This window comes from Carettochelys insculpta, chromosome 1 (genome assembly GCF_033958435.1).
Source record: "Carettochelys insculpta isolate YL-2023 chromosome 1, ASM3395843v1, whole genome shotgun sequence".
Taxonomy (NCBI): Eukaryota; Metazoa; Chordata; order Testudines; family Carettochelyidae; genus Carettochelys; species Carettochelys insculpta.
This window is the reverse complement of record NC_134137.1, coordinates 127,034,090-127,095,037: the sequence shown is the minus strand read 5'-3', so window position 1 is coordinate 127,095,037 and position 60,948 is coordinate 127,034,090. Positions and strand designations below refer to the sequence as shown.

The following is a 60,948-nucleotide window of genomic DNA, read 5'->3' as shown; positions in this document are numbered from 1 at the left end:
TTCCTTCTTGCCAGACTATCCAGCAGAGGGGAAGTGTGTGGGTGGGGCGGGAGTCTGGACTGGACAGGGGCAGCACATCATGAAGAACAACAGTTACCAGGGGAGTAACCGTTTTTTTCTTTTGAGATCCTTGTGCTCAAAAAGATCTCTAAACATACAAATTATAGTGTGGATTTTTGTAATTTTTGTTCTGAGCTGAACTGCATTGAGAAAAACAATATTAAATCTTTCTTTTTTCCCCTAGTAAAATGTAATGGCGGCAGCTGTGTTTACCTGTAGCATAAGCCTCGTGTTTCTCTCTTCAGTGAAGGCAAGTAAGTTGATACTTGCTTAATTATCTCCTCTGAAATGGGCTCTTTTACATATACTAAAATAAGTTATTCCTCACATACCTGAAATTGGCTATGTAAGAACCGAGATGTTGTAAGTAGTGGCAGTAGCATGGTCTGTTTTTAGGGTAGCTGTAGCTGTGTTTTCATTATAAAACTGTGGCTTTTCTTCATGTGGTTTGAAGTAGCTCTGGTGCAAAGTTTGCCAGTGTACTAAGCATGTCTTACACACTTAGGAATTTTGAAATGGGCACTGGAAAAAGTAACTAAGATCCCAGATTTAACATACATTTGACATGTTCAGTGTGGAGAATTCTGAAGAACTGTATTTGTAAATCTTTCAGTGTCTATGTATAATCCTGCAGTGTATGCACCTTTTTATTCCAGATCTGGGCAGATTTAGGGTGACAAATTATTTTGCAGTCTCAAGGCCCCACATATCTATGGATTCTATGTTGTTCACAGCAAAGCTGCAGAAAGTTCATGCAAGCAGGAAACAGAATAGAAGGAGCTGAAAATGACAGCCCAAGAAAATTCTCCTTGTCTCTCATCCACCACCAGTGTGCAGTTTGGAGAACGTAAAAGGACCTTTGCACCAATACTTTGTGATCAGGGTTCTTCTGTGCGTTAGGATAGAGAAAGTCAGATGGAGCACTATGGCCATTCTCTGACAGCTGGCATACTCATCTTCCGTTCAGCACAATTCAGGGTGAGAGTTGATGATGGACAGACTAGTCATTTATTGTGTGGTCTGAGGCTGTGTCTACACTACAAGATAAGTTAGAGTGGAGCACTGAGGGGCATTGTGGGTTACATACAGGATGCCTCTGGAGGCTAATAAATTTGATTTAAGATGTGGTGCTTCCACACTGACCTTTAATCGAACTTTTGAATTCAAGCTTGGCGCTATATCTGTCAGGTAGTGACGGTATTGTAATATTGATATTAGTTCTCCCTAAATCGAGCTAATGGTATTTACAGTAAAGACTGTCATGTGGTAATACTGAGTTAACTGCATTAAATTCGAATTTATCTCATAGTGTAGATGCAGCCTTATGGAACAGTTGAAGACTGGACAGTATTGGTACAAACTAACATAGAATAAGGTTTACCAAAAGTACTCTGTGGTAGCCTATCATTCCTATTATTCTCATCAAAGCTAAGGGTAAGCTCCTGTTAACTTCAGTGAGTGAGAGGCAAGTTGCTATAGTGCTTTTGAAATTCCAACTCAGGGCAGGAAGGGAAGGGAGACAAAAGCCGTGTCTACACGTGCACACTACTTCGAAGTAGCAGCACTAACTTCGAAATAGCGCCCGTCATGGCTACACGTGTTGGGCGCTATTTCGATGTTAACATCGACGTTAAGCAGCGAGATGTCGAAGCCGCTAACCCCATGAGGGGATAGGAAAAGCGCCCTACTTTGACGTTCAACGTCGAAGTAGGGACCGTGTAGTCGTTGTGCGTCCCGCAACATCGAAATTGCGGGGTCCTCCATGGCGGCCATCAGCTGAGGGGTTGAGAGACGCTCTCTCTCTAGCCCCTGCGGGGCTCTATGGTCACCGTGTGCAGCAGCCCTTAGCCCAGGGCTTCTGGCTGCTGCTGCTGCAGCTGGGGATCCATGCTGCATGCACAGGGTCTGCAACCAGTTGTCGGCTCTGTGGATCTTGTGTTGTTTAGTGCAGCTGTGTCTGGGAGGGGCCCTTTAAGGGAGCGGCTTGCTGTTGAGTCCTCCCTGTGATCCTGTCTGCAGCTGTGCCTGGCACCCTTATTTCGATGTGTGCTACTGTGGCGTGTAGATGTTCCCTCACAGCGCCTATTTCGTTGTGGTGCTGCGCAACGTCGATGTTGAACGTCGATGTTGCCAGCCCTGGAGGACGTGTAGACGTTATTCATCGAAATAGCCTATTTCGATGTCACTACAATAAGCTATTTCGATTGTAGCGTTCACGTGTAGACGTAGCCAAAATGTGCAACCTAAATTCAGTGTGAGGAATTCTAGATAGGCAAAATAAAAATATTTGAACAGGACTTTGGCCATGATGTTGAAACTGACAATTTTTAATGATAAACCTAATTCCTACACAAAAATAGTCAGATTTCACATTGCTATTACTTCTTCATTAGAATTTCACTACAGAATTCTTTGTGCATTATCGAATATCCGTTAGTTTGTTGCTGCTGGAGTTGCCTGTCGCACAAGAGTATTCAAGAAAGAATATTGAAAACCTATCCAAAATAGACAAATTTGCCTCCATAGTTCTGTATTTATCTTATTTTTTATTTTGTCTCTGTCATGGTTTTTAGAGGAATGTGTGGTGCATGATGTGCTGCCTCATCCAAATTTGGTATCTGTACTAGTAGGAGAGCCTCTTGCTATTGATTGTTTGTCAGATAAAACACGGGCTCCTCAGCACATGAATTTCAGCTTGACTTGGTATAAACATGGAAGCAAAATGCCTGTTGCTGAAGTGAAATATTCCAGAATACATCAACAGAAAAGCTTGCTTTGGTTTCTCCCTGCAACTTTAGAAGACACAGGATCCTATGAATGTGTCATATGGTAAGAATGTGTTTTCCTTTGCTTTGTTATTTTTTGCTTGTTTGTTTGTTTGTTTTTCTACCAGAGCTACACTGCTGTAGATGTGAAATATGTCTTAAATATCTGAATTATTTTTCTGATTTTAATACCAGGGTTAGCATGTAGTTTTCCCTTCACAAACACTTAGAGTACATCTACATGGCAAATGAGGATATTCCACTGTGCAAATGAGGCACTAATTTACAAATCGTGTTCCTCATTTGCATAATCTCACATGATTGCTGTCCCAGCAGAGGCTGCTTTTGCCACAAAGCAAGCTGGATAGACAGGGTTCTGTTAGCAAAAACCCCCTTCGTTGACAGCCCCTTATCCCTCATTTTTGATGCCAAGGAGAGTAAAGGAGGGGAAAATGAGAGTGCGGTAGGGAACTCTTGTTACAGGACCCTCTGGTAGTCAGTGTGCTAGACAGCAATGGATTTGCTTCTGTTCCCAACTTTTCAGCCTGATGTTAAAGGTTCATTAGAACTTGCCAAGGACAAAGGGCAGCAGATAAGAAAAGGCAGAGTATAAACATGAAAAATATTAGAACTGTAATTCAGCTGTTTTATTTTCATTACAGGAATTTAACAAGCTGCAACAAAATGTATTTCAATTTAACAGTTTTCAAAAATACCGCTGGTTCGTGTTTTAATGAGAATTTTCTCTATGCTCAAGAGATACCAGCATCATCAGGTGACAAGATTGTGTGTCCTCATCTGGACTCTTTCAGAGATGAGAAGAGTACTTCTCCCATTCAGTGGTATAAGGTAGAAGATCTCATGGAGTCTGTCCCATATTTCATTTTCAACCACTGTTTTGTGTTCTAACAGCTGTTCAGAATTGATAATGGAGATTGGAAATGGGGAAAGAATACATTATACAACCTTTTTTTCTGTGACATGGGATATATCACACACAAAATTTGATTGCTGCTGAAAATGTGTGAGCTCTTTCAAATTAAAATTATATTCTATTCAAACAGTTTACAAATAGCACCATTTAAATTGTAAGTTTGACTTGTTCTGAAATGCAAAGAAGTCCATAGTAGCTGAGATTCAGAAAGAGGAGAAGAGGCTTGACTTGAAATTGCAGGTTGAACCTCTGAAACTCAGGACTCTCTGGTCCAGCAACATCCTTGGTCCAGCTAGAATGTCCTTGGTCAAGCAAACCCCCTGGTTTAGGACAACTCAGGCCCCGAGGGTACAGAGCCAGGGAGGTCCACCCTGTACTATTAAAGTGTTGATAAGTGCATCTGTTTTAGCTGACCATATGATACTCAAGGGGGCCTACTCTTTGGAAGGTAATTTCATCGCTCTCTTTCCCCATATCAAACAAAAATGTGTAATCTTAAAAAAAAATCCAACATATATGTATTTTTCACAGTGGGGTGATTTTGTTCTTAAAAGGGGCAGCCTAATGTACATTCAGTCTTCAGTGTGAGTTGAGGATGCTGAGAACGCTGCAGCACTGAGTCCTGTGCAGAACTCAGTGCAGAATCAGGCCCTAAATGCAAACAAGCTGAATACAGGCTATTTAAGCTCTGGTGTATAGAGAGGAAATTAAGACAAAAACAAAAACAAAAAACAAAAAAACCCCAACCTCAGAGTTATTTTAATTTTAACATAAAATTCATCTTAAACCTAACTGGTACAGTTGCCTTTCCACATTCCATCGCAAAAAAAAAAAAAAAAGAAATTGAATTTGTTGTTTTTGAGGACTGTATTCTTCTCACTCTGTGATTTAGCAAAGTGCTTTTTGTTGTATTTAGGAATGTAGCCTGACTGAAAATGAAAGATTTCTAACTCAGAATGATGATCTCGTGATAGTCAGTGTGAATGTAAATGACTCAGGACATTACTTATGCAAAATGACTTATAAATATATGGGGAAAGAATATAACATTTCACGAAACATTAATTTAACTGTTACAGGTAAGTGTTGGTTTTATTACTGAGTGCCTTTGTAGATTTTCTATGTTAATTTTTTTGCAAATCCGGAAGATCCAGTACATGAACTGATTAGTGTGGATTCAAAGAAATGCTAAATCAGATCACTAAGATACCATTTGTTAGTAATTCTTTTATTCCCTTACATTTAAAGAGCAAGGGGAGCCAGAAGACTAAAAACATGATTAATATTATTTCTGTTTGTATTATGGTAATAATAAATCGAGATTTCAGTCAGGAGTTGGGGTCCTGTAGTGCTCGGAGTTGTACAGACACCCAACTAAACACAGGTCTTGTCTGGTTATGTTTACAGTACAAGGACCTGTTCTATACTGGGGGTGGGTGGGTCAGTGTAACAGCGCAGGTCCTGTGCACTGAACAGAATCTAGGGGAATGCACTTCCATGGTGTAAAATGAGACATGCATTCACAAGTGTAATTTGAAACAGGGAGTATTTGTACTGGGGTCACAGCACTGATGCAGACCTTCCAGCACCAGCTCTGTTTTTCACTGGTGCCGGGCAGCTACACTCAGGGCTTGCATCAGTACAGCTGCACTAGTACAAATACTCCCAGCAAAGACAGGCCCTGACTTCAAGACAGGATGTGGCAATTGGGATTAAGAAATAATGAGAAAGAGGAAGACTGCGCCAGTGATGAGATCCTGTGGCCTGACTAGTGTGCAGCTTGACTGGCTAAATAATCCCCAGCTGAGGAGAGGCACAGACTCTAAAGGCACCATCCCAAGGGACCACTTGATCATGTGCTCTGGCCCCACCTTCCAGGTGCTGTCCACACAAAGTCAGGTGGGAATGCCTGGTGCAGAATTAGCTTTGACAGATGTATGCCAGAGCAATTTCTAGTTGCTTTCTAAGGGCAGTGTGACAGATCCCTCCCCTCACTGCTTTATGGAAGATGGGTTATGAATATAAATATGAACTCAGAAATGCTTTGAACAAAAGGTGGCTTCTGGCCTGTCATTTTTAATGTTATAACCAGCAGGATCTGTAAATCCTATTTTTGTACATGTATCATTTCTGTAGTTGAAGTTTTATAAGTGTTGGTATTCCACTTGTTGCTCTTTGTGAAACCTCAATAGGAGGTATGACTACCCTATTGCGAGAATATGTCTTGGCAGGGGATAGCAGTACTTAAACAATTTAAGGGACTTCAGTCCACATTGGAGGAACTTGCCTGTGAACAAGCAATCTAGCAGACAGGCAATTGCTGATTGCCTAAAAAGTACTTGGACTGGTGACCTGCCCATGTGACAGTCTCCATCCTGGGGTATTTTGTTACACAAAGGGAAAAATGGAATTCCCTCCACAAGGGAAAGGTATAAAAGGATCCTAGGGGTTCCTCTATCATTTGGTCTTCAGCCTGCTCCATCTTTTTCTTGAGCCTGCCTTGGAAATTTCGTGAGACACCGTAAGAAAAACAGAGAACTTTACTGGAGTCCCATATCAGAATAAGATCATTTCTGACCAAAAGATTTCACCTGATACAACTGTTTAGGGTAAGATCTCCCAAGTACTAGATTTTTGGGGAATAGAATTAATTGTGCATTTCCTCTTTTATTTGATTTGGTAACCCATTTTGGTCTGCATGTTCTTAGCTATAACCACTTAACTCCTACTGTTTTGCTTAATAAAAAGCTCTTTTGCTTATCAGCAAACCCAGTGTAAATTATTACCTGGGGAGAGATTTCACTGTGCACATCTTCCATTCATTGAGAGAGATGGGGGTTACCTAATGAACCCTTTCTGAGCAAATGCGTTTCACAGAGAGAAATAAATCTATCTGGAGTTTTGATACCTTCTGGGCGTTGATTCCCTGGGTGCTGTGCCCTAGAACTGCTTCCAACTAGAGCTGTGTTTAAACAGTGTCTTCATTGCTTTGCATGGAGGTGGTAACTCCGACACTGTTCCTTAGCTGGGGTAGATCAGATGATCTGACTCAGCAGGATAGAGGAGTGGGAGAACCTTAGATAGCCAGAAGATGGGTGACAGTGGTGTGATCAGTGCACCAGGGACCATCCCAAGGGGGTCTTCTGTGACCACGCTCCGTCACAGGTAGTTTCTGGGCTGCCCTGGTCCTAAGAACAGCACAAATGGCTAGGACAGTGGATGAAGATCTAGCCAGATGAATTAGATTCACTTTTTTTAATGATCTCCTTTTCTTAATTTGCTGACATATGTTTTTATTTCTCACCTTAAAAATAAACACATCTTTATTCTTGTTCTTAAAACTATTTTTGTATCCATAACCTTTTCCACATTCTTCAAGTTTTCACTGGACTTACAAGTTTTTATAATAATAATATTTTAAGCTGTTGCTGCTTCTTGAAAAATAACAATCACCTTTTTTATTTGCCTCTACATTTTTAGAACTATTGCCTTACTTTTTATGTTAATTTAAATAAAAAACCACAAAAGTAACTCATTCTGTTACTTGACTACTTCTCATCCACTGTACCTGTCAGTTGCTGCTCTTTCCCAGTCAATAGAAGGTTATGCTACACTAGCCCAGAAGATCAACCCACTCAGGGTCGATCTTCCAGGATTCAATTTTGTGCGTCTCGTAGGGACGTGTGAAATCGACCTCTCAGGGGGTCACAGGCTGTTTCTACACTCACCCCCTCCCATTGGAGGTAGCAAGTTATGAGTAAATCAAAGCAGGCTAATGGGGCACTCGTGCATATTCAGCACTCCATTAGCATAATGGCAGCTGTGCAAATTTCAAATTGCAGATTGAGAGTGGAGATGAGGGCAGAGTTGAAGTAAGAGCCCCAGTTTGACATTCCCTGACTCCCACAGAACTAGATTGGAGTAAGGGAATGTTGGAAGTGGGGCGCTTATTTCGAAGCTGCCCCCATCTTCACCGTCAGGCTGCAATTTGAAGTCTGCACTTTGAAATTAGTGTGGCTGACATTATGCTAATGAGGTGCTGAATATGCTCTTTAGCGTCTCATTAGCTTGCTTCAAATTGCTTCATTACCCATGCCACTGATGACAGGAGGGGGCAAGCGTAGAAGCAGCCACAGTCACCCCTGTACTCGTCACGAGATGTGAGGAGTAAGGGAGGTTGACGGGAGAAACTCTCCTGTCGACTTTGCGTAGTAGGGACAGCCACGTAAGCCAAGTGCAGATAGGTAGATTCTAGCAATGCAATTGCTGAATTGTGTATCTGTGGTCGACTTACTTTGCCTAGTGTAGACATAGTCAAAGTCTCCTGTACAAGAACAGACTACCTGCAGCCATTAGAGCACTGGGTGCTGAAAGTCAGTGATGGCTGCTTGAAACCTGAATGTGCTAGGGAAGTGGCAGAACACAGTAAGGAGCAGGGATGTTGGTGTGAGTGTGCAGTGGATTGGGGGAAGGGGAAAGTGCGTAGAGCATTTTGGGTGTGGAGCAGTAGGGGGTCACTAAAGGGCTATCAGAAGAGGAGTGCAGCTCTGTGGGTGGTCAGGAAGCGGGGTTCAAGGTGGTTTGGACAAGATGAACGTGAGAGATAGTAGGCCTGTCTGCAGAGGGATATAACATATGCCTGCTGAAAGCTATTCCTCCGTATAACTCTGTATTGGTACATGATTTTTTAAAAAGCACTTACGCCTGGAAAGTTCCCCAGACAACACACCATTAGCTTTAACTTAAGGTTGCCAGACTGTGTATCCCACCAACCCAAATTGCAAAAAAGCAAGGAAATAAACAGTTAATACATTCCACCCCATATGCTCCAGGTATGAGTTCCCCTTCGGTACCACAGTTGCACCTCTCTTCCCTTACAGCAGCAGTGGGTGTTGGGGCTGTTGCCAAAATGCTGGGGCTTTCCACGGGAAGCAAGGGCATCAGGGGCCTGCAGGGCTGCACAGTCCCTTTCCCCGAGCTCTCCAGGTTGCCTCCTGCCCTTGCACTGGGGGCTAGGCCTGGGCTCAGCACATCCCAGAATCCTCATGCTTCATGGAAAGTCCCAGCTTCAGGTGGGTTTGCAGGGTTGCAGCCAGGGAAGGAGGTAATGGGATTTGCTAAGTCTGATCCCCTTGTCCCAGGGCAGAATACAGGGAGAGGTGGCATGCAGATCCAGTGCTTCCTTCCTTGGCTGCAACCTTAGAGGGAAGCTCTTGGACATGCTGAGCAACAGCTTTAGACAGGTTTGCAGGGCTTCAGCTCTCAGATGAAAGAATAGGAGGCCTTTGGATGGACTATTGGTCTGATCCAGGATGGCCATTCTTATATTCTTTGGCAGCCTTGGAAGGAGGTGCTGGGAAGGCTGAGCCACAGCTGTAGGTAGTTTTGAGGAGCTGCAGCTGGAGAAGACATGACACAACCCAGTCCTCCTTTTGTTAGCTGCATAGGTTTGGATTGATCCTGTTACTGATCACAAATTAAACACAGCTATTTTACAAGAAACCTATTCTGGTTTTTCTACAAGTGTTAAGGTGTTCATTAGTATTTAACTTGATGTATTTCATCTCTTTTTTAATTGTCTGGTTTAAGTCGAGGACTGTTATCCTGGTCACTATAAATAGGGATGGAGGAGGGATAGTGAAGTTTTATCGACATTTTGGAATACTTTGTCTGTTACTGTGTTTTACCTCTTTCCTTTTGTTCTTGTCTTCATCTTTTTATTGTTTTATGGACGTTCTTCAGAAAGAAAAGAACATACAAACACAAAACAAACATATAGAGAAATACTTTATGAAAAAGTCTGAGGTACAAGAACAGTAAAGGTACAGGCAATACTTGTGTATTCCTTGTACAGTAGAACCCTGAGATACATGCACTCAAGTTATGAGAATCTCGGGTTAACGTGATTCTGAGCGGCAGGTAGCTGGCACCTAGGTCCGAGCTGCCTGCATCTCAGGGGGAGCCGGGAAACTGACTAGTGCTGCTGGTTCTCAGCTCTTGTGAGTGGCTGGCAGTTGGGAGCCAGGTGCCAGCTCTCCGACATTCACAGGAGCGGGGAATCTGACCAGCACTCCTGCGCTGGTTAGTTTGCCTGCTCCGGTCATTGGCAGCCGCCGAGAGCCTGACTCTCGCTGTCCCTGACAGGAGCGGTTTCACAGTTGATAGGTTTCACAGCTCCTGTCAGGGGTGGCAGTCTGACTCTTGGCTGCCACCGCTGACAGGAGTTGGGGAACTGACCAGTGCAGCAGTGCTAGTCAGTTTCCCCTCTCCTGTGTGCATTGGGTAGTCCAGAGCACACAGGAAACAGTAAATTGACCAGTCCTGCTGTGCTTGTCAGTTTCCTGGCTCCCCTGGGTTATGTGAAATTTGACTTATATGGGGTTGCACAAGATGTACTAGATGTCTTTGCTGTTACTTTTGATCATTTTGATAAAATTTCGTATTTCTACATGTTTTTTAGTGATCCCACCAAAGAGGAAGACTGAAATTCTTTATCCAAATAACAATACAATTGAAGTAGAACTTGGTAAGAAATTGGCTCATAGCCCATTATAAAAACTGAATATTGTGTCTTATTGTCAAGGCATAACTTCTTTACTATGGTCCTCAGACTACTTTAGCTTGGGAACCTTTTTCCTGTACTTTTCCAAAATTCATTGAACCTCTATTTATATCCTTATTTAAAAAGGAGGCAGGTCCTCATCTATCTCCTGTCAATCTAGTTGAGATTACTAACCAAGCTGAGGCTGTGGCTGGGTTTGTTACATGGCTGAAGTAGCGGCTGCAAACTGGTCTAGTGGGTATCTTTTGATCCTCTACCTAAATACAGTAAAAACCCAATTATCCTACGTAAACCGGACTGACGAAGGGTTGGGTAACCAGAAATGTTGACTAATTGGGAGCAGCTGCCAGCTGCACAGACCCAGCTTCCACAGGGCAGGCCACTGGTTGCTGTGGGGCCAGCTGCTGCAGGACTGGGGGAGCTATTATCAAACCCCTCAATTATCCAAGATTTTGTTTTATCCCCCACTGCCCCACTCTCCCAGCCCAGCAGCAACCCCCTGGGTTGAATAATTGGGGTTGTACTCTGCCTTGAGGAGGATAAAAGGGGATGTTTAGGCAAGGGCAGTGAGAACACTTATGGACGGGATGTGAGGGAGGGGGAAAATTCTTTATGAAGCAAGATTGAATAGATTTGGATCCTTTATCTGAGAAGAGAAGTGAATAGCAGGAGACGTGATAGAAATCCTTCCCACAAAAAAATAAAACTCCACCCTGCTCCATGCAGAGCTTCGATTCCAAAAAAGGAAAAGTACCAGAGACTGCATTCTCTGCTTGGGGCTGTGTTACTGCTGTTGGTTTCATATGGATGATGCTCAGATGCCATGATTGTGGAGTGGTATAACACCCTAAGATAGATAAAAGTATATATATAATAATATATTATATCAAAGGGAGGAGCTTCAGTCCTCCTGATCTCCTAACACAAAGAGAAGTCCTTCAATTGAAGTAGAAGAGTGGCATATTTGAAACTTAAGTGCTTTTGGAGCAACATGTAATTAGATTGTAGAACTTGCTGTCACAGGAAATCTCAGAATCATCGAATGCTAGAACTGCAAGGGACCTCAAGAGGTCATCAGGTCCAGTCCCCTGCCCTAATGGCAGGACCAAGCACCATCTATGATTATCTCCGTTAGATATTTATCTAACCTGTTCTTAAATATCTCCAATGAAGGAGATTCTACAACCACCCTAGGCAATTTATTCCAGGACTTAACCACCCTGACAGTTAGGAAATTTTTCCTAGCGTGCAACCCTAACCCTCCCTTGCTGCAGTTTAAACCCATTACTTCTTGTCCTCTCTCCAGAGGCTAAGGAGAACAGTTTTTTGCCCTCCTTCTTGTAACACCCTTTTAAGTACTTAGACTACATCTACATTACAAGCTAAAATCAACTTAATTAAAATCATTTTTTTAACACTGGGTTTTATAAATTCAAATTTGAGCATCCTCACCTTCCTGAGGCTCCTCATTAATTTGACGTATTGTTGCCACACACAAGTCGTCAAACGTCGACTGTTGCAGCAGAGTATTGTGTAAGCCTATGCTACAATTCACTGAGCCCCGTAGCATTCTGGGTATTTTCACTGGTGCAGCATGGGGAAAAAAATGCCCCACAAGTGGCTGTGGGTATCTGACGTTATCTTCCTACGTTTCATTTCCCTCATTCCCTGCCGTGTGAAGCAAATGTCCCTTTTTCTAGGTGGAATCTTGGTTGTATAAGTGATTTGCTTTTTATAAGTGCAGGAAAGGGGGAACAAAGTGGTTAGAGCATTTGCCTGCTGAACCCAAGGCCCTGAGTTCAGTCCCCAAGGGGGCTGTTTAGTAGTATGGAGCAAATAGATTTCAATAAAAATCTGTCCAGGATGGTTGTAGTTCTTGCTGCAAGTGCAGGGGGCTGGACTCAATGGCCAAAAGCAGATAGGAAGGGTTAGAAAAAAGATTTTGGGCTTCCCAACTGACAGGTTTTCAAAACAGGATGTAAAAGGACTGAAGCACATGCAGAAGTGGAGGGATCGAGGACTGTGGCTTAAGGCAGATTTAAACAACAGCTGTAAGATTAAGGCTGTGATCTGGATTTAGACCTCCTGGCAAAGAAGATCCTCAGAACAAGAACTTTCTGTCAGAGGCAAGCCACTCTAGTGACAGTTTTTTCTTCCCTTGAGAGAGTATTTTCAATGTTTTTCATAAGAATGTCTTCCTGCTCCAGATCAGTGATCTGGAGTGGATTAACCCATTACTCTGAAAAGAAATTCTGTGTCATTGAAGGCCTGAGCCAAAGCCCATTGAAATCAGTGAAAAGAATCCCATTGATTTCAGTGGCATTTGCATCAAGCCTATACAGAGGTACAGCTCTTTCATGTGTATTTCTTGAGTCTCCATAATCTACGAATGTATATCTAAGTACACACGGGTGTTACACAGAAAATGCGAATGGCTCATTAAATCTGTTCATTAAATGAGTTATGGTTCCTTTGGTCGCTCCAAGCCTCACGTGGCTAACCGTGGTAATTGTAGAGCTAATACATTGACTTCAGTGGCCTTCGGCTCAAGCCCATATGGAGGTACTGCTCTGTCACAATTGTTATGTTCTTAAATGCGTACTAAGTAATGGGGCTTGGAAGGATTTATTTCCCTTTCCCAAATCTTAGGGGCTCTCATGCCGATGGCCATTTTCTAATGCTATTTTTCAGGGTCTAATGTTGTCGTGGACTGCAATGTATCAAGTTCTAAAGATAATTCAGTTGGTATATCCTGGAGAGTCAATAATACTTTAGTTGATTTTTTGTTTATGGGGAGAGTCCAAGAGGGAGCACAGTAAGTATATTTGCATTTTAAAATGTATATCAGTTGATCACTGGCTGCACAGTATGAAAATACCTTTTGTGTTTGTAATGCCTCTCTTTGCTTTTCATGATGGATCCTGATTTCGTGTTTCTAGAGACCAATTTGGACACCTAGTATCCCGCTAAACTTTAGTAGATGCTAACAGAAAAACTAACACGGATATTTGGAACATATTGCTTTACAAAAAAATGTGTGCACTGGGCATGACACTGCTCAGGGGATGATAACCCCCACGCAGCACCGGTCTGCATTGGTCCAATGCCCCCCCCCCACCCCCCGGAACCTACCCTAAAGAAGAATATTGCTGAAAACTAAGCGTATGAGCTACTGAAGCAAGTCTGTCCAACAGCTACATATAGGAACCTCATATGCTTTTGAGAAAATGGACTATTTACTACAGGTTGAACCTCTCTAGTCCGGCACTCTGGTCTGGCAACATCTGTGGTCTGGCATGATTGTAGTTAGCCAGATGTCCACTTATCATGGGTGTGCTCAACTTTGAGCCAGGCCTCACAAGCTAGCAGCAGTCTCTATAAGAAGGGAGCTTTCAGCGAACTCTGTGAGCAGCAGCTAACAAGGAAGGAAGTTTGCCTCTGGGCAAAGCGTCCTAGAGGAGCTTGGGTGAGTGTGCGATATGGGGGGCTATGTGGTGAGCTGGTGGGTGAATGTCTGTCTGTGCAGCTATGTTACTTTGCAGAGAAGGGCAGTTTGATCAGCTGCCTGTGTGCCTGAGCTCGTGTTGTGCAAAGAGGAGCAGTTTGCAAGGTGTGAATTGGGGGAGTTCCCTGCCAGATGAGCCTTCAAAGGCTGATTAGACTGGAGGCAAGGCTTTGAGCCAGGCCTCACCAGCTAGCAGCTCTCTCTATAAGAAGGGAGCTTTCAGCGAACTCTGTGAGCAGCAAACAGGGGCAGCAGATAACAGGGAAGGGAGTTTGCCTCTGGGAGTTCGCCGAGGGAGGAGCCCCGTGTTTGTTGTCCTTTTCAGGTATGGTGTTCCACCTGTGCCTTGCAAGGCAGCACTACCAGGAAAAGGAGTCTCTGAAGAGAAGAGCCTGAAGAGTGATGGGGGAAGGTGGACCTGGGGGCACTGAGAGCAGCTGGGGGGAGAGGGGCCAGTGCAGTGAGGAGGGCAGACATGGGAGCAGATGGGGTAGTGGGTTCGGGAGGGTCCTATGGTGATGGTAGCTGGGGGGGCGCGGGGCGAAAGGTGGGGAGGAGGGTCCCGGGGATATGAGGTCATTGCTCCACAGGGAGCTATGGTGACTCCTGGCGACATGGAGGTATGAAGTAGTGGGCTCCTTAACCACATTCTCCACACCCCACTGCCTTGTGGGTTCTCCTGGGAAGGAGAAAGGCTAAGGGAGTAAACCCTGACAGAAAATCCAGAGTGGAGTCCGAAGGCGGTTCGGTGTCAACTTCTGGCACTGTCCTGGCAACTCCTGCAGCTGAGCTGGTACCAGATGTGGAGGTGATCCTCTCCTTTGGACTATATCATTAAAGCCGAGAGGGGGACACTGGTGTCTGGGCAGCCCAGAGTCTCCATAATAAGTGCCCAGGCTCGCGCCCAGAGAGGTACTCCAGCATCGCTGAACAGCATTGCGTCAACACGGGAGGCAACAGATACTGGTTATAAGCTCTTGCTCAATGGCGTAGAGAACAAGCGCCAGGGGTTGCCTTCGACGGTGGGAGAGATCCTCGCATCTCACTGGACAGTCACCGCCCGCCTCAAGCTGGGCAGCCCCCAGCCAATAGGGTACTGTCCCGCCACAGTTCACCTGCCTCGCTGGGTGCGTGAGGCTTAAGGTTCCCGAACCTGACAAGTGACTGAAATTTGGGCACCAGGCAAACCAGTAAGAAAATCAACAAGAAATGAGAAACATCAACAATTTAAGCTTGCTTGCTGGAATGTGCGGACCATGCTGGCTGGCTTGACTGAAGATCCTCAGGCCATCAGTGACACCCGAAAGACCACTGTCATCAACAAGGAACTGAAGAGGCTCCGAGTTGATATCGCTGCACTGCAAGAGACGCGGCTCGCAGATTCAGGATCTCTAAAGGAAAAGGACTACATCTTTTTCTGGCAGGGTAAAGCCCAAGAAGAACCCAGAGAGCATGGTGTTGGCTTTGCTGTCAGAAACACCCTTCTACAAATGGTGGAATTAGTCATGGGTGGATCAGAAAGACTTCTTTGGATCACGCTTCAAACTTGCGCCAGTCCCATCCACCTGATCAGTGCTTATGCTCCAACCCTGTACGCCACACCAGAAGTAAAAGACAAGTTCTATGACGTGCTTAGTGCTGCTGTAGCGCAAATACCTGCTCATGAACAACTGCACATCTTGGGTGACTTCAATGCAAGAGCTGGAGCTGATTGGGCCTCATGGCCTTCCTGCTTAGGACACTTCGGTGTGGGAAAAATGAATGACAATGGACAGCGTCTCCTTGAACTGTGCACGTACCACAATCTGTGCATCACAAACACATTCTTCCAAACGAAGCCACAGCACAGAGTGTCGTGGAGACACCCACGCTCGAAGCACTGGCATCAACTAGACATGGTCATCACTAGGCGTAATAACCTCAAAAACGTCCTTCTGACACGCAGGTATCATAGTGCTGACTGTGATACAGATCACTCGCTAGTTTGCTCCAAGCTCTAGCTGAGACCCAAGAAGCTGTACTGCTCTAAACCTGCTGGAAGGCCCCGCATTGATGCCAGAAAGACGGCAAACTCGGAGAAAGCTGAAAAGTACAGAGAGACCCTCCAGGAAAATCTGCACAGCGGCCCTGGGGGCACCGATGTGACATCCAAATGGCAACATCTGAGGGATACAGTTTACAACACGACCTTGTCAGTGTTTGGAAGAAGAGCTAGAAACACGAACGACTGGTTCGAAGCTAACTCCGATGAGATGATTCCAGTCATTAAAAAGAAGCGCGCTGCACTCCTGGAGTACAAACACTCACCTAGCCAGAGTACCCAGCAAGCACTTAGAGCGGCCAGAAGAAACAGTACAGCAGACAGCCAGGCGCTGTGCCAACAACCACTGGCTCCAGCTATGCAGCAGCATCCAGACCTGTGCTGACTTTGGTAATCTCAGAGGAATGTACAAGGGTATGAAGAAGGCATTAGGACCCACCCAGAACAAGATGGCACCTCTGAAATCCAAATCTGGTGAAGTCATCACTGACAAAGCCAAACACATGGAGCGCTGGGTTGAGCACTACTCCGAGCTGTACTCACATGAGAACGTTGTGGTTGATGCAGCCCTCGATGCCGTCGAGCTCCTACCAGTAATGGACGAACTGGATCAAGAACCGACTGTGGATGAACTGAAGAGAGCCATCGACAGCATTGCAGCAGGAAAGGCCCCTGGCCAGGATGGTATACCACCAGAGGTAATCAAGTGTGCCGCGGACACACTCCTGGAACCCCTACATGAGCTACTGTGCCTGTGCTGGAAAGAGGGTGAGGTTCCACAGGATATGCGCAATGCTAACATTGTAACGTTGTATAAGAACAAAGGAGACAGAAGCGACTGCAACAACTACCGTGGAATCTCCCTTCTAAGCGTCACTGGTAAACTGTTGGCTCGCGCCATCCTTGACAGACTCCAGAAGATTGCTGAGAGGGTGTACCCCGAATCGCAGTGCGGGTTCCATGCAGAGAGGTCTACCGTTGGCATGGTCTTCTCTCTAAGGCAGCCGCAGGAGAAGTGCAGGGACCAGAGGAAGCCACTTTACATAGCCTTCATCGACTTGACCAAGGCCTTTGACTTGGTCAGCAGGGATGGTCTGTTCAAACTGCTCCACAAGATAGGCTGTCCTCCACGGTTACTGAAGATGATCCAGTCATTCCACGAAGACATGAGAGGAACCATCCAATATGATGGCGCATTATCGGATGCTTTCAGAATCAGGAGCGGTGTCAAACAAGGATGTGTGCTTGCTCCTACATTATTCGGGATCTTCTTCGCACTCCTCCTGAAGCATGCCTTTGGATCTTCAACAGAGGGCATCTTGCTGCACACAAGATCTGATGGGAAACTGTTTAACCTTGCAAGGCTGAAAGCTAAGTCTAAGGTGTGGGAAGTCCTCATCAGGGACATGCTGTTCGCAGACGATGCTGCTGTAGTGTCTCACACAGAAGACCAGCTTCAAAAACTGCTGGAACAGTTCTCCAAAGTGTGCAAGGACTTTGGGCGTACCATCAGCCTAAAGAAGACAAACGTACTCGGTCAGGATGTTGCTGAATCCCCATCAATCAGCACTGACAACTATATGTTAGCGGTTGTCCACGAGTTTGTGTACCTCGGGTCCACCATCACTGACACCCTGTCGTTGGACACTGAGCTAAATAGGAGGATCGGAAAAGCGGCCACAACTCTGTCCAGACTCAGCAAGAGAGTGTGGAATAACAACAAGCTGTACACTCACACCAAAATGCAAGTCTACAGCGCCTGCATCCTCAGCACCCTCCTTTATGACAGCGAGACTTAGACCCTGCATGCCCGCCAGGAAAAGAGGCTGAACGCTTTCCACTTGCGCTGCCTCAGGCGCATCCTTGGAATATCATGGAAGGACAAAGTGACCAACACCGCCATCCTCAAGCAAGCTGGAATCCCAACCATGCACACCCTCCTCAGGCAGCGTCGGCTCCGCTGGCTTGGCCACGTCCACAGGATGAATGATGGAAGGATTCCAAAAGACATCCTGTATGGTGAGCTAGCCTCTGGCAAAAGACCTCCCGGATGCCCCCGGTTGCGCTACAAAGATGTCTGCAAGAGAGACCTCAGGGAGGTAGACATCGAGCTGGACAACTGGGAAGATCTAGCAGACGACCGCAGCAGATGGAGGCAGGGGTTACACAAGGGCCTTCAGAAGGGCAAGATGAGGATCAGACAGCTAGCAGAGAAGCAAGCGCACAGAAAGCACACTAAGGACTTGCCAGACACCCACCACATCTGCAAGAGATGCAGCAAGGACTGTCACTCTCGTGTGGGTCTTCATAGTCACAGTAGACGCTGTAAATGAAGTCCTCAGTTGAAACTATAAAGGGTGCGATCCATAGTCTATGCAGACTGAAGGATGCCTACTACTACGGCTCAACTTTCCGCTGTCTCATAAAGTTTTACAGCCACCAGTATTTAGCTGTAATTTACCCTTCAACATCTTCTCAGAGCCCAGTAAGCAGTGGGAGTGTTGGTAATGTGCTAGACGATATTGACCTCCCATGGTCTGGCAAATTCTCTGGTTTGGCAACAGTCAGGTCCTGAGGATGCTGCACTAGAGAGGTTCAGCCTTTAGCAGTTTTACCAAACCTGAGAGTTCAGAGGTCATGGGTTAGGTCCCCAAAGCAGCAAAACCTAAAAAATCATTTATTATAGAAATAGATTTTATTTTTATTTTTCTATTGGGCTTTTGGTATCTGAGCTTTTTGGGGTGCAATTGAGTTACATTTTAAATCTTTTTCTATTCAACTATGAGAGTTAGAATATTTTTCTTTATAAATGAAGACTGAGATTCTTAAGAAATTATTCAGTTACATGAGCTGAGGCTTTCCAAAAATGCCAAATAACATGAGAAGGTTTTCCTAATATCTCACCTAAGTCTCCTGTGCTGCAGATTAAGCCAATTACTACTTATTGTAGCTTCAGTGATCAAGGGACACAACTGATCATTGTCCCCTTTGTAACAGTCCTTGCTGTGTTTGAAGACTACTAACCAGTCCACCTCAGTCTTCTAAAGACTAAACATAGGCTGGTGGCTTTCTTTAATCCTTCTTCATTGGTCATATTTTCTAAATCTTTTGTTGATCTTTTTTGAACTTCCTATGAATTGTCTATATATTTCTTAAAGTGTGGCTCCCAAAGCTGGACACACAGCTCCAGCTGAGGCCTCACTGTTGTCAAGTAGTATGGAACGCAACTTACACACAACTCTCGTGTTGTTGCACCCTGGAATACAGTACCCCCCCACGTTATGCAAGGGTTGCATTCCTGCGCACCCTTGCATAACTTGAATTTCACATAAACTGGGGGGTCGGGTGGGGGGAGAGCTGGAAACTAGGTGATAGCCTGGTTCCTGGCTCCTCTGGGCTTGTGGGAGCCAGGCGCAGCTTGTCCCCAGTTTCCCCAAGCTTGGGGAAGCTGGGGAGAAGCTGAGCGACAGAGGCTGTTTACCAGCCGGGTTCCGCCAGCTGCGGGAGCATGGCTGGCAGACAGCTGCTGTGGTGTAGCTTATGCCCATCTGGCTTCTCCCCTGCTTCACCCAGCTGGGGGAGCTGGGAGGTGGAGTGCTTTCGATTTGTACTTAACTGGCGTTAATGCAAGTTAAGCCCAAATCGAAATCGTGCATACTGGAGGATTACTGTATTAGTCTTTTTTTTGCAATTGCAGCACATTGTTGGCTCATATTTGATTCCATCTACTGCTTCCCCTTATCCACTTTGTCAGTAACCCTGTCAATGAAGGACATTAGGTTGATTTGGTGTGGTTTGTTGTTGACAAGTCCAAGTTGGCCATTACTTCAAACTGTAATATGCTCTACTGACACATTGATGGTTTGAAACATGAGAATTGGGAGCACTATCTACATATGGAATTACCTCATGTCCTCTGTCTCTGCGCAACAATAGCATGAATAAGAGTCTTTCATTTATGTTAATCTAGTCTGTTTGGGTTGAGAGCTCCTGGTGCTATCACCCTATGTGTCTACACATGAGGCCATGTTCTTGACTGAGGTGCCCCAGTAATTCAAATCATTTGCAATCATAGACTCCAGATATCTGTCTGGATGTTTTGAAAAGATTCAGGCACATTTCAGACATTTCTGAAGCTTAAAACATAACCCTTGTCCTGTTTTGTTTTCAAACGAAGAAACCGGCGTAGTGTAGCTTTCATTATTTTAATTATTCATTACCTTTTTGAGCAGAGAAGATTCTTTCCCCGATGGGTACTTATTCTCTAGAGTGAGGCTCAACATCACAGAAGTAAAGCAAGAGGATTATGGACTTCAGTTTGTGTGTCGTGCTGGTGAAGTTGCAGCCTACATTGCATTACGACGGCCAGGTCAGGCATTCAGTCTTACTAATGTTCTGAACTGCTCTCGTAGTTGGGAGTTAATTTAAAAAGGGGATGACGTGAACACTTTGAAAAGGGATAGACTAAAGTCATGAAAATTTGGGATAATTATCAGAAAAGAGGCTATCCCTATAAATCCCTATAAATCTGGATGGAGTAACTTCATTGAGGTCAAAGGAGTTACAGTAGATTTACTGATAGGCTTAGTCACCAAAACAGCAGCATTAAGGCAGGCGATATAGAATACGTATGGAAAAACATTCTGAATCTGCACCAGAAATCTAATTCTGAGAGTTGCGCTTCTCCAGCCAGAGATCTAAAATGTGTTCGGTTCCCATGCGTCCAGTCAAGACAGAATACGTTTCAAGTATTGAATATTTTCAATTAACTGCTTACAAACAAGTTGGAAACATAGAATTCTTTGCTGCAATTATTGATCAGCAATTATTTGTCAAATCATTTGGAATAATGAATACATTCAGGAAAATCATGCAGGCAATTCATGCAGGGAGAAAGAGGAGCAAGATGTCAGGTTTTTTGTTATGAATAATTCACACAGAGCTGTCAAATTCTGCACAATTTTGTTTGAATGTTCCTATCTTGACCAATATATTGAACATTTTTCCTTTGCAGTTCAGAATTTTCAAGGATACTTGATTGGTGGACTCCTTGCCTCAGTGTTTGTAATAGTTGTTGCCGTATTAATCAACAAGTTTTTCAAGATTGACATTGTGCTTTGGTATCGAAAATCCTGTCATCCTTTTCTAAGTATAGAAGGTAAGTGTACAGCCCCATAGCTAATGTACATGGCATACAATCCCAGAAGTCATTAAAATTCTCAAGAGAAATAAGAAGTTACATTTATTTTGTGCAGTCTTTGTAAGGGGGACCAGATGCAGGAAATAACGCTGAATGAGCAAGCTTGTTTGGAATTTCTGTCTGTTGTTTTATGTTTGCAAGACAGATGATGACTAGCTGGAGTGCCAGATTTTTAAAATGGCTTCTACTCAGTATCCTTTTTTTACAGACAAATCTTCTACAATGTATTTAATGTCCACTCAATTCTAAGGGCAAATGTTCTCTTTTAGATGCCAAAGTACAAGTATGGTCCTTTTAGTGGTGTCAGTTTTATTCAGGTACAACCTAGAAGCCCAGCAGCCTCTTGTAATAGGCTCTGTACAAACATATAGCAAAATAATGATTATCTCTGTCCTACAATTTAAGAGTCTGTAGACAACAGGTGGGTATGATAGACAGTCAAGGGGACCAATGGAACCAATGGAATGATACTGGTTAGCATAGTAAGCGGTGGTTAGAGGGCACTATTGTTCTAATCATTGTCCAGTGAAAGTATCGTAGCAGAGAAGGAGGGGCTCCGAACAGGACAACGCAGTACTTTTGTGGATACTGCTATGGCACTGCTGCAAGACATGAAAGAAAGTGTGCTAGATGGATGGCTTTATAATTTTGTCTTTGTAAGTTGTGACCTTACAGTTCATTGAAGGAGGAAAAAAGTATGGGTCTTGCAAGTGTAAAGCGTGCATCAGTTCAAAAGGAAATCTGCCATTTGAGCAGCTGGACTTCAGTGCACTGAGAACAGAGACTGAATTTGCTCAGTGATAAAACAGAAATCAGGGTGGTTTTCCAGACCAGGGAACCCCTTTCAGGAGTCTGAGTTGTCTTGCCCAAGTTTCATCACACTTAAAATTTAGCCTTTGGCTTCAGCCCCGCATGGCAGGGCTCAGGCTTTGGCTTTCTTCCCTGGGCCTCAGTGAGTCTAATGCTGACCTTGGTGTCCCATGGAAATGAACTCATCCCCAATTTGATGGTATATAGCACAGTTATAAACAAGTCATTGTCTGTACAAAATTTTAGTTTGTACTGAGTTTGCAAGTACTTTTTATGTAGTCTGTTGTAAAGCTAGGCAAATATCTAGATGAGATATCGTATCCCCTGAAAGACCTCTGTGTGCCCCAGTTGAGAATCACTGCTTTAAGGCAGCAGTGAGGAATTTCAAGGAAGCCCTGCAACTCCTAGTATTTTTCATTCTAAATAGATAGTACAAGTGTAAATTTTGGCAATTTTAAGTTTTTCGAATCATTTTAAATACAGTTAATTTTGGTGGTATTCCTTTTTCAGCATTTAAACAAAGATTGCTTTTTTTAATCTGCAGTTATTTATATGCTCTGTTCAAAAATTCATGCAATAAAGTGTAACATAGAAAAGGTGGGAAAATATTCTGAGTCCTTTAAAATAACTTTTGTCTTACAAATCTCATTGCTACTATCTTGTTCCATTTCAGATGGGAAGATCTATGATGCATACGTACTGTATCCAAAAATCAACAGAGTAGATTGCATCTCCACACCAGATAACTTTGTGCTAAAGGTACTTCCTGAGGTCTTAGAGAGACAGTGTGGGTATAACCTGTTTATACGTGGAAGAGATGATTTACCAGGAAAAGGTAAAGTGAAAAATGATTGCATCCTCTCATTGCCTTTAAAATAGAACTGGGTGAATTTTCTATCAATCTCTTTGACTACTAAAGCAGGGTAGAAAAATTTCATATCAGTATGGTCCCATGGGTCACGTCAAGACACAAAGGCAGGAGAGCAAGACACCAGTTGTTATAACATTAATTTCAGAAACAATGGATGCTTCAAAAAATTTTAAATCAGAGCTAGGTTGGCACTACTAGTGGAAGTGGATGGGGAGGAGGCCATTTGGCAACAAAACCCAATGTGTCTTTCAAGCTGAACTTCGGTAGAGAGGTCAAGGAAAGGGCCTGGTGTTCCTCTCCTAAGAAAAAAATCTTGTAAGACTTCAGGCTCAAACCTCTGTTTTACTGCTTCAGATCAAGTATTGGCAGCACTCACCACAGTCCCTAGATTCTTGGTGCTAGAACCAGTCCTTCTTGAAGCATTGTGTCCTATGTGTGACAGATAAGCATTGTTCCCAGCAGGATGGACTTTCCTCTGCTGTCTGCTTCTTTTTTTTGGTTTCATACTTTTGTTATCCCATCTCTGGTTTTCTGTCTCTCTATTCAGTGGTTTCTATCCTGTTTTTCTTTCCTCTCCCCATCATTTCATGTTTCCCTTTCGTTTCATTCATCTCCATCATGGACCCTGGAGTTATACTCTTTTGGTTGTAGGAGGAACGTAGCTGCTGGCCCTGAGTGCCCCTTCAGTACAGAAGAAAACTTAAAATGTTGGGTACTTTTGCCTTTTTTCTGAGAATGTTCATGGAAGTTTGCTTCCACCTGCCTTTTTCACTTTTCCCTATGACATACTCCATCTTCCCCTGACTCTGTAGATAGCATGGGCGTACTGCTTCTTGTGCTCCCACATAATGGGCTTCGCATATCCTGTCTAGGTGGCACTCTACTCTCTATTCTCTCTGCAGTGTGGTGTTGGCCAGAGTTGGGAATAGAGAGTGCTCTTTGCATCATAGACTTTCTCATTATCTTTAAGACCAGGGAAGGTGGAAGAGCAGTGCTCTGGAAGGCAGGAAAGGTGACTGTGCCGGTGGTCTCAGAGAAAGCAATGTTGTATGGTATAGAACATCAAGAAGCTGATTGGTTTTGGTGCAGTAAATTCTAACCAGTGGGTACTGAATGTTTGATCTTTTTAATAGTTCTGCACTATCATATTACTTTAGTATAGAAAATACAGGCTTTTCCACTGTTAGCATGCTTTTATTTTGTTCTGTACATTTACATTTAGATGTATATTGAAATATCAGGGAAAAACTGCTTCTGAAGCTATGGTAATTGATTTTGTAATATGGATACACGGGAAAAAATGGATATTTTTGGCCATAATTGTTATTGTAGAATTTATATTTATAGAATTTCTGAAAAATCTTCAGATTGAGAGAATTTGTTTTTACTAACATTTTAAATGTAATGTTTTTCATCTGGGGAAGACAAACAGCAGATACACTTCTTGGAGTGCCGGCCCTGTGTGTATGCCACTGTGTGGGTGTGAATGCACTCCATACACCTGGAGTCAGAGAACTCTGAAAGCAGTGTCTCTTGGCTCACATGTGCACCAGGGCTCACCTTGTGTCTCTGACTGAAGAGATGAAGGGCAAGGGCACGACTGACTCCCTCTCCCCTACTGCGTGATCGAGCTCAGTACCTCTAGTGTACAAAGCTTTGGCTTTCTCTTTATCTGTGAACGTATATATAGAGAGGGTTTTTTATGTATATATTTATATATATTTATATATATATTTATATATAATATATATACTATTATATAAAATTATGTATTATATATATATATATAATATATATATAAATCATTTTTACAGCTCTAGCAGTCTGAAGTTGTTAATCTGATAGTTTGTGTTTTATGGTTATTTAGTTCCTCTCTCCCAACCTCAACAATGACCCAGTCAGTCTTTCCAGTAAGCTGAGCACTTGGGAGTCTGCCCAGGAAAGATTCAGGTGCCGTCCAGCTGATCAGAAGAGGGCCCAGAGCTACCCACAGTGGGCAACAGGTGTTTCTTTTGGTCGTGCACACCCTGGGTGCACATAACCCAATTTGTTTTGGCCAGGGATGGAAGAAATGAGAGGGAACACTTCCCCCATATTCAGTTTGGGTACTGGACTATGCCCAGAATTCGGGACTTCTTACTGGCAGTGTTTCTCAGTGACAACCGCCAGTGCTGCACATGCTGCCTCAAAGGCACCCACATCAAGGCAAGGTGCAGTGTCTGCCATTTGTTCTCCAGCTGTACCTGGGACCTGTGGCCAAGGGGAGCACTTACTAGAAAAGGCAATGAGGCAGCAATCAGACCCAGACTGAGAGATTCCACCCTCCCCCCCTACCCCAGTATACATTAACCTGATTCTGCCAATAATGTTCCTCCTGGGAGAAAGTCTGACTTGGGAGCAAGGAAGTCTACCTCAACAGATCTCTTGATAGGGTTTTTTTGGGAGAGTGGGGAGCATTCTCATGAGCATTGGGTAAAACCCTCTTCCAAATCCACTCGGAAGAAATTGGATTCAGTCCTGTGTAAACCAAGCAAGTCTGTAAGCTCAGGCCAAGAAAACTTACTAAGTACTGTGTCTCATGCAGCATGATAAGCCTCAGGCTGTGTTGGCACCAGTGTGTGGTCTGGCACCTTCAGTCCTCTAAGTCCAACATCTCCCAACTCCCACACATTTTCTGTGGGTCGTCTGTCAAAAAAAGAGTGCCACCCAATGTACAATGGAGAAATGGGTGATGAACATCATCCATTCTGGCTGTACAATTGAGTTTACATCCCTGCCGCTTCCTTCCTCACCTGCTGCGGTGCCACTCTCAAGATACAATTCTCAAAGTGCAGTGTTTCCCAAACTTAAAACATTCGCATACTCCTTTTGGAACTTCAGCCTTATCAGCATACACCCTCTCCCACTGCCATTCCAGTGCTTATCTTCTGATCTTCTGTTGCATACCCCTTTAAATCCTTTTGCGTACCACACTTTGGGAAACACTGTCAAAGTGGAATCCCTCTTACAGTGGGGTGTGACAGAGAAGGTTGCTCTTCAGTGCCAAGGGTGGGGTTATTAGTGGACATACTGAGGTCAGACTCCATTATCTCAAAACAGATCTCAGACTGCTTAATAGTCCTGCCACCCAACCCTATAGGTTATGAGTTTGCTCCACAAGAGTGCAAGCAGCATCTCTGGCATTGCTTCAAGAGGTGCTGCTACTTGATACATGCAAAGCAACAACGAGGCGCTCCATCCATCTGTTTGTGAAACACTTTGCCTTGGTACAGGGTTCTTCTGCTGATTCATTTTCTGGAATCATAGCCCTTCATTTGGCTCTCTCATGTACAACCTCTCACCTTCCTCCTATTTGAGTACTGCTTGTCAGTCACTGTGATGGGGTGCACTAAGCCCCGACGTGCTCTAGAGGAGGCCAGAGGCCTTGCCACACCCAGTGAGGAGCACACAAGAGGTCCTCCAGGGAGGACAGAGCAGCTGTCTCAGTGGCAGCCAGCAGGCCAACATAAAAGAAGCTGCTGGGCTAGGGCCAGGCGCTTCCCTACAGGAGCTCAACCTAGGCAGATGCCTATTCTTTCAGGGAGCCCGGCAGTACTTGGACAGCCCGAGTGAGTGCCCAAGTGAGTGCTGAGCTTTGACCAGGGCAAGGCCCTGGCCTGTTGGCCAGAGACTGGCCACAAACTTGATAAGGGAACTGACAGAACTCTGGGCATGTTGCATTGGATCTCATCTTCAGGGTTTAGAAGACAATGGTCAGGACTGAATGGGGTGCCCTTGTCCACCCAAGAGCAGGCTGATCCTGTTATGTTGGTACCAGAAGTGGGGTTCCAAACCACTCCTGTATCCAAGGGGTACTGGAAGACCTGCTGCAGATGCTGGCCCAACAGCAGCATAATGCCACCGAAGTACAGAGGACCCAGCAGGTAGTCCAGCAGGAGACTTGGCAAGCAGCCCTCCGGCAACAGAACATATCCCTGGAGATACTCCAGCTCCAGCAGGAGAGGCAACAACGAGAGCTCCAGTTTCAGGAGACCCAACTCCAATGATTGGCAACCCCAATCCCTGCTACCACAACCAGCTCAGGACCTGGGATTCCACTGGCCAAGCTTGGGCCACACAATGACCTGGAGGCGTACCTAACCTTCGAGCGCATAGCCACAACCATGGGTGGGGACCGAATCAGCTGGGCTCACACTTGGCTCTTTTCCTCTCAGGGGAGGCTCAGGCTGCTTATTGAGTGTTGGATGATGGGGCAGCAGCCGACTATTGGACACTGCAAGTGGCCATACTGGACCACTTGGGAGTATGCCCAGACACACATCCTCACCGGGTCCATACTGAGCCTTTCCCAGCTCCAAGTGGTGGCCCAACGCCTAAAGGACTGGGCTTCCTGGTGTCTACAGCCTGAGAGCCACACAGCTGGAGAGATCATGGACTCCATAGTCCTGGAGCAATAGCTGGCGATTTTGCCCATGCGAGCCCAGACCTGGCTGCAACGTCTCAACCTGGACTCACTGGCTGCTGCAGTCCAGACTACAGAGGATTTCCTTCTGGCGACTGGGCCAAGTGTGCCTGCCCAGTTGTGGCCTGAGAACCGGCCCAAAACCCTGAAGGCCCAGCTTGGGCCAGGAAAAAGGTGCCTGAGGGACCCAAATGGACAAGAAATGAGGTCTCCTGAAAGAACACTGGGGAACAGTGTGCCCCACAAGGGTCCCTCTCCCTGAGGCCATTGTCGAGTGGCAGCCCAAATGCCCTATGGGGACCACTGGTACGCTTCTGCTCTGGGAAGCCCAGACATTTCAGCCGCTCCTGCCCCATGATGGAGTGTGACTTTTTAGACTGTGGAGTTGTTGAAATATGTAGCGGGTTTGATGTGGAACCTGAGCAGCAGGGCAAGGCCTATGTGGTGCAAGTCACTGTGGAGGGACGGGCAGTGCTTAGGCTGGTAGACTTGGAGTGCTCCCAAACTCTGATTTGGGAGTCAGTGCTGGATCTTAGCACCCACCAAAATGATTGCACCCCAGAAGTGACCTGTGTACACAGGGATGTGCACTCCTACCCCACAGCAGGGGTCCGAATGAAGGTGAAGGACTCTGAAGCAAAGATCCTGGTCACTGGAAAGTTATAATTGGTTGGGATTGGCAACAGTTTCCCTTGCTACTTCTCCTCCCAACCGGACCCTCTATGCCAGAGGATCCAGCAACCCATACATTAGAGGAGCTATTTCCCATAGTAAACTCAGACCTATGGGACGGACCTGCTCCCCTAGAGGAGGTAAGGATGTCCTGCTGGCAGCGGTGGAAGGAGGGGAAAGTGTGGCTTCAAACCCATCTGGCAGGAGAAACTGACCCAGAGGAGGAGTCGTCTCACCAAGGGGATGATGCCCTCTCTGAAGGAGGCTCACCCTCAGGCCTGGGACAGCCTTCACATGAGGCTCCGATACCTGAGTTAGATCTGGAATATTTAATCAACTTGTATGGTTTTGTCCTTGGACAAAAGGAAGATGAAATCCTAAGGGGAGCATATTCCCAGATCACAGTGATTGATGGAGTAGTTGCCCAGGAAGCCCCAGCCTCCCAGTTCCCACACTTTGAGCTCAGAAAGCAAGGAACTATCGAGCTCACAAGGATCCAAACTCAGGAAAAATCAGCTATCAACTTCTGGTTCCATGGCAGGCTCGAAGAGCTGGCCCATTCAGTCCTGTCTGCTGGCCATCTGGGACCGGAGAAAACCCTTGTTGGCCTGATTCTTCTGGCTGGGTATCCACAAGAAGGTTGCTGATTTCTGTGCATCATGTCCTGAATGTCAGCTAGTGGTGCCCAAGGGTTCAGGGTGGGTCCCCCGGTACCCTTCCCTCTTGTAGGTACACCCTTTGAGAGGATTGGGGTTGATATTGAGGGTCCTCCAGAGAAAAGTGCCCAAAGCCACCAGCATGTCTTGGTCACTGTAGGTTATGCCATGCACTACCCAGAAGCCATCCCCTTGCACTCAATAGAGGTGTGAACAGTGGCCACTGAGCTGGTATGCCTCTTCTCCCAGGTTGGCCTTCCTACAGAAATCCTGACAGATCAAGGGAAATATTTAATGTCAAGACTGCTAAAAGAGGTCTGGAACATCCTTAAAATAAAACTTCTGTGGACCTCTGTATACCACCCTCAAACAGATGGCCTGGTTGAGAGGTTTAATAGGACTTTAAAGAATATGTTAAGAAAGTGTGTGAATGCAGACCCTCGGAATTGGGACCAACTGCTACTTCACTTGAAGTTTGCTATGTGGGAAGTACCACAGGCCTTGCCAGGCTTTTTGCCCTTTTAGTTGCTAGATGGCCGATGGCCATGAGGGTTACGGGACTTGCTTAAGGAGACCTAGGAGGAGCAAACCTCCCTGTCCTGCAGTGTAATCCAGTGCATAGTATAGATGCACAAACGACTCGGCCAGGTGCGCACAGGAAAACATAGAGAAAGCATAACAAACCCGGGCCCTTCATTATTAATAAAGGAGCCTGGGAAAGGGTCTATCAACCGGGAGACTGAGTCTTGCTGCGGCTACCCAGCTCAGAGAGTAAACTCTTGGCTGAATGGCAGGGCCCACATGAAGTAATACGGCGGTTAGGAAAGGTGGACTGTGAAATCCGGTTTCCACATAAGAACAAGGAGAAACACATTTTTCGTGTGAATCTGCTAAAACCCTGGAAAGCCCAAGAAGCCCTGCTGATAAACCCCCTAAGGAGGTACCAAAGGACTTAGACTTCAAGGTGCAACCCCCAGCAGGCCTGGCGGATGTACCAGTTGCTGACTGCTTGTCTCCATGGTTGCAATGGCAAGCCTGGAACCTGTTGGAACATTTCAACAACCTGTCTTCTTCACGGCCAGATCGAATCCATCGTGTGGCACACCAGATTCGAATCTCCCCAGTAGCTAAGCCCCAACACAAGACATACAGAGTTCCTGAAGAACTCCAGGAGGCCCTAGATCAAGAGGTTCAGGCCATGTTAGACTTGGGGGTTATTGAAGCATTCCAAAGCCCTTGGTGCAGTCCAGTAGTCCTGGTCCCTAAACCTGATGGCACCCTCCACTTCTGTGCGGATTTCAGGGCACTGAATGCCATCTCACAGCTTGATGCCTATCCCATGCCTCAGGTGGATGAACTCTTATACTGGCTTGGGAAACCACGCTATGTCACCACGTTGGAGCGAACTAAAAGCTACTGGCAAATACCAATCACAGAAGACTCCAAAGAGAGAACCACATTCCCCACCCCTCTGGGTCTCTTCCAATTTACAACTATGCCCTTTGGGCTCCATGGAGCACCAGCCACCTTCCAGTGCCTAATGGACCAGGTGCTGCAACACTGTGGCCAATTCTCAGTGGCCTACTTAGATGATGTAGTCTTTAGCGAGGACTGGAAATCACACCTGACCCATGTTGCAACATTCCTGGAAGTCTTGAGGGAAGCTGGGCTCAAAGCAAACCCCAAGAAATGCAAATTTGTAATGTAGGAGATCAGATATGTGGAGTATCTGGTAGGGAATGGGAAAGTACAACCCCTACAAGATAAAATTGAAGCCCTGAATAAAACCCCGGTACCAACAATGAAAAAGTAAGTGTAGGCCTGGGGCCCAACATAGCAATGCAGATTTCTTCTCCCAGGCAGATGCAGCCGTCGATTTTGGGGACAACCCCGACCAGAACTCTTATTTGGGTGGGGGAGGTGGGGAGGGAGGAGTGTGATGGGGTGGTCTAAGCTCTAGAGGAAGCCAGAGGCCTTGCCATACCTAGTGAGGAGCAGACAAGGAGTCCTCCAGGGAGGCTAGAGCAACTGTCTTAGTGGCGAGCAACCAGGGCCCAGCAGGCCAATATAAAAGAAGCTGCTGGGCTAGAGCCAGGCGGTTCCCTACAGAAGGTCAACCTAGGCAGATGCCTTTGCTGCTGGGAAGCCCAGCAGTACTTGTATAGTCCAAGTGAGTGCTGAGCTTTGGCCTGGCAAGGCCCAGGCCCAGGCCCAGTGGCTGGAGACTGGCCACAAACTTGATAAAGGAACTGACAGCACCCTGGGCAGAGTGTCAGATCCCACCACCAGACAGTGGACAGGACTCCACAGGGTGCCCTTGGCTGCAGATGGACATGCGAGAGCAGGCTGACCCTCTTAGTCACCCACAGCATATACCCGTACGGACCAGCATTTGAAGAAGAGAAAGTTACCTACCTTTTAGTAACTGGAGATTCTTCAAGATGTGTGGTACTATCTGTATCTTCACCTGCCCTCCTTTGCTTCAGATCTTCTCTGACTTGCAGTGGAGAGGCAGCTGATCCACCCCACCCTTTATTTCCTCAACTGACAGCACAAGGGCTATGTCTACACGAGCCCCAAACTTCGAAATGGCCACGCAAATGGCCATTTCGAAGTTTACTAATGAAGCACTGAAATGCATATTCAGCGCTTCATTAGCATGCGGGTGGCCGCGGCACTTAGAAATTGACGTGCCTCGCCGCTGCGCGTCTCGTCCAGACGGGGCTCCTTTTCTAAAGGACCCCTCCTACTTCGAAGTCCCCTTATTCCCATGAGCTGATGGGAATAAGGGGACTTCGAAGTGGGCGGGGTTCTTTCGAAAAGGAGCCCTGTCTGGACGAGACGCGCGGCGGCAAGGCGCGTCAATTTCTAAGTGCCATGGCCGCCCGCATGCTAATGAAGCGCTGAATATGCATTTCAGCGCTTCATTAGTAAACTTCGAAATGGCCATTTGCATGGCCATTTCGAAGTTTGGGGCTTGTGTAGACATGGCCAAGGTGAGCCAAGGTATGCATGCAGGCCAACAGAGACGTAGCTTTCAAAATTCTCCAGCTCTGGGTGCATGCAAACCTTGCGTGCACAGTGGACTGTGGTTAGGAGCTACATGTCTTGAAGAATATCAAGGTGTCTATGGTAGGTAATTTTGTATGGTTTAAAAAAATTAAAAGAAATCAGTTTTATCACTAAGTGAAGCCTGGAGTACACACTGAAAATCCTACCAGCGTAGCTATGAAGGAAAGGTGTCTGGTTTTCTTGCCACTAAAACCTCTCCAGTGTAGACACAATTGTACCTGTATGAAAGTGTCAGCAAAGCTTATTTTGCTTCTCTAACTGCCTATGCTACACTGGCCTAGATGCTTTTGCACCTGTATAACTTTGTCTGTACTAGAGGGATTGTGCCACTTTAATTATGCTGACAGAAGTAGTAGTAAATATCTATTTTTACTGGGGGAGTGGGAAGAGATTCTCCTGTATGAGCTAAAAGTTGATTTTTTTTGTTTTTTACAGCTGTGGTTAATGTTGTTGATGAAACCATTCAACAAAGCAGAAGGCTTATAATTGTATTAGCACCAGAATCATCCAATTGCAGTTTATTAGAGGACATCTCTGAACAGCAGCTGGCTGTGTACAATGCTCTTATCCGGGATGGCATTAAAGTTATTCTGATTGAGCTAGATAATATAAAGGATTACATGAACATGCCAGAATCAATCAAATACATTAAGCAAAAGCACGGGGCCATCAGATGGAAAGGAGACTTCACAGAGAAATCTTGTTCACCAAAAACAAAATTTTGGAAAAATGTCAGATACCAAATGCCTCCCAGATGTCCAACTTCTTCAGAACTACACATGCCACCAGTAGACTCAAACACCTTTCAAACCACAGAAAGGTGAGGCATAATGGTTAATGAGTTAATGGCCCTGGACAACATTTTTTTGAATGTTGTTGTGATGGATTTTATTAGAATGCTGATTGTGTGACTCGTAAAAGGATGATTTCACTTAAAGCCTTTCAAGATTGCATTCACAGGTTAAAGAAAGCTAATTATCATACCATTGTGCAGAGCTAGCCAGCAGGACACAACAGAGTGATGTGTTAATGACAATATTAGAATGATGACATCAGAAAAGAAGTACTAAACACAGCAGAAACATCTGCAGGAAAACAAGCTTTTGAAAGGACACTTTTATGGCCCTTTTTGAACAGTGTGTTTCTAGAATAAAAGTGTATTCAGGCAGATTAAGTATAATGAACATTCAGATATCTTATATGTTAACTAGGTCCAGATTTTTATTCTGAGTCTCGTTGGTGATATTTTATGTCTTTAGCCTAGGTCAGGGGTCTGCAAGCCACGTAGTGAGAAGAGCCATTTTTTTCAAATTCAGTTACAAAATCAAAACTTCAAGAGCTGCAATGCATGTGAATAGGAGACAGTCCTTAAAAGATAACATCGAACTATACTTTTTGTGACCCCTATTTTAAGAATAGTGCACACACAATGATTTGTAATGCCATACATGTTTACTGCAGGACATTCACAAACTTTTTACATATTCTATTTCCTCACACTTTACATGGGGTGTGAGTAGAAGGGCTCAGTTCTTGTCCCCAGGGGAGACAGGAGCTCCTCAGGGCCAAAGGGAGGGAGGAAAGTTTCCTGAAAACTTGGCCGGGCCCTTCACCGCCATGGTGGGGCAGGGAGCTGGGCTTGGGAGGTGACCGGGACACTCTTACTTAGCTGCAGCAGCTGGGTCCGTCCTCAGAGGAGCTGGACAGCAGGAGCGGCAGCTGGGAGGGCCACCTGAGCTATACTGAGCCAGGCATGGGGGGAGGATGCTGCCCAGCTGTAAGGGCTGTCTAATTTAGCTGCATGCCACAGGTTGGGGCTCAGGCATTCAATACAGCCAGGAACTGGAAGCAGCAGATTTGGACACATGCTAACCCTGCATCCAGGCTGCTATGCACTCATGCAAACTCTGTGGCCAGGCCTTGCCGGAAGGGGCCTTTGTCGCCCATGGCAGCGGCAGGTTAGAGGGGCTGGTGGTGGCCGCATCGGAGTCCCCTGTGAAAACCAGCAGTGCCAATTCCCCCTCCATCCTCCCACACCCTTTCCGCCTTCCCCTCCCCTCTCAGCCCCCAGATCTGCCTGCCTTGACACCCCACCCCACTGCTGGCCTGCACTGCCTGGGCAGAGGGAGGGAGGGAGGGAGTGGGCAGAGCCAGCGAATGTGGAAGGTGCAGTGGGTGGAGTAGGGAAAACACAGAGCTGCCCCCTCTAATGCCCCCTTCAAGGCCAAGTAATTAGAAGCTCAGAACATCAATCTATTCTTTATCACTAACTAGTTCGATCCACCTCGGTTAGACCCTCTTCATCCTGCCACCAAGTACGGTCAGTCATTGTCATGTATATCTTGCTAAAGCTTATCTAACTCTGAATTGTAGACCTTCAACTCCCAACAAACACATTGCAACCTTTCTGTCCTTTGTCATCCTTCAACACAAAAACTGGCTCAAGCCCCCACTCAGTGACCTGGGACAATTGCATGCCACCCTTGGGCACCTCTTTGAGGCCTACAGCCCCTCTTAGAAGCAGGGAGTCAGATTGTAGCAAAAAACCCTTAATAAAGGGAGGGAAGGAACAGTATTATTTTGGGAAAACACAGCAACTAGGGTTCATAGCCATCAGCCAAAAGACCCATCCTAGGAAAGCTGGGTAGTGCTCTTTCCCTTCAGGTTCTTAAGTTCAGCAGCCAAAAAGTCCCTTTAATGTGCCAATCCATTCTCTGCACCCACTCACAGTTGCTGTGCTTGATTGGCCCAACCTGAGTTCAGAAAGGTTCTTCTGCAGAATTCACCTTTCACCCTGGGTTGGGGTCGGCAACCTGCGGTTCCGGAATCACGTGCAACTCTTTAAGGAGCCACTTGCAGCTCCGAGCACTGCCGCTGCTGACTGCACTTGTGGCTCTGGAGGCTGCTGCCACTTAAACAAAGCCTGCCATTAAAATGGGCTCTAGGTTTTCTTGTTGGCAGCATCCTCCAGAGCTGCAGGTGGTGTCAGCGGTGGCTGGGAGCCCAGGAAAAGGAAGCCAGCAGCCGCCTGTGCACTGGTCATGGGGGAAGGAGAGCTGGGGGTTGAGGTGGCTGAGCCTGTCCTACTCCAGACGTGCTGGGGAAGAGGAGGAGGACGACGCTGGGCAGGTGCTGGCTGGCAGAGGGAGGATGCTGCCACCCTGTCACACAGAAGCTGCTGTCCAATGTGCAGGGCTGCTTGAACCTCCCGCCATGCTCAAACCAGCGCAAGTGGGGCTGGACTACACAGCTTGCTGCAGTTGTGTCGAGCCCAGGGTGTGCTCCCACACAGTGACTCCCTCCCCCCTCGGAGCTCAGCAGGGTGTCTGCCCCTCACCCTGGGCTTTCAGCTTCTCCCAGCTGAAATCAGTTGCTTCCCTTCCAAGAGCCCTTAAAATAAACACCTGGACAGTTGGGGGAACAGCAGCAAAGATGATTGTCTCAGGCAGGTAAATCCTGGGGATGGGGCAGCTGGTTTGGGGCTGAGAAGGGTTAAGCCTGGGGCTGATGGGGGTTGAGCCTGGGAATGGGAGGTGGTTTGTGGGATGAGGGGTAAAACCTGGGAATAGGAGGATGGATTTGGGGGCTGAAGTGGGTAAAGCCTGGAGATGGGGGTAACAGCCTTCTAATTGGTACAAATCATTGTGTGTGCTGTTCTTAAAATAGGGGTGACAAAAAAGTACAGTTTGACGTTACTTATCAAGGACTCCTATTGGCATTATTTACTAAGGACCCTTATTCCTTGTTTCCTATTCACACGCATTGTGGCTCAACGCATTGATTTTGTAACTGAACGTGAAAAAATGGCTCTTCTCACTATTTCAATTGCAGAGCCCCCCCCCCGGGTGGAAGGGAGGCAAGGAGGCCTCCTGCGCTGCACAGCTCCTGCACTCACTAGCTGCCTCACTGTTCCTCCTCGCCAGCCACCCTGTTGGTCATTCTCCCACAGGATAAAGCCTCTGGGCTGCACTGCTGCATCCCCTCCCTTTTCCCTGGCTGGGGAAATGCCATTCAGCAGCAGCAGCGCCACATGGAGCCACTTCCTGCCCCTCCCCATCGTCCGACAAAGCCCCTGGGCTGGATCTGGCCCCAGCTTGCCGATTCTGGCCCAGGAGGCTTGGAGCTCTCCCCCTCCCCTCCACTGTGGGCTGGATGCTGGGGAGGGGAGTCATGGGGTCTGGATCTGGACTACTGGACTGGGGTTCCCCTCTCCTGCCATAGACTTAAACATTTGTGTGTGTGTAGAGGAGACAGAGCCGTCCCATGGATGGGACAAGGTGGAGCGGCTGCCCGAGGCCTCATGCTTTCAGGGGCCCAATGGCAGCCACCTCACCTGTCCTATGGATGGGATGGGGGAGGATTACCTGAGGCAGGAGTTGGGTGACAGGGTCAGGCAACAGCAGTCTCAGGGAATCACCTCCCCACCCCCCAGCACTCCCATCTCCAGCCACCCATGGAGAGGTGGGACTCAGCTGGCCAAGAGGGCATGGCAGAGCACTGCATGGCGAGTGGGGGAAGGAGGCGACCTCCTACTGCTGCCATGGCTGTCTGCCTCTCCCAGCCCAGCTAATCCCTGGCCAGGCTGATGGAGGAGGGGCCCCAGGGTAAGGGTGAGGAGGAAGCAGGGAAGGGGCAGAGCTTGTGGCAGGAAAGGAGGCTGCCTGGGGCCCTGCCCAGGTGGCACTGGGTGTGTGTGTGTGTGTGTGTGTGTGTGTGTTTTCCAGGTCCTTCCCTCTGAATGGCCTTGCAAGGAGGGTGGGAGGGGTTATCAGCGGAGATCTGGCTGCGGGTTTTCGCGACTGCATTTGCACCTCCCGCGAAAACGGCACGCCCCAGGTGGGCGGGGGATGGCTGATGAGCTGGTGACCCTGTCCCCGACGCATGGCTACAATCAGAGAAGTGGAGGAATGAAAAGCACCTCCGTAGGCCCATGCGTCCCGTCGCTGCCCTCCTCCGCAGGATACAGTTAAAATACCTTCTCCTCCCTTCACCGAGCCAGCCCTCAGGAGGGGCCGGCGTCAGGTCCTGCTGGGCAGAGCAGCTGGCGAGTGTGACAAATGGGGTGCGGGGTAATAGGCGCTGTATCTCTCGGCCTAAGCCCTGGATCGGTAGCCCAGCCCTACACAACGGGGACAGCTGGCTCTGCCCAGGCTGCAGCAAGTGGGATGGGGCTGGGGGAATCACAGGGGAGACGCTCCCGGCCTCTGGGCAGAAAGGAGAGCCGGGCGGCTGCGCACGCACGTGGCCCCAGTCCCGGCTCCGCTGCAGCTCACTCTCTCCGGGCCAGCGGCTGCCTCTCGACCCCGCCCGCTTCCCGGGCGGGACTGGCAGGAGCCGACGGGGCTAGGGCTGCAGGTAGGTGCGGGGCGGGTAGGCGCCCCCCGCAGGGTCTGTGAGCTTGTGCGGTCTCCTGCCCACCGCGCTGGTGCTGGGGCTGGCGCTGGCGCTGGCGGCAGCCTTGCACCTGGGCGGGTGTAGCCGGGGGAGCGTCCTGCGCCCTCCCCGCTGTGGCGGGAGCAGGAGGGCGGCTGCTTGCTGGGTGCCCAGCGCAGGGGCACGTCTCTGCCCCCGGCCCCGCTGCAGCAGGTGCTGCCCGTGCATGGAGCGGGGGTGACCCGCCCTCCGCTGTCTGAGGCGCCGCAGGGACCCTCCCCTCGCCGGCTGCTCCTGGGGGAGGGCTGAGTCCGGCGCCGATCGCTCGCTGCCCCGCGGCTCCGCCAGGGCGCTGCGTGTGGCGGGGAAGGGGATGGCGGCTAGCGGCTCGTCGCGTGTTAGCCGCGTCGGCCCCGCGGCCTGTGGCTGTCTTATGCAAGCTGGCGGTAAGTGCACCAGCCGTCTCTCGTGGGGGTGGTAAGCTGAGCTCTTCCTTCCCGCCCAGGGGCCGGCGGAACCCAGCCACCGAAAGACTCTTGCTCCGTTTGCAACATCTCTGGAACTGGAGCATCCGTTTGAAATGACTGCGAAGGGAACTGCTGTTTTACCTGCAGGTCCTGAGGCACCTTATGGACTAACAGATCTATGGGGTCATAGTTTTTTGTGGGCAAAGACCCACTTCCTCTTGCACGCATTTGCTGTGGGTCTTTGCCCAGGAAAGCTTACGAGCCCATAGATGCCTTTATCTACAAGGTGTCACAGGCCTTCTGCTTGGTTTTGTGGATACAAAGTAGCATTGCTACCCCTCTGAGACTTGCTTTTAACCTAATGTTCATCATAATGGATAATATTAAAATACTTTAAAAGCCCATGATTAACTTCTGAATACCATTTGTGTTCTGGAAGCACAAAAACATGTTTAAATGGGATATATGTAAATATAGAAAAGGGGAAAATAAGTGGGGAGCCTTAATTTTCCTGTTTCTCCATTGTGAACACCTAGTTAATTTATTACAGTGTAGGGTCTCCTGCTGATTTTACTGATGGCATGACACATTATTCTGAATGCAGTGTAGCTGTAGCTGTGTCCATCCCAGGGTATTTAAACACACATGGTGGATGAGATAATTTTTTTTTATTGGACCAACTGTTGTGTCTCACCAACAGAAGTCTTACCTCAGCTGCCTTGTCTCACATTATTCTGTGACTGACACCTAACCAGCCCAGTTAGCATCACAAAACTGGGGGGTCCTGATTACCCAATGGGAAAGATTAGGTCATCCAGAATGTGCTATGAAACCTGTGTTTGAATATTGTGTATTTAAAAGAGGACTTTTTATTGGAGGGGATAGGGGTGTCAGATGGAGCCGGAGTATTGTCTCTTTTGGATGAGGTATGAGGAAAGGGTCACAAGATGAGGACTTTTTTGAAGCAGCAATATTTTTCTCTGCAAATAACCAAGTGATTATGTCCATGGTTGTTTTACTATGAATATATTTCTGAGAGAATTATGCATGTAAGTACCCCTTAATTTGCCTTGGTTCTGTGGGCTGGGAGAACAGTATCTATAGTCACTGTCCATATTCTTGAGCACACATCACAGAGCTGTGACTCCAGACTGTACACAGAATGGACACAGTTATGTTCTTCTTACAGTTCCAAGAAATTACTTTCTTATTTATTTGCTTTTAATTATATTCAAATACTTTTGGTTGAGACTTTTAAGAAATAATGCTGGTGCTTTCTAGTTACCCTCTTCAGTTGTTCTGAAGAGTTTTCAGCTTACTCACTGAAAAATACCTAATGAAAATAACCTGTGGCTGCATTCCCATAACTGGACTCCAACAATGTCATGAGGGTTCATCCTTTCAGATAAAGATTCAAGTTATGGGTCTAAGTCTTCAGTACCAGTTAAACATACAAACGCATGTCAGGTGAAGAGCCTTTCTTGGAAGAAATGCCTCTGCTTGCAACAACTTTTGTCCAGTGATAGAGCAATTCTCTTTTTGGTCAGAAGTGAGAAAATTAACAGGTGTAAGTTCAAGAGCAGTTATTTAAAAATATTTTTTCCTTTTGACTGGTACAGAATACAAATGGGTTTATTTAAAAGAAACAGTGTGATGTTTTGTCTGCTGATTGCATTGTTCCTTTCAGAGTGGAGAAACAGGACTCACTCATACTCTACAATTTTGATCCATTTGTTTGATCAGAAGCATTCAAAACTTTCCTAAAAAGAGAGCCATTAATATGCAAAGTTCATCTGACATGCCACTGGAAGTTAATATGATCTATTGGACTGTGAAACCTAAACGCCTGACTTGTAAATTTGGCACTGCCCTAATTTAAGGCACAGCCACAGACAAGCCATTCTGGGTGAAAAGAGGCAATAAGATGAGGAACCAGCACTGAAGAATGAGATGGGTGCAGCTTTGCTAGTGTGAGGAGTCTGATTTAAAACTTGATCCTGCACCATTGAGATCAATTGGAGTTTTGGCACTTACCTCAGTGAGTGCAGGATTAGGCCCTTAAAGCAGAGACCGTGCTCAGCACACTGGGCGGCAGCCTTCATTCGCAGTGGTAGAGGTTTCTCCGGTCTCTACCAACCATAAGCAAAGAAAGGACGTGGTTTAAGCTGTTCTGTGCCTGTGTGCACCGATGCCCTGTTTAGAGCTCTCCTAAACTGAGGATGGTGGCCTGAGAGAAGCTAAGGTGGACCAAAAGATCAGTTTGAAGAGGAGAGGCAACCGGTAGAGAACTGCACTGAAGATTTGACCAGAGAACAACATGAAACCAGTGTTCTGTTCTTCATAGTTTCATCTATAGGGGCCTCCAAACAGTAACACTATGTGGTACGGAGCACAAATAACACAGCTAATGTGTTTGGTATTTAAAATCTACTCAAAGACTTATAAATGGGACAACAACAGAAAACAACAGGAGATCAGAAATAATCCCATTCTTGGATGTAATGGTCTCTTTCCCTCACAGTATTTTCATTTTTAAAGTGATGCCAACATGTTAAACTAAGTTAAGCATTGCTGTTTATACACTGGGTTCCATGACAAAATGTTAGGCCTTATCATTGTAGGAAATTTCTGAAACTTCAACCAAAAGTGCCTTTTACTTTTTAATGCTCAACATATTTTTATGCTTCACATTCTTGCTGCCAATTCACCCTTTTGCATAGCAAAGCAAGACTGGTCCTGTTCAGTACTTGGAAGGGAAACAAATAAGGAGGAGCTTTTTTTTTTTAAGAAAGGGCAAGCAGGTATTGCAAGATGTAACCCTGTTGATTCAGTACATAACATTCTTCTTTGCAGATCTCCAAATATTGTGCTATGATATTCCACACAACTGGAAGAGCCATCTTTAGCTTGAGAGAAGAACCAGTGATCATTTAAAGATCCTGTGGCCCTTTACACAAGAATAAGGTGATTAATCCTTGTATCTGGCTCCAGTTGTGGTTTTTAGGTAGTTATATTCTTCATGCCTAAAAACCTTCTGTTTCAGTTGAAGAAGCTATTTTTGTTCCCCGTTTATCAGAAAAAAGTGCTTTGTAGTTTGGCTGATGCAGAATGGGCTTCTTATTCCATCCCAGAGATGGGCGCATTTCACTAGTTTAGTGATTGCCAACCTTTTTTCATTTGTGGACCCCTAACATTTTTTGAATGAAGGTGTGAACCCCTTTTGAAAACTGAGGCAATATGTGTAGTCTCTGAGGTCAGTGGATCACAGACTGAAAACCACCATTCTATGAGGAAGACAACCTTTCACAGGCCACTTAGACACAGTCTGGGGACCCCCAGGGATCCATGGACCACACATTGAAAACCACTGCACTCATGGGTAGGTGATTCCCTCCAAAGTACTGCTCTTTTAAAAGCATCTGGAGATGCCTTTTGGGAGAAAATACAGCATAAATTTAAATAATGTGTGGAGTGTATGTTAATAGCAACTGTTGAAAATCAGCTTTGAAATGTTTTTTGAATGCCATTATTGAAGATTTTTTTTTTCACCCTCCCTAGTGAAAGATGACATCAACAACATTGTTTTCCTGCAGTATAACCGTTTTTCTTTATTCCATCAAGGCAGGTAAGTTCATCAGTGGATTCTTAAGGGCTTGTTCTGAAATTGGTTCTTTCTATGCATCACAGTAATTTTCTTCAAGAGTGGCTTCTTCTAAATATATGTACAGCTGAAAAAGATAACATATTAAGAACAGTGGGACATCTGTGCTTAGGGGATGGAAATTGTTTCCATTGAGTACTGTCTTAATAACAATAGAAGCAGAGTACAAAATGTCACATTCTTGCATACTGAATGCCTTGTTGAACAACTTTTGGGGCTTAGCTTTGCTGGATGTATTCACATTATAATGAAACATATCCACGGTTATAAATTTGAACTCTGTAACCAGTTTATCACATTATCTTCACCAGTGGTTCCAACCTTTTCAGTAACACAGCACACTTCAGTGAGACAAACAATTCCACGGCACCCCCACTTTTTTCAGCTGAATCAGTTGCTCGTAAATGTCCCAGTTACTAATGTTTTTAATGGTTACGGTCTTAGAGAGGTTTGCAACATAGCAGTGTGTACAACAAGCTGACCAAGGATCAAATGGGATGTTGAATAATTAAGTAACTGCTGAAATGTTCAGTTACCCACAGGGTGGAGAGGTGGCTCCAGAGAGCACGCTCCCTTTCCTGCCACTTCACTGGAGCCAGGATGTGGCATTTAAACTGCATTCCAATTCCAACGGGTTCCTGCCCTCCCTCTCTCCTGCCTTGCCACAGCAGGGAGAAGGAGAGGGCTCCCTGCCAGCCCATTGAGCTGGGAGGCAGCTGCCTCCTGGTGCAGATGGCCTCCTGCAGGAGTGGTCATTTCTCCGTGGAGCAGCTTTTCAGAGAGCCCCTACAGGGAGGTGGGGTGAGGAATTGACCAACCACATGCCAGCTGGGTTGATCAATTTCTGCTCATGGTAGCTCTGCAAGGAGCCTTGGGGAGGGGAAACTAATGAAATTTCACAGCACACTTGGACAGTTCTCACGGTACAACAGGAAATTGAGACTGTGCCTTTATAGTTAGAAAAAACAGCTGATTTGTATTAGCTTATCATTTCCACAGTAGTGTGCTGTGTTGGTCATTGTTAGCATGTAGCAGTAGTAATAATATCATAGCTATAAGGCCACATATCTTGTCTTCCTATTGCAAAGGTTGCAGTGGAACATGGCTTAATTAAAAGAAAAGCCTCCATGAATTTTCATTCCCTGAGCTTCTAACAAATCATTCTAGTCACCGTGGGTTTTATGTCTGTGGGTAGACAAGCGGTGTGGTTGCTAGCCCAAAGGCTATCCTAACTTCTGTGTGGAAATTTAGTGGCTAGCAGTCTGGTCATTAATATGAAGGGGGCTGATCATGGAGGGAATCTCCTGGCTGCTCTCCTCCATGGAGGCAGGTACTCCCACTGACCTCCCCTTCCTGTCAATTAATGTATCTTATCATTCTTACCTGTTCTATGAAAGTGCCAGATGGCACAGAGCGGGCTTCCTACACATTGATATTGGGAGTGCATGAAACATGATGCTCTTTTGGATACCAAAATGTTCTGCATAGCATTTTGGAGGCAAAAATGTGTCTGTCACAATATCCTTTATGTTCTTAATAGCCAGGTCAGGTCAGTATTTGCATGTGTTTCATACCCTTCTCATTCAAAGGCTGTCGGGGGAGGGATAGCTCAGTGGCTTGAGCATTGGCCTGCTAAACCCACAATTGTGAGCTCAATCCTTGAGGGGGCCATTTAGGGATTGGGGCAAATAGATGTCAGGGAGCATGCTTAGTCCTGCCAAGAGGGTAGGGGACTAGATTAGATGTGACCTCCTGAGGTACCTTCCAGTTCTAGGAGATATGTACCTCCAATTATATTTATTTTATTTATAGCTTTGGCTCTGTAGGACAGGTATGACTTCGCCCACCACTAAAGTACAGCCCTTTGTCAGAGGCTTTTTCAACAGTTTCACGGTACCCAGTACTACAGAAAAATGAGCAGAATTAGAGCATGAGGAAGAAAACCATATCCAATTGAAACAAAAGGAATTTTAGATGAGCAGCATTAGTGGCTGAATCTGAATCTGACCATGACACCAGAATTAACACCTCTAATGAAAGGTTCTTAGGGTAGGATTTTTCAAAAATGCTCATTGCCAGGCTTAGTCTGCTCTGACTGAACCCTGCTGAATTCAATGGGTGAAGAATTAGGGCAACACTGAGTGCTTTTGAAAGCACATCCTTAATGCTAATTAGAAGATGGCTGAGTGTAAGCTCATTGCTAGGTATACAATTTATACTTTCGTCTTCAAAATGCCATTAACTTGATGCTTTTCCATACGGGAAGATGGGAACATGCATTATTTTTTTCTTGGTGGCTTATTTCAGATGAAGAAGCTAAGTTAAAAAGCGAAGAAGAGCAATTAAGAAGCATGTGTGTGCATGTCTCAGAGAAAACAGCAGTTCCCTTACATTTTGCACCTAAGATGAAAAACAAAAATGGTAGCCCTGCAGTAGGGATTCATCTACGTTTAAAGGTGCAGCATACAGAAAGCAGGATATTTAATTTCAGTTGACAAGCTACATCCACCCCATTTTTCGTGTGAAGATGAATAACAGTAATTCTGTCTCCTGTGAAATTACAGATGAATGTTGAAACTGTAGTAAACTTTGTTGGCACAGTAAAAAAAACAAATTCAAAATTTTCTTCCACAAAGTTTAAGCTTTTCTCTTGTTTTTCATCTTTTTTCCTTTAGAAGAATGCAAAGTCTATCATGTAACTGATGTGCTTCTCAAGCAAAATTTTGTTCACGAAGGACAGCCTCTTGCTGTCAACTGTTCAGTCGATAAAATGCTGAATCTTGAAAACATAGACTACAACTTGACTTGGTACAAAACTGGTAGCCACACGCCTGTGTCTAGAGATAAACATTGGAGAATTCATCAGCAAAAGACCATCATTTGGTTTCTCCCTGCAACTTTAGAAGATTCAGGATCTTATGAATGTGTCATAAGGTAAGGACTAAGCAAAAGTTATATTACTGCAGGACTTGTGCATGTATTTTTTCTTGTTCTTTGTTTTTTGCTTTTTTTGTGGGGTGCATGCGATAATCAGTGTATACTTACATTTCTTCATAAGCACTTATGTGGAGTGAACAAATACAGTAGAGGCCACATTCATAATATTTTTACCCTTTCATGATGGGCCAGATATAGAAGGGATAGTTTGCTATAGAGCAGAGATTCTCAAACTTTATTGCACTGCAAGGACTAACAACAAAAAATCACTGCATGATTCCAGTAGTGGGGACTGAAGCCTGAGCCTGCCTGAACCCCACTGCCCTGTGTGGGGCAAAGCCTGAGCCCCATCGCACTGGGAAGGAAGTCAGAGTCCTATTGCTTCAGCCACAAGCCTGGGGCCTGTAACCTGAGCTGCAGCACCCAGTGCTGAAGCTTTCTGGCTTTGATTTTGGCCTCATGTGGTGGGACTTGGGCATGGGCCTCAAGCTTGGGCCCAGGCCTCAATCCTGGGCCCCAGCAAGTCTAATGTCAGCCCAGGTGATCCCATTTGAACAGGGTCACAACCTATTTGGGGTCCTGAACCACAGCTGGGGAACCACTGCTGTAGAAACTATAGACTTCCAAACCCCTCCTTTTCCCCTCCGACAGAAGCTATAGATCCTGAGGTTGAGAGGCTATACCCATGGATGATATAAGCGGTGTAATTTTCCTGTTTTATGTTTTGTTGCAGGAATTTAACAAGCTGCAGAAAAGTGTATATGAACCTAACAGTTTTCAAGAATATTTACGGTTTATGCTTCAATGAAAAATTTGCCACTGGGGAGGAGATACTAACATCGTCAAATGCTAAGGTTGTGTGCCCTCATTTGGATTATTTCAGAGATGAGGAAAATAACTTGCCCATTCAGTGGTATAAGGTAAAAATAACTTATTGTTACTTTTGCAGTCATAACTCCTTGATGTGTAAATTATAATCAGTGTTTTTAAATATCAGTCACTGATGTTTATGAATGGCAATGGAAAAAAACTACAGCATTATTTAAATGTAAGAAGAGCTTTTGCAAAATATGCTGAGAAAGGGGTTCCTCATTATAAGCCAGGTTATGTTCCTAAATAATGCAACTTAGAGCAAAATGACTTTTAAAGGGGAATTAATATCCATAAGAAAAAATGTAAAGAGCTTGAGATACATACAGTTCCCACCTATAAGCCACAAAAAACAATATTGTAACTAATAGAATGGACATAAATAAATAGAGAAATAATAATAAATAAATAATAATAAGGTAAATAAATATATAGTAAAAGATAAGCCAGCTCCCTGCCAGTTCCCTGCCGGCACCCTGTGGCTTTCCACCAGCTCCCCACCTGTCCTTGCAGCTCGCCACTGGATCCCTGTGGCTCTCTGCAGCTTTCTGCAGTTCCCTGCCACTCCCCTGGCTACCTGCCAGCCGCCCCATCAGCTCCTGGCCTGTCCCCGCCAGCTCTCCACAGTATCCCACTGCTGCCCTGGGTACTTACCAGCTCCCTGCAACTCCCTCCGGGGCCCCTGCACTAGAGCACCTGCCATTTGACCACCACAAAGCTCTGCTTATGTGCCTGGGTTTTGGTCCCTCAGCCCCTAAATGATGTAAGCGTGGATCAGTGTGACTCATAATGAATCTGCTTTCCTGAATTACTTAATGACCTATGTGCAAAACAACTTATAGCAAAGCAACGTATAACCAGAACCCCCTGTATAATTTCCTTGTTATAGCAAATTTAAATTTCAGTTTTAGGACCTTGATATTTAGTTGCTTTTTAAGGTTCTCCAACAATGAGTTCTGTACTCCCTTTTTTATACTGGTGTTCGGTGCCCTTTGCAAGCCTTATTTATGAGCAAAAGTTCATTCCACATTAAGAAGCTACAAAAGCTCAATTTTGAAAGTACAGGGAGCAGCATCGTTAGTTCTAATATGGCATATTCAAATCATTTCCTGTTTTTACACATGCCTCCTGGAAGGAATGTGTTAGCTCTGTGTGCTTGGCTGTGCAACCTGTAGAATGGGACTGCTTCTACATAGGTAGCCCTCTGTTATTATGTGCTACATGACTTCCTCCATTGGCTAAACCTGTTCCTCATCCTTGCTGTTAGTCCTTTAGCTTAAGTGGTAGAGATCGGAGTTGCAGATGTGGAGTTCAAGCTGTCTTGACTATTTATGAAGGGGGTTATTATTACAGTACATAACAGAATTTGTTCTTTTCTTAATTAAATAGTCCTTAGTAATGACCTAGAAAAAAAGCTGCATTCAAAGGGTGCTGTGAAAGTTGTCCAGCACCCATTAAACCAGAAAATGCCATAAGGCCCTGTTATCTAACCCTCTCTCTGCCACTGACTTCTATAAGTTCCTTTGTTGTCTTTTCTCAGTTTCCCCAGTAGCTAAATCTGAATAATAGCAATTATCCACCTTCTTTGCAGGAGGGTTGTGAGGCCAGATTAATGTCTGTGCAATCCAAATCTCCATTTTTTTTTAAAAAAGAAGTAGTTAAGTATGCTGAAAAAGGCAGATATTAAGTTAGTTGCCCCGTCACTGAGATACCCAAATTCTGGCCTCTCATTGCTTCAGTTCCCTCTCTGCAAAATGAGTTACTGTGGACAGATCTGGAGTTTGAATTACAACCTTGTAGCCTAGGAAAATGTCTGTCTTTGACTAAGACCAGGGGTTTCCAACTCGTGGCCCAGGGACTATTTGCAGCCTAAGTAGTTCCTCAAGCAGACCTGTGCATAGCTGTGAGAACTTGCGTCCCTGCGACCCTTTCTCCCAAGTCCAGCTCTTGCTCCATCCCTGCCCTGCCTCTCCCTACCCTTGCTCTGTCTTCTGCCCCCTATCAAACCCCTTCCTTTAAACCCCATCCCTGAGGGACTTGGTCTTGGGGATTACGAGGGGGGCCTGGCATGGGGCGGCAGCAGGGGCTGGGTCCCTGCGCTCTCTCTGGGGCAGTGGGAACTGTGGAGCAGCAGGGCAGCACAGCAACGTCTGCTCAGCTCCACCTCTATCTTCCAGGCCACCCACAGCCCCCGCACCCAAAAGCAGGGGCCTAAGGACCATCTTATAGGTGTAACAGCTCTGCACACAGCTCCCCCAGGCCACAGGGATGTGCCAGCAGCAGCACACAGCTAGCAGCCAGAAGCCACTCTAGTCCTGCTGCATGACCGGTGATTGCACCAGGGACCCTCAGGAGGGGTTTTAAATCGCCTGGGGATGGCAGGCGGGCCAGGGATGCATGGGTGGGGGGAGCACATGGGCCTGCTCGTGGGTCTGGGAGATGCATGAGGGGAAACCATGAAGATACCTTCTGCCCTGGGGCCTGCTAGAGAGGGGTACCTGCTGGCCTACAAGGAGGATATGAGGACTGGCCCTGCTCCTAAGGTAAATTGAGTGTGAGACTCTGGTCCAAGGCAAACCTGGGAGACTCCCAGCTTTATGGCCCAGGAAAAGTTTAGGCTGTCGCATAAAGGCAAGTCCTGGAGGGACATGATATTGTATTCTCTCTGTGATTTAACAGTGAATTGTCATTGTGTTTAGGAGTGTAAGCAGCTTGAAGAGGAAAGGTTTGTCTCTTTCAGTGATTACCTTGTGATTAAAAATGCAACTCTACATGACAAAGGAAACTACACCTGCAGAACATCATATACGTACGAGGGGAAACAATACAACATTTCACGAGACATTAATCTAACTGTGACAGGTATATACTTTTCTTTTATATCATGGCACTCTGCAAATATTATCCAGACTTCTAGTTACAGCTAAAGAACAATCGTGTGCACGCGGTTGCGTGTGCGCGCTTAGGGTTGATCCCTCTGTGCCAAGTTAGAACAGCCCCAGAGCTTAGAGAGGAGAGAAGAGTAAATTAACTTGAAGCATCTGCCTCCTTGCTTAATTTCTTCTGGCCTGCAGCAGGTCTTGTCCTGTTTTTCCCCAGGGCTGGAACCATGAGCACTGGTTTGCCCTGCTGGGAATGGAGAAGCGAGAGTGCCAGGCTGGTCATCTGTCCCCATGGCCCCTAGGCACAGGCACAGATGACCTGGGAAGCATCAAGTCCACATGAACCTCCCCTGCAGCTCCCATTGGCCAGGAACTTCCACCAATGGAAACTGTGGGGGTGGAGCCTGAGGGTTTGGGCCCATGTACCACACACAGCTCCTTGGCTACATCATGGCATCCTCCAGGAGCAGCACAGAGCTAGAGCAAGGGAGGTGTCTGCCATAGCTTTGATGCGCTGCTGACTGGGAGCTGCCTGAGGTAAGAGGCATCCGACTGGAACCCAGACTCCTCAGCCCTTCCAACTCCTCAATCCTCTCTCAGAGCCCACATCTCTACCTCAAACCACCTGTCCAATGCCTATACCCCCTCCTGCACCCTAACTCCTTCCCAGACCATGCACCTGCATCCAACCCCCTGCAATAAGTCAGATCCCGACTTCCACACCCCAAACTCCTTGGCCCTTGTCCAGAGCCCTTTTCCACACTTTGAACCTCATTTCTGTCCCCACACCAAAGACTAGGAGAACACCCAAAGCTTGCCCCACCCCCAGGGGGCCGCGTGTGACTCACAACTGATTTTTTCAGTGGGTCAGTGGTCCCTGACCTAAAATAAAAAAAAACAAACACAAGTATAAGGACTTGACCATCACACATTACTACTGATCACTGTCTATTCAGAAATTACGGTTTGCATGTGTTTCTTTAAGGTATTTTTTTGGAATGTTATCACCATGGTTGTATAGCGCTTACCATATGCTGCAGCTGCTACTGAATTTCTGAAATCACTTGTTTTTTATTTAGTGAGTCCACCAAACATACCGCCAGAAATATTTTACCCCAGAAACAATTCCATTGAAGTAGAACTTGGTAAGCAAGTTTTCTTATAACAAAATTTTAATACAACAAGAAGTCCTGTGGCACCTTATAGACTAACAGATATTTTGGAGCATAAGCTTTTGTGGGCAAAAACCTGCTTCACCAGATTTTATTGTGTATCCGAAACAGAATTTAGACTTAAGAAGGCTTCCTGGTGCTGTTTGCCTAGTGATACCCTCCTGCCCAGCAAAAGTGCTCCCTATGCAATGAAAAACAACTAAGGGTATGTCTACACAACAGCTGGCACAGTGCTTTCCTGCATGAGTAGACAGATGCACTAGTTTTGATCATGCTAGCATGCTAAAAATATAGCTTGGTCACAACAGCATGGATTAACTGCCTGAGTTAAATTCTGCCTGGCCTCCTGGTTTCATGCTGTGATGGTTAGCTATGCTGCTAAAGCCACAGTGCTGTTTCTTATCAGGATGTCTCAAGCAGAGGTAGGGCATGTCTGTCTAGCTGTGCTGGGAAGGACCCTCCCAGTCTCAGGGCCCAGCGCTAGTAGATTTTGTTGTTTCCCCCATGCCAAAAACGAAGGGTTCAGTGTGCAGGTGGGGACTGTTGGGGAGTAGTCTGGGAGTGGAGGGGGAGGGATTTGGGTGGGAAACAGGTTGCAGGAGCAGTGTGGAGGTGTCTGGGCCTCCATAAAGTGTGAGTAATGGGGGAAAAATATATAAGGGAGTACTGGGACAGAGAGCTTCCCTGTGCTCATGGCGTTGCAGCTCCAGTCCAGGGAGGAAGGGGAACGTCAGCATATAGAGCCACCTCCCCTTCCCACTTCTCGTCAGGTAGCATTGGCCAGGAACTCAGCACACAGGGGCTTTAGTGGATGCATCCCAGAGCTCCATGTTAAGGGGGACCCCCCCTCCTTAGTCTGGGACCCTGGTCTGCAGCCCCTAACACCACTTTAATAATTGTGTCCTACTCCCAGTTACTGTGCAGACAACCCGAGTAGCCAGGAAGTTCTATAAGATTCAGCTCAGGAGTTCTTTCATATATGGACTTCCAGAGGGAGAAGATGGTGGAACAGGCAAGAAGCTTGATCTTCCAGACCCTGAGAGACATCCAAGGAATTGTTTTTAGGGGCATTGTATGGAGGCCGCCTTGTTTCCCCCAACCCTCTCCTGCACTGCAGCACTGTTCTTTGAAAGTAGCTGCTCTGAAATGACTTCAGATTCCTCAGATCCTGTGAGGAATTTCTGGGTGACCGACACCCCAGAGAATGGCTCATCTCTCCTGGATTCAGCCCCTCTAGCACAGCCAGTCCCCTTCCTGACCTGCAGGTCCCTGAGCACATACACGTGAATGAGGGGGGCTTCTGTGAAATGAATGTGAAGAGAGTATAGCGTGGAGCTGCTGTTAATGCTGTGTCCATTCCTGTCCCCTCCATGTCTGCAGCTGATCTCCAATGGATCTTGCATTGTTATATGTATTAGTGGAGGGAACTGTACAGCCTTTAACTACAGTATGGGAATTTAAAGCTCCAATTTTAATGCTGTCTTGTAGGCTCACGTGTCGTAGTCGACTGCAATGTAACAGGTGCTGAAATATTTCAGGTGTACTGGACAGTCAACAACACCTACATTGATGTATATTATAAGAGCAGAGTTTATGAAAAGGAAGATTATAAGTAAGTACACTCCCAGATCAAAATGCATTGGATTATCAGCTAAAATCGTGTATAATTTCTCTATTTTGTTTGAACCAGCCATGACAATTTACTGTTGCACAGATAAGCACGCTTTTGTGATCTTCTGCTTAGAAGGGGGGCTGGTGGCTCTGCCTTTCCTAAGGTTCCCAACACTTCCGGTTAGAAGACCCTATTTTCAGCTGCTTCTTACTTCGATAAATTTTAATTGCACTGAAATTTTACGTGCTGGATTCTGCATCAAACTGATTTAAAAAAAATCGATTCAAAATTGTTCCGACATTTCTGAGAATGAGGTTGGGGATTTTTTCTTTTTAACCCTCCCTCACAAAATCCTGGCAGCCAATTATGTAAACACTCTAGGGCCCACAGGCTTTGAAGCCAGGACTTGAAATTTGGCAGGCAGTGTCAGGGACGTACGTTCTGCCATTCCCAGGAAAATCTGCTTAAATGTGGCTAAACTATGAGCCTTGGAGACGTCTTAGATTTTTCAGGCAAATTCCCTGAAGATTCCCTCCACTTGGATCATGCTTTAGCGGGGCCTCAGCAGGACTTCCCCTGCATTTGCAGTTCTGGGATGTTGCCCTGTCTGAGTCTAGGCACCTGAACTGGGAGGGAGATTCCCTCTCCTGGGCTCTCAGTGACTCATCCCAAATCCACCTCATGGGGTGAGGTAGTGGGGGAGAGTAAGCTGCCTGATTCAAGTGCAGGGGGAATTAGAGCCAGACATGTGGCAAAGTAGATGGGGATAACATTTGGGAGGCAGGAACTGTGACTGGAGGTTGGCAGGAGGACAGAGACTGGGTGAAGAGCTGGGGGAGGATTGGGACTTTGTGCACCAGGAGACTGAGATCGAGTGTGGTGAGGGGAGGAGGTGTCAGGGAGAGGAAACGGATCTGATGATGAGTCTGACTGCAAGAGCAGGACTGGGACTGACACTAGGACAAGGAGATCAGTGCTAGGGAAGAGCTGGGGGAGGAGGTAGCTGGGCACCAGAACTGTAGAGAGGGATGGATCAGATGAGGATCTGGGATGGGGGTAACTGGTACTAGCTGGGCAAGAGGAGTTGTTTTTTTGGGAAAATGGAAGCTGAGACAGGGTCTTAGGTGCTTCAAATTGGGCACCCAGAATTATTGGACAATTTTTGATCTTAATCCTTCTGTGCCTCAGTTTTCAATGGCAAAATGGGGATTCCAACTCCCCCTCATCTGACAGGGGTTTGAGAAAGATTGGTTATGAAGCACTTGGGTGCTGTAATAATGGAAAACTGTAGACACTTCCACAGGAAACGATTCATTCTCTCTTCAGCGTATAGTTTGAATGGAGTGTGGTAAATAAGGTTTAAGGTTATACATTGAACAAGAAGAAGATGAAATATTGAATAGTGGCTCACTAAGGCTTTGGCCACCTAGCAATGTTATTTCAAAAGAGCAGCCGTCATTTTGAAATAACTTGGCTAGCATCTCCACTGCACACACTATTTCAAAATAAATTCAAAATAGTGGGTGTGTTATTTCAAATTTTGTAAACCTCATTGCAGGAGGAATAATGCCTACTTAGAAATAGCTGTTTTGAAACAGGCACTGTTATGACATTGAACAGTGCTATTTCGAAATATGCCATAATGGCATTCAATGGCACTATTTTGAAATAGGCACTATCTGTCCAGACATGCTATTTCAGAATAGTTGTGTGCTGTTTCAAAATGCATTCTTGTGTGTATGGCTGTGTCTACACTTGCATTCCTCTTTCAAAAGAGGCATGCAAATAAGGGAAAACGAAAAGGCAATGAGGTGCCAGATTTACATATCTGGCACATCATTTGCATATTCTTTTGAATTAAGAAAAGCAATATGGAGGTGGCTCTTTTGAAAGTAAACCCTATCTTTGAAAGAACCATTCTTCCTGTTTTTTTAAATGGGAAGAAAGATTCTCTCAAAGATGGGGTTTACTTTCAAAAGAGCTGTATCTATATTGCTTTTCTTCTTTCGAAAGAAGAAAATGCAAATGAGGCACCAGATATGTAAATGTGCATATCATTTGCATTTTGCAGTCCCCTCATTTGCATGCCTCTTTTGAAAGAGGCATGCAAGTGTAGACACAGCCTAGCTGTGTTGTTATGAAATTTTGGAATAGCTATTCCAGAATGGTTTATTTCAAAATACCACTACTATGTAGACATAGCCTGAGTGACCACTGTTCATCCTGTGCACCGAATGATGCAAGGTCCTGTGGAAACAGAATAAGTGGTCGTGTAACTAAAGATTGTTTCATAATGAGGCTGCGGAGGGGGACCCAGACTAAGGGTGTGCAGACATTTCTGGCATTTCCTAACTTTTGACCTTGCAACCTCAGTATTCTTTTAGCTTACGGTTTTTTGGTATGGAATAAATAATCCTTACACCCTTATTCATTATTTGACATTTCAAAGGGTAAATAGAATATTTTCAGTAACCAAGACTGGATGGATAAAAATACAGGTTCTTTAATGTGAGATACATAATATGAAATTAACAGGATAAATTATACCCCCCCCATTCTCTCAGTACTGAAAATTTACGGTTTAAATGTAACACATACCCAACCACCCTTTATGGCACTCATTTGCTAACCCCATGTGCAAGAAGGCTAGAGCATGTGGACCTTGGAAAATACCATGGGGAAGAATTTGTACAAGGTCTCTCAAAAGTGCCACACAAACCTCACAGCCCAGAGAAGAAAGGGCTAATGCTATTCTATGCTTGCAGTTGAAATGGCAGTCATGCCTGCACTGGGTGCGGGTCATGGTACTCCCAGAATTGTATTAGTTTTAGCTCCAGCCCCAGGCCTGGCATATTTCCTACCCCAGGCTGTGGAGTGGGAAGATGGACCTTGTTTCGTAGCCTGTAGCTACCTTATGCGTACTTATTCTGAGGGACATTCTCCCCAGCCTCCAACCATGTTTGTGGACTCTGTGGGCTTTTCTACGCCCAGTGGAATATTGACACTGCTGCAGTTGATGTTCCAGAGTTTGAGTTAGCTTGTCTGGCAGGAACACACTAAGACAAATTCACAGGGCACACACATCAGTGACGGTACTTCTGTCCCTTGTGAGAAGTAAGGCAAGTCAACTAGAGTGTTCACTCCTGCTGACCTCCTGCAGTGGAGACCCTGGGGAAGTGCAAATTCAGGTATGTTGACGCCAGCTACATAATTAACATAGCTGGAGTTGCTCATCTTAATTCAATCTCCCTCATTAGTGTAGACCTGGCTTATAGCTGTATGCACAGAGGTCAAAGATGTTAAAAGCCCTAATATCATAAGAACAACCATACTGTGTCACACCAAAGGTCCATCTAGGCTAGTATCCTGTCTTCCAACAGAGGCTAATCCCTGATGTCCCAAAGGGAGATAACAGAGCAGGTTATCACCAAGTGATCCCTCTCCTGACATCTATTTCCAAGCTCTGACAAACAGAGGCTATGGACACAGTTCCTACCTATCCTGGCTAATAGCAATTGCTGGCTCCATGAATTTATCTAGTTCTTTTTCGAACCCTGTTTAAGTCTTCATCTTCACCACCTCCTCTAGCAAGGAATTCCACAGGGCTACCATGTGCTGCATGAAGAAAAACTTCCTCTTGTTAGTTTAAAACTCGCTACCCATTAATTTAATTTGCTGAAATCCTTTTCCTACACATATCTTTGTGCAAGCTGAAACGTACCTGTAAGTCCAACGTACCTGCAAATATTTTATACGGTAGTGTACAGAAAGAATATGCTTTTGAGGAAACATTGCATCAACCATGCCCATGTAAGGATGTCTTCTGATCTCCATCCTGCTTGTCAGAGTTCGACAAAGTGTCACAAGGCTCCACATATAGGTTCTAGCCATGTGTCAGTTCTGAACAGAATCAGATACGTGGTAGTAGTACTGAAGATCAGTTACTACTGTCCAGTTGTGAATGCTAGTGTAGAAACCACTGCTGTAAGAACTGAGTTGTTTTTATTACTGTTTGTTGCCTTTTGGATAGAAGAGAAATTTCCTATGATGGACGCCCTTTGACCACAGTGAGGCTCAACATTTCAGAAGTGAATAGCGAGGATTACGAACAACACTTTGTCTGCCATGCTTTGAATTCCTTTGGCCAAGTTGCAACCTATATTGCGTTACAACACAGAGGTAAGGCATTATTGGATACATTTGACTTGACTTTCCCAAGAAGAGTTGGTAGTATCTAGATCAATAAACTGCCTTTCTTTTTGATTAACTTTAAGGGGAGTATAGGAGTTGAGGAGGACAGGAATAAGGGGAGGAGGCAGGTGGCTATGTGTGTGGGGGGAGAAATTGGAGGGCAGCATATGAAGATTTAGATTAAAACATAAAAAGGCTGAACATATACACCGTAAAGAGAAATTTTAAACAACAGAGTTGGAGAGATTTTTACCCTGGAGTAAATTATGAGTGAATACAATGAATACAAATAAATGAGCAAGGTTCAGAACTATGCACCATATCTTGGATGCTCAGAAGTGAGGCACTCAGAAACTTGAGCCTAAATGACTTGCTTGTGGCCACCCACAGGGTCAGTGAAAATGCTTGGAATAGAAATTGAGTCTCCTGACTTGCTTCCTGTCTTTCACACTCACCATGAGAAATCCTCAGCCTGGACTCCATAGAACAGTTCATCGTAATTGGGTCAAATTTATGTGTTACGTTTGAAAAATTGTGTAGTAATTTCTTTGTGCCAAGTTTTCTTCATGTATAAAGTGTGGATAATATTATAAGTAGTAGCGACTGTTATGAAAATTTATTCACACTTGTGCAAACCATTTGCATCAGCCTTCAATGGCAGATATTAGGAAAGCATAAATTATTTTCCTGTATATTAGGTGCTTTGCTTTTTGCTTTGCTCAACCAACAGTCGACATGGTTGCTTGATAGTAAATACATATGTATACTTTATTTTTATTAAAAAACCAAGAATATAAAAATGTAGCTTTTGAGTTTTACTACAGTTGTTAAAAGTTCAAAGGTGGATGAAATATGCAGTTTCTAATTTTCTTTTTTTATGAATGCAGTTATAGATTTTCAGAGATTGCTGACTGGAGGATTCATTGCATTGCTGCTTTTAACACTTGTTACTTTATTAATCTTCAAGTATTTCAAGATTGACATTGTGCTGTGGTATCGGAGTTCTGACTGCCCTTCTTTAAAGAAGGAAGGTATGTCAGAGCAACCAGTTTGCTGCCTGTTGCTATTGATTCTTGTAACTTGCAGTAGAGTGTTTAGGAAGGGCATTTGCTGAAGAAACAAACCCCCGTAGTATAGCTTATTTGTAATTTTCTAAAGAAATCTGAGCTTGATTTCAAAGATGCACAGTGAAAATATTTTTGAAACCACTGAAATGAGTGAGTAAAATGAATAACATACGAAAATGATGAGCACATGCAAGTAAATGTGGCAGTGATGATTTGGTGGTTCAGTCAGATAGCTATCCATACTTTTCCCAGATCTGTGGATTTTGATCTTTTTTTGGCATAGGCTTACCTGTTAGTGACCAGTAGATGTCACCCGAGCAGCATATTGCTACTTTGCAGCAATGGCACTGCCTAAGATTAAAAATAAACTTTTTTTAAGAAAGAAAGAAAGTAAGAAAGAAAGAAAATGCTTTGTATAGGAGAGACAGTATAACTACATCTACACTAGAGAGTTTTATCAACAAAACCCTGGTTTTGTTGACAAAATTTGCAGAGTGTACACATTAAAAAATGCGTTCTTCAACATACTTTTGACAGAACTCTGAATTTTGTTGACAGCCTTCTGCCTGTCTCCCATGAGGCAGAATGCCTTTCTTGACAGAATCTGTCGACAGAAAAGCTGGATGGATGCTCCGGGGCCCTCTGTTGACAGAGCGATCCACTGTCATGTGTGGTCACGATCTGTCAACTTAAGTTTTGTTGGAAGATCTCTTCCGACCGTAACTTCTGTCGACAGATGGCTGTAGCGCAGACATAGCCTATGAGAATGTGCCTGGAATGTTTCTATTGCAAATCAGACTTTTCTCAGCTGAGAGCACTGTTTAGAAGTTCCTTTCTTTTAGCCACCTCCTCCTCTGTCCCCTTCCTTTTAAAAGCTGACAGGTATGTGAGGCAGGTGCCAGAGGGGGGAGGAAGTTCCACCACTGCCCTGTTCTTTGATGATCATACATTTTACTACTTTCATGAACTGTGGAGATGTGAGCAAAGGATTGAGAAGGAGAGGAGCTGCTACGTGATATTATTTGTACTGTAGAAGCACCTAGGAACCCCTGTTGTTGACCAGGATTCTGCTGTGCTAGTAGATGCTGTACTAGAGGGGAATAAAAAAGATGCCCTGCAGCTTACAATTAGATCCAGGTAACATTTTTTGCAGCAAGGTGTTATTCCTGTTTTGGTCTATTAGAAACTATTAGTGAATCTGACACATTTGCCAAATACTCTGGACCCAAAATATCGATAGTAATAATGTGGCACTGAAGTCAGAAAATGGGTAAGGAGGAAGAGGTGGTGCTGCTTCCCTCATAACAATGGGGTGGTAAGGGCATTGCTCTTATAACCTTTAGCCTGTAGTTAGGGCATCCCTCAGTATGTGGGAGAGCCAGGTGTGAATCCCGCCCCCTCACTCACTGGAGCTGGGTTTTGAATCTGGGTCTCTCCTACTAGCATTAGCATCCTGTCCCGCTCACATGTTCAGCTTGGCTGTTTGGTATGCCACCCTGTAAGGCAGGAGTAGGCTTGGAGAGCATTCTGGAGGAGTCAGACAGCTCTGTGGATGTCTATCTAGGACTTGTGGTGCTGGGACTTCTCTCACTGCAGATCCTAGGGTGCTGTGCAATGTTCCCTCTAATTTTTTACGTCCATGGGCAGAATAAACATTATGTGCACTGAGGCATGTGTAGATGTGCACCACCAATAGAAACACATGCTGCCCACTGTGGGAGGCTGTGGGTGCTGTTCTAATCAGCTGGGCGGCACCTGAATCTCTCCTGAGTAGCTGCCCATGCGGTTAGCTTACAGGGAACATGGGTGCTGTGTCCATTCTACATGGTGGCAAACCCCTTATCCAAGAGGGAGGGATGGCTTAGATATCTAACTGATCACATGCTTCATTTTAGAGCATTTTCATCCCCTTTCCCAGTTGTCACCTAGCGGATTTCAAATGCTAACCAAATAAAAAATTGTAATGAAAGCCATTTTTTTTTAAAGTTCCTTGTGCTTTCTTCATAGCTACAGATGGGAAAATTTATGATGCCTACATCATGTATCCAAAAGCCAATGGGGTCAGACACTTCTACACGCTGGACAGCTTTGTTCTGAGAATATTGCCTGACGTCTTAGAGAGACAGTGTGGATATAACCTGTTTATATTTGGAAGGGATGATTTACCAGGGGAAGGTATGACTGGCTAATTTTATATACCTAATCTAGCTGAATTGACTATTCCATTGCTGATGGTTAAGGTTAAGGGCTTTTAGCAACTGTTCCTTAAGAAAAGTTCCCCCTTCTGAGAGAGAAATACAAATTGTCCATTATTTAATTTTAAAAAATCATCAAGTGAGAAGAACAAGGATACCAGTCATTACTGACAATAATAATAACCTAGCTTTTATGTAGAGCTTTTCATCCGTGGATTTTAAAGAGCTTGCAAAGCAGTTAATAATAATTTCCCCCACTTTTTACAGTCAGGGAAACTGAGGCACAGAGTGCTGAAGTGAATTGCCTAAGATCAACTGGAAGTGACTAAGCTGGAAGCAGAACCCTGAGTTCCAGTCATGTACTCTACCAACAGGCATCAGTGCCTCCCACCATGTTGTTAGTGGGTTTTGTTTTGTAGACGTCTGTTCAGTGAGACCTAAACTACAAACTCATTTCACACAGGCCACTGACCAGCCCTCAAACCCCCTTTGATCTTTGCTTAAGTGAGCTGGATTTGAACTAACAATGTAGTCTTGAAAGGTTCTGTATGCTTACTAATCCTCAGAGCCAGCCTCTGCCACATAAATACATACTGTTAAAATAGTGAAAGATGTTTTATAGGTTGAAACTTTTCTACACCTGCTTTGATGATTCTTGCTTTACTTACAGCTGTGGCCAGCATTATTGATGAAACCATCAAACAAAGCAGAAGAGTGATGATAATTTTAGATTCAGAAGCATTGAATTACAGTGTTTTAGAAGATACTCTTGAACAGCAACTAGTGGTGTACAATGCTCTTGTCCGGGATGAAATAAAAGTTATTCTGATTGAGCTGGATAATATACAGGACAACACGAGCATGCCAGAATCCATCAGATATATTAAGCAAAAACAAGGGGCCATTAAGTGGAAAGGGGACTTCACAGAGAGATCTTATTCAGCAAATACAAAGTTCTGGAAAAATGTGAGATACCAAATGCCACCCAGACAAAATATGTCTTCCTCGCATCTACAGCTGCTGCCAAAACTTGTTAGCCACACTAGAGCAACAGAAAGATAATGATGCAATACTTGAATGGCACAGATCAACTCACTTCGAAATCTTTGCTATTGATTGTCTTCAGAAGCTTCCAGAGTCTGTTATCAATGGGTCACCTTGTCCATGTAAACATTTTCAAACTTAAAAAAAACCTCTAAAACATAATTTTGTTGTTGATTAAAAAATTCAGTTGCTACTGTGCCACTGTGCAGATATTGGGAGGTATCTGAATCGCAGTCTTAGTACTGTAGGTATTTAATGCTAACATGAAGCAAATGCAGTGACATTATTTTTGCAATTTCTTTAAAGAAATCTTATTGCATGGTAGGTTTTTTTGTTTCTAAAATTAGGGGTAAATAATGAATACAATTAAATGTACGCCTAGATTTTTATACTGTGGTTTTGTTGTTGATTTTTTCCGCGACAGTAATTTGATCTGATCTGATGAAAGTACAGGTCGAACCTCTCTCATCCAGCACCTCAGGACATGGCCAGTGCCAAATGAGAGAATTTGCCAGACCATGGGAGGTCAATATTGTCTAGCACATTGTCAATACTTCCACTGCTTACTGGACTCTTAGAAGACATTTAGAGGTAAATTACAGCTAAATAACAGCACAGAACGCTGAGAGCCAGGACTGGTGGCTGCAAACAGAGTTTATGGGACCACAGGAAACTTGGCCACAGGCATGATAAGTAGTTGTCTGGCTAAGTAAAATTATGCCTGATTACGGATGTTGCCAGACAAGAGAGTGCTGGATGAAAGAGGTTCAAACTGTATTTGCAAACTCAAATCATACTTTTTCCTAATTCACATGCCTCATTTTCATTTTTTTTATATTTTCTCTTTAAAGACATTTTATTTTTTGACACTCCTTTGATCTGAGATTCTTGAAATAGGTTGAACTTATTATTTGAAGTTATTAATTAATCCTTGCAGCATCTGCAGTTATTTGTATTGCAGTAGTATCTTTGGGCTTTAATTGCGGTCCCATTGTGTTCGGTGTTGCACAAGGCTACAGGGAGTTAGGTAACCATTATTTATCCAAGCAAGTAAATCTGGGATCCTGTGATAGACCAGAGTATAGAACCCAGGTGTCTTCTCCCTTGTCCTGTGCTGTAGTCCTAAGAAATCCTTGCTCCCACATGTCTTCTCTGCCTGCCTTCCTGCAGGTTTAGGAAAAGAAGTAAAGGAGAAGGGAGAGGTGAGATGGTGGTGAGCTGACTATACTGTGGTAACATACTTAGTTGCAGATGAAAACCTTCTGCACACACAACTTGGTTTTATTCCTACACCAAATATTTTCATAAAATTCTGTGCAGTTTATCAAGTCTGCCCATCTTATTTCAGAGAGCTTTCTCCAGCACAGTAGTGTCTACAGATTTTATACTGGTTCTTCAGACAGCTTGGTGGCACCACTCTGACTTTTTTTGGAGGGCTTGGAGAGTCAACCCTCCTACTGAAGAGCCTGCTGTTTCATTTTTTGTCTCCGTAGTTCTAGGCATGATAGGCAGGCCTCCTTAATGGACTGATTTAAGGGACTGCTGACTCTAAAACAAAGACTAAATGGCGTACAGCCAGCCTTTAATTTGGCTGGTCCTTGTGCTGAATTTTTTGGAGTGTCTTCTGGGGCAGAGTCACCTATTTGGGACTGTCCTTTCTCCCTGAGGCACTGCAGCAGGCCACAGTCAGGCTTGACCCTGGCAATGCAGTGAAGGAAGCCTAAAAGGAAACCTGCAGGCATGTCAAACTCAAAGCCTACTGAGGGCTGCACAAACAAAAACTGATAGCTGTCAGGATCACCAAAGGAAATGTACTTTTATCAGAAAGTTGTTGTTATTTATTATTATAGATTATGTTTTAGGTATA

General features: G+C 45.3%; 2 protein-coding genes across 2 annotated transcripts; both read left to right on the top strand.

Annotated features, from left to right (window-relative positions):
- Positions 1-253: 253 nt before the first annotated feature.
- LOC142006793 (interleukin-1 receptor-like 2) lies at positions 254-32,770 on the top strand. The gene is made up of 10 exons (XM_074983268.1): positions 254-314; positions 2,634-2,889; positions 3,488-3,674; positions 4,676-4,838; positions 10,220-10,285; positions 13,013-13,136; positions 20,100-20,236; positions 20,882-21,025; positions 22,551-22,712; positions 32,046-32,770. Exons 1-10 carry the CDS (start codon positions 254-256, stop codon positions 32,432-32,434), a joined length of 1,689 nt encoding a protein of 562 aa, XP_074839369.1. The 3' UTR covers positions 32,435-32,770.
- Positions 32,771-41,014: 8,244 nt separating this feature from the next.
- Positions 41,015-59,099, top strand: LOC142006780 (interleukin-1 receptor type 1-like). The gene is made up of 10 exons (XM_074983267.1): positions 41,015-41,075; positions 43,787-44,045; positions 44,782-44,968; positions 47,618-47,780; positions 48,880-48,945; positions 50,461-50,584; positions 54,618-54,763; positions 55,663-55,806; positions 57,850-58,017; positions 58,708-59,099. Exons 1-10 carry the CDS (start codon positions 41,015-41,017, stop codon positions 59,097-59,099), a joined length of 1,710 nt encoding a protein of 569 aa, XP_074839368.1.
- The last annotated feature ends 1,849 nt before the right edge of the window (positions 59,100-60,948 follow it).

Excerpts from the sequence above, each read along its gene's own strand:
- LOC142006793 (XM_074983268.1), top strand. The coding sequence starts at position 254 with ATGGCGGCAGCTGTGTTTACCTGTAGCATAAGCCTCGTGTTTCTCTCT. Across the intron at positions 4,839-10,219 it reads CATTAATTTAACTGTTACAG|TGATCCCACCAAAGAGGAAG; the intron begins GTAAGTGTTGGT and ends CATGTTTTTTAG. Across the intron at positions 20,237-20,881 it reads CATTGCATTACGACGGCCAG|TTCAGAATTTTCAAGGATAC; the intron begins GTCAGGCATTCA and ends TTTCCTTTGCAG.
- LOC142006780 (XM_074983267.1), top strand. The coding sequence starts at position 41,015 with ATGACATCAACAACATTGTTTTCCTGCAGTATAACCGTTTTTCTTTAT. Across the intron at positions 44,046-44,781 it reads TCTTATGAATGTGTCATAAG|GAATTTAACAAGCTGCAGAA; the intron begins GTAAGGACTAAG and ends GTTTTGTTGCAG. Across the intron at positions 44,969-47,617 it reads TGCCCATTCAGTGGTATAAG|GAGTGTAAGCAGCTTGAAGA; the intron begins GTAAAAATAACT and ends CATTGTGTTTAG.